The sequence below is a fragment of the Gopherus evgoodei genome, chromosome 21 (genome assembly GCF_007399415.2).
Source record: "Gopherus evgoodei ecotype Sinaloan lineage chromosome 21, rGopEvg1_v1.p, whole genome shotgun sequence".
In the NCBI taxonomy this organism is placed as follows: Eukaryota; Metazoa; Chordata; order Testudines; family Testudinidae; genus Gopherus; species Gopherus evgoodei.
In genome coordinates, this window is record NC_044342.1 from 11478801 (window position 1) to 11549271 (window position 70471).

The 70471-nt window shown below is 49.0% G+C and overlaps 3 protein-coding genes, 1 non-coding gene and 1 pseudogene across 6 annotated transcripts in view; 2 read left to right on the top strand and 3 right to left on the bottom strand.

Moving 5' to 3' along the window:
- Positions 1 to 7464: 7464 nt before the first annotated feature.
- LOC115638060 lies at positions 7465 to 9023 on the top strand (annotated as a pseudogene).
- A 21026-nt stretch (positions 9024 to 30049) lies between these two features.
- On the top strand, positions 30050 to 30121 carry TRNAP-UGG. Its single transcript has one exon. It is a non-coding gene; the product is annotated as a tRNA-Pro (tRNA).
- An 11805-nt stretch (positions 30122 to 41926) lies between these two features.
- LOC115638061 (ribonuclease-like) lies at positions 41927 to 42397 on the bottom strand. Its single transcript, XM_030539653.1, has one exon. The coding sequence runs from the start codon at positions 42395 to 42397 to the stop codon at positions 41927 to 41929; it is 471 nt and encodes a 156-aa protein (XP_030395513.1).
- A 7519-nt stretch (positions 42398 to 49916) lies between these two features.
- On the bottom strand, positions 49917 to 54259 carry LOC115638221 (ribonuclease-like). Of its 3 annotated transcripts, XM_030539801.1 has the most exons (3): positions 54179 to 54241; positions 53966 to 54048; positions 49917 to 50670 (listed from the first exon to the last, which is right to left on the bottom strand). In XM_030539801.1, the coding sequence occupies exon 3, from the start codon at positions 50662 to 50664 to the stop codon at positions 50215 to 50217; it is 450 nt and encodes a 149-aa protein (XP_030395661.1). In that variant the 5' UTR covers positions 50665 to 50670; positions 53966 to 54048; positions 54179 to 54241; the 3' UTR covers positions 49917 to 50214. The 3 variants fall into 3 exon arrangements, with proteins under 3 accessions (XP_030395661.1, XP_030395660.1, XP_030395659.1); XM_030539800.1 differs by lacking the exon at positions 53966 to 54048 and having other exon boundaries at positions 54179 to 54259; XM_030539799.1 differs by lacking the exons at positions 53966 to 54048; positions 54179 to 54241 and adding an exon at positions 51461 to 51572.
- Positions 54260 to 69879: 15620 nt separating this feature from the next.
- The window catches only part of LOC115638240, an 8567-nt gene continuing 7975 nt past the window's right edge, over positions 69880 to 70471 (bottom strand). Inside the window, exon 2 of the mRNA XM_030539824.1 lies at positions 69880 to 70471. This exon is cut by the window's right edge and continues 898 nt beyond it. Within this exon, the coding sequence (XP_030395684.1) occupies positions 70330 to 70471 (142 nt within the window). The 3' untranslated portion in view covers positions 69880 to 70329.

The window sequence follows — 70471 nt, forward strand, 5'->3', positions numbered from 1 at the left end:
TCAAATATTGCTGCAGACATTTCACCAGGACCAGCAATTATTTGTTTTCAGATGATACAGCACAAGGCACGTTTTGTACAAAAAACATCACACTAGTGTGTAGCATGAGAATCCAGGGTTCCTTTCAGTCCCACTATGTCTGGGGTTTGCAAAGGGAAGGTCCTGTTCTATCACATCCCCTCTCATTCATCCCCTTTTGCAGTACCTGTCTTTCCCATCTCTCTTCATACACACTTCTCTCCTGTCCTGCTGCCTTGTTTCGGAGCCCTCTCTGTTTGCAGTTGGAGAATAATCTTAGTGAGAAATAACATGGTTAGTTCTTTAACAAGAATCTGGCACTAGCCCCAGGAAGCTGGGTTAGGGCTTTCTCATCCTCTGAGTCTCTGAGTAACAAACTTGAGCACACGCCATTGACGGGATGCTGGAGATGAAAAGGAGCAAAAAACCTGGACTTGACAGTGTAGCAGGTAACTAAATGAGTGATACAATCTGTGGATAACACAGAAATACCCTCATTAACACTGAGCATCGAGTGCAGCCCAGCGTCACGGACGATAAAATGATTAACTGAGGCTAGAGAAACAGTGTCACAAAGTCAGTCTAAGTTCACACGTCGCCCCAATGACAGGAGGATGCTATTTAATACACTGCTTATGAAACAATCTCACTTGGAAGAATGACTGGAAAGTAGCCAGCCCTAGACAGAGGCAGGGAAACTCTCCACAGCCTTAGTACTGCTAATGCGTCACCCTGATAGAGTCAAACAGGCTCCTGTGGAAAATGAGAGCTGGGAATGAGCCCTGTGATGACATGAGGGTGAGGTGGTAGCCTGAGTATCATGCAGTGGCAGAGAGTTCCATGGGCTGATGCCATTGCCAGACACACCCATGCGAGGTGGAGCCTGCAGGGTGGAGGCAACTATTAAGGATGCAAAGATGCTGATACATTCTGGCTTACAGAGAGAGCTGCATCTAATTTTTCTGTCTGGTGTGTTGGTTTGGGAGTATGCCTCTGACTTTGGGTGTGAGTGGTCCTGGGTTCAAATCCTAGCTGAGTCTGCTGTATGGCCTTTTTGCAAATGGCCATTAGGAAGCAGCTAGAGAGCTAGGATGAGCAGCAGACAGGTGAGGGTGGGCACAGTTGCAAAGGTGGGGTAAAGAGCTTAAGAAGGGCCCAGAAATGGAGAGGCTGTGACTGGGTTAAAAAGTCCTGCTCTGTTGTGCACTCTCTTGGGTTCCTAACTCATGACTCTGACAATGACTCTGAAGGTTGAAATCCATCCTCTGTACACACTAGTCTGTGAAATCTCTCTAAGGCTTTGGGGGGCTCTGGGGATCTCCAGACCCAGCAGTTTCCTGCTTTCACTGTGTTATCCTCAGCACAACACAGCTTGCCAGAGCAGGCCTGTGTCAAGTGCCCTCCCTGCGGAGGCCTGAAATGCACCAGAAAATTGGGTCGGTGTAACTATGTCACACAAGGAAGAGGAAGCTCCACAGTCCTGAGTGGTGTAGTTAAGCCGACCCAAGTCCCCGTGTGGACAGTGCTAGCTCAAGGGACAAATTCTTCCCTCAACCTAGATCCCCCCTCTCAGGGAGGTGGTTAACCACGCTGCTGGGAGAACCGTTAGGGATGGTGTAGGTGCGTCTACACTGCAGTGCTAAAGCTGCTCAGCTGTGATCTTCTCGTGTTTTCAGGGTAGCCAAGCCCACGTACAATCACACACACCGAATTGCATTGTTCATGCAGAGGCCCCCAAAGGAATTAAACAGTGATGTTTGTCACAATTCCATTAGCCTGGTCCAGCACATGGCCAGATGGTGTTATAGCTGTCACAGGCCATGAGTTCGTATTCCCCTTCCCTGCCTCCAGGGGCAAAAGGAGTCCTTCAAACTGGTGAGTCCCTGGGAATTTTATCATTCACAATGAACACGGCAAACGAAAACCGAACCCAAATTTTCCAAATCACTGACTGGGGAGAAACCGCAGTCTGCCTGATGGAATTATTGACTCATTATTGCTCAGCTGACAAACAAGCACAATGACTGGAAATGGAGTTATTGGTTAATTTCTGTGCCAGGTTCATTCTCCTCCTGGAGGCTCCAGTCCCCGCACTGGGATCTTCCAAGCAAAGGAACTTACCTTTGAAACAGATGAAAACTGTTTAATTCAAATGCTATGGGAAGAAAATGAAACTGAATGAAACCAAATACATTGATGTGAACTGTAAAGAAGCAAGACAGTGATTCCGTGGTATAAAATGAGGTAACTAGAGGAGTGGTACGATCTGTTGATTACATGAAAGTAACCACACAAACTCTGAGTCTCAATTTTAGCCCGGTATCAAAGGTTAATGGATAATAAAATGGTTAATTATGTGTAAAGGTTCAAACGAAGGCCAGATAAGACCACAGGCTGCCCCAGTGACAAGATAATATTGTTCAATTTGCCACTTGTGGAACAACCTCGCTTTGCAGACTGACTGGCAAGAAGCCAGCCCTGAACAGAGGCAGGGAAACCCTCCACAGCCTTAGTACAGCTGGTGCATCATCCTGAGACAGGAAGGAGTCCTCTGCCAGCCTGGGGCTGAGGTGTCAGCCTGAGTAACATCCAGTGGCAGGGAGTTCCATGGGCTGATGCCAACACTGGACAGACCCATGACAGGTGGAGCCTGCAGCACAGAGGCAGCTATTAAAGAAGCCAAGATGGTGGTTTGCTGAGTGAGCCGTCCCAGCTCAGAGAGGGCCTTATGCAACATTTTCTGTTTTGCCGTATTGGTCTAGGGGCATGAGTCTTGCTTTTGGTGCAGTGGCCTGGTTCAAATCCCACATAAGCCCATAGGTTTTGATTTTGCAAATTGCCTTTAGAAAGCAGCTAAAGCAGAGAGCTCTGGGGGGCTACAGTTACTACAGAGTGTGTTAGAAAGTACTGGTCTTTGGGTGCCTACCTCCATTAGGCTATTTTGCATGTGACTCTAACTGTACACATCGTCACATTTACACAATGGTGCGGGAAATGCCTCTGAAGGGTGATGCTTGGCAGCAATGGGATTTGAACTAAGGATGTAAATAGCGCTGAAAAAGTTAACCATTAAAACAATTACAATATTGTATTTAAACGGTTAATGGGCCAGCTGGCACGGCTGCAGACAATCCAGCCAGTGTGGCTGGGGCTGGCCAGCCCAGCGGTTAATGGTTAAGGTGGGTTAACCCATAAAACGAATGCTTACCTGATTAACATTTTACATCCTTAATTTAAATCTGTGTCACCAGAGACCAGAATCTCAACCCAGCCTCTTTGACTGCTGAGCTGTACGGCATTTATTCCTTGGCGAGTGGGCTAAGCTTTGGGCAGGTCTGCACTACGGGGCTCAGTTGACCTAAGTTACACAAGTCCAGCTACGTGAATAACATGGCTGGAGTCGAAATAGCTTAGGTCGACTTATTGCCGTGTCTACACCGCACTGGGTCGATGGGAGGAACTCTCCCCTTGACTTGCCTTATGCTTCTCTTTCCGGTGGAGTACCAGAATCGACAGGAGAGTGATCAGCAGTTGATTTAGTGGGTCTTCACTAGACCCACTTAATCGACCCCCAGGGGATCAAACCCCACGCTTCAATCCCCTGGAAAGTGGAGACAAGCCCTTAGATTGCAGTTTTGGATGTAAAAGGTCATATGTTTCTGTCCTGCGAGAGATCCATTTGCTGCACTCTTCCACGACCCCTTGATCTGGTGTTACATGTGGAAGGCCCCATGCCACCTCCTCTGAGCTGTCATTCATTTCTAACCTTTATCACACCCCCTCTCCTTCATCTCCTTTAAAGTCCCAGCCTTTTCTATCCTAGTGACATCTGTCCCGGCCTGTTGCCACCTCTCTGAGCCCTCTCTGGTTGCAGTTATACTGGCAAATAACTATATTAATTAATTAAGCAAATTCTTGCATTAGCGGCAGGGCACTGGATCTGGGGTTTTCCCATGTCCTGAATCAATGAGTATCAAACCCTTAAATGGGAAGGATGTTTTTATTCCATGATTTAACAGTTTGCTCTGCACTTTCCAGTTACTGCCGTGGAGAAGAATTTAGCCACAATTTGCTCAGGGGAGGCGATCACTGATAATGGATTTTCAGAGGCAGGCAGAGCGAAAACTCCGGCTGCAGAGATGGCCACAGTTGCAGTGTGGATAGAAATGAATAGCGCAGTAAGTGCCAGCTCTATGTCTGGTAGATTTAAGGATATGAGTCTTGGTTTGGGCAGATGTCAACTGGCTTCACGTGCCTGGTAAAAGTGGGCACCGTTCTCGTCTCACGTGTCAAGAATTTCAAAAGAGACAGAGTTGTTCTAAATGTAAAAGGAATTTTTTAAACCAAATTTCTTTATCCTGTTCTTGAAATGTCTGGGGTTTATCTGCAATGTCGCTTGCAGCTTGGGAGCAAAGGATAATTCTTCTGACAAAAGAATTGCCTAAAAAAGTCTTTTGTTTTGTGCAAAATAAACAAATCGTAGTTTTTTCTGGGTGTCATTGATAGAATAAACCCCCCTAAAGCCAGGATTGTCCCTTCTGGTTTCGGAGATGAAAACTATACTTTGTCAGGAAAATGTTTCAGTTCTTTGAAAATTAATTAATTTTTTTTGGTTTAAAATTTCAGGTTAATGGAAACTATCCCATGCGCTCCCGGCTGTGTAAACAAATAGAGCTGTCTATCCATCCCCATACACTCCCATCTATCTATCCAAATACAGCTGTCTATCCATCCCCATACACTCCCATCTGTCTATCTCTATACAGCCGTCCATCCATCCCCATACACTCCCATCTGTCTATCTCTATACAGCTGTCTATCCACCCCCATACACTCCCATCTGTCTATCTCTATACAGCCGTCCATCCATCCCCATACACTCCCATCTGTCTATCTCTATACAGCTGTCTATCCATCCCCATACACTCCCATCTGTCTATCCAAATACAGCCATCTATCCATCCCCATACACTCCCATCTGTCTATCTCCATACAGCCGACCATCCATCCCCATACACTCCCATCTGTCTATCTCTATACAGCCATCCATCCATCCCCATACACTCCCATCTGTCTATCCAAATACAGCCGTCTATCCATCCCCATACATTCCCATCTGTCTATCTTCATACAGCCGTCTATCCATCCCCATACACTCCCATCTGTCTATCTATACACAGCCATCTATCCATCCTCAAACACTCTCATCTCTCTCTATATACAGAACTATCTATGACTATATGGAGTTATCACTGGGGCATGGTTTCATTCACTTTTAATTGCCCTATGTTTTGATGCTGAAGGTTAGAGTCACACCTGGAGCGTGAATATTGCAAGTGCTGATTGCAAACACGGGGGTTGGGATACTGTTTTGCCAGCTGGTTGTGTTGGAGTAAAAAATTCCTGAGGAGAACTGTGAGTGTGTCAAAGAGAAAGCAGAGAGAGAGCGTTTCTTGGGCACAGAACCACCTGGAGGGGCTGATGTGGGGATTTCTGAACAAGGAACCTGCCTGATGCTTTTTGCTCCTACTGTGTTCAAAGAACCAGACTGCATGTGCATTCTTTACAATATACAAAACCACACCTAGAGTAGATCCATCTTGCCTCCTCAATTTCTCATCCTAACGCAAACAACCCAGCTCGGAAACAAGAGTTCAATTTGCTGTCTTTAACTGGAGCTTTTCTGGATGGAAGATGAGACCTCTTCAGGGGTGTGTGACAGCAGAGCCCACCTCAGACACTGACATGCAGGCTTGTGAAAAATGCCCTTTTGGCTTCTCTTGTGCAACCTCTTGCCCCTAAAAATGCACTGTGTTTCCTGACTGGTTAGTCAGGCTTTGCTTCCATTTTGATGCAGAGCACTCTCCGTAGACGCAAACATCTCCTGTCTCTGGCTGTGTCTTCAATGGCAGCGGGAGACGAGTGGGCGTGAGAGAGGGAGCCTTTTTTACAACGAGGTGGCTAACTTGAGAACATAGCCCTAATGTAGACACAAGCAGGGGTATCTTTATCGTACTCAGTTGGCTTATCTGAAAGTTAGGAACCATTTCTTTCTTTCTTTCTTTCTTTCTTTCTTTCTTTCCCCACTAATCTGAGATGTAGGTGGGACTGGATCCCATTTGGGGCCCCTGACTGGAGTTCTGTGAATGGTAGTTGGAGTCAAATGAAGAGATTCTGGTCTGATTCAATGGGCCTTTATTGAACTACAAAGCTTTTTCTGCAATAAGCAGCAATGATAAAACCAGAAGCAGCACACGCTGAGATTATTGAGATCGGGTACCTGTGAATATGCTGACAGCTGAATAACTAATGTCGATCGTGTCCCAAATTCCTAGCGATTACAAGCAAGTAAACCCGAAAGCAGCATAAAATAAAAGGCCCAATCACTTGTGGCTCTACCAAATCAATTGACTTTGAGAGGGACAAGAATTTGGCCCCAGGCAATTTAAACTACAAAATCATTAATAATAACTCAAACCACAGCCTAGAGTATGAGGAATGGCTGGGACGTGTAGGGGGAAAGGGAATTTCCTGGGAGCAATTGCCTGGTGAGATCTGTGTCTCTGGGTGGCAGAATAGGGCACATACTGTCTGGTTGCCTTCATTTTTTTTTCCTGCCTTTGTGTTAGGTATATTGTGAATAGCACAACCTTCATTGACACACATCGCCTTGATTTTGTGTCTGAACACATAGGGCCTGGTTCTGTGTACACAGTTCTTTGGACAGGAACCTTTAAAACAGAACAAACAAGCCTCAACCATCTCCTGTTCATGATGGGAGGTAGCCAGGGGAAGACTTAATAGCTACACTCCAAAGAATACAAGAATTCTTGTAATTATATGTTCCAAAAAATAGCAACTTTCTCCACCTGGGAAGCTGTTTAGGTAAAAAATGCTTAGTTGTTTAGACAGCAAATGGGACCATTTATCTTCTTTGTTGAAACCCCTTACTGTTAAATCCAAAAAACCTGCAAGCTACAATCTAAGATCTGGAACAGTTGATCGTATTTGAGGAAGTACTAAAATAATCACCCTTCGCCTTCCATTTCTAGACATGCCAGACTCTCTCATATCACAGGAGCATTTACCTTTCTGATCTTGTTCCAATGTTGGGGGTATAAATCTGCAAGCTTACCCCAGAATGATTTCGTACAGAGTTCATTTAATTCAGTGAATGAAAAATGTAATACAAATCAAACTGGCACCTTGAAGTCTCATTTGGCATTTTCTTCTCATCTGCTGGAGCAATTCAAGAATAAAAAGGTCTCCTTTTGGCTAGCATCGGTGAGGCTTTTGAATAGCCCAGCTCCAACCTTCAGCACGGTTCGGCTTCTTTCAGGTTCTTCTGCTGAAGGCAGACAGTGTGGATATTCAGATCTGTGACATAGCTAGTAGAGGCTTCTTGGTCAGCTGTAACTGGATAAAAACTCAGCATAGTTAGAGGACATGACCCCTGAACTAGTAAAGATGGCAAAAAGTTTGCTTGGCAAGAAGAAGGTTGATGATGAGGAGGAGATGGTGGTTCTAGAAGAGGGTGGCCACAGCAAAATCGCAGCCCTCCCATAAGATTACATTTATGATTTTGTTTTCATTGTGTTTGTCAATTAAGGAATGTACTGAGGAGGAGATTGATGGATTGAAAACTGTGTTACAAAGATAAGCTCTCACTTTCAATGTCAGGGGTTTTCTGGTCTTGTTCACAGGCAGGGAGCTCTGTAGGGAAGCATGTGATCTGGGTCCGTCTGAAAAGAGGCAGTCTAGAGCAAGGCGGGGTGAGTTGTGCCGCTCTGCCTTAAGGAGCAGCCTGCTTTGTCTCTTGCTGTTTTGAGTTCTTGTGTGTTAGGGCTTTGGATTCTAAGCAAGAGTATCTGTTTTTTTTTCCTCCTAACTTCTCTGTGAGGATAGTATTGGATAACTCAATTTAAAAAGCACTTTTTTGGTCATCTAGAGACAGACTGAGGTGGTTGAAATAAACGTGTTCCCCAAACAAATCAGGGCCTAATTCACCATTGCAAAGTGCATGCTATGGGGGTATAAAACACTGCCATTTTAATTCCATACCATTTTATACACACGTTGCATTTATTTGCGCAATACAAGATTACAAGATGCAGAACAATGGTGAATTGGGCCTATATTTGTGGATTCTTACACCATCTGGGGTTTTCTTATCCTGCCTTTTTAAAACAAACAATAACTGAGATATTCCCTTTCTTTTCTGCAGCAGATGGCAGCTCTCACAAATTTCATGATGGCCACAGATCTGGACTCATACCAAAAGGAAGTTGTCGAGATGTGTTACAGAGCTACAGAAACCTCCTGGCTCATTTAGAAACTGAAGACCCATCAGAAGCAGCTTGCAAAGTGAAGGAGGAATTGGAGTCATTTGAAAATGCCACACTAAATATTGCGATCACAGGAGAGACAGGTGCTGGAAAATCATTCTTCATCAATGCCATCCGGGGTGTGGGACACGAGGATGAAAACGCGGCTGCGACTGGGGAGACAGAAACAACAAGGAAGCCAACTCCTTATCCACACCCCACATACCCCAAAGTAACATTCTGGGACATGCCAGGAGTTGAAACACCAGATTTGCAGATAGACTAATATCCTGAAAAAGTAAACTTTGACAGCTATGATTTCTTCATCATTCTTCTGAGCGTTTCAAATCCAGACATGCCTAGCTTACGAGGGAGATTCGGGGAATGGGAAAGAAGTTTTACTTTGTGTGCTCCAAAGTAGATGCTGACTTGTATAATGCCAAGAAGCAACGACCCTCCACCTACAAGGAGGAGGAAATCTTGGAGGCGATTAAAGAGAATTGCATACAGCATCTTGAAGCAGAAGGGATCATCTCTCCTAAGGTTTTCCTTCTCTCCAGCTTTGATCTAGAGAAATACGATTTCCATGACCTGGTGGACACTTTGGAACATGAACTTCTCAGTCACAAGAGATACACTTTCCTGCTCAGCCTGCCAAATATTTCTCCACAGACCTTATAAAAGAAGAAGGAAGCCCTAAATCAGCAGATATGGAAATTAGCCCTCCTGTCAGGAGCTGCCTCCAGAGGCATGGCTGCGATTCCTGGTTCTTATAGCAAAAGTCTCTGTCTTGCTTTTAATGTTCCCATCTTTCTGAAATGCATGCATGACTATTCCAAGAGCTTCGGCCTGGAGGACGACTCTCTTGCAAAACTCACTCAGCTCTCTGGAAAATCTGTTAACGACCTGAAAGCCATGATAAAAACCCCACTGGCCAAAGATCTAACAGTCAAATATGTGCGGGAATTACTGAGCCGGAGCCCGGTCCTGCTCAATTTGAAGTCAATGAGTGCTTTATTATCTTCTTCAATGGGAACTAAATTGCAGGCCATGACTGAGAGTTGGATGTTGGTAGCAGATTTTAGTGAGTATTGCGGGAAAGTCCTACCCGTGTTATGTGCCCTCACAGCTGGTGGAATTTCTTATAGTGCCACCAGCTTCGTGCTGCATAGATTCCTAGATGCTGTTGCTGAAGACGCCCAACAAGTTCGAAAGGTTGTTTTGGAAGAAGAAGGGAAAAAATCTATATAACAGCAAAGAACTGTCCATAAACTTGGGAGTGAATGAAAGAAACCGAACCCTGCTGAAGATTGGAGCTGGGCTATTCGAAAGCATCACTGATGCTAGCCAAAGAGAGACCTTTTTATCCCTGAATTCGCTCCAGCAGAAGAGAAGGAAATGCCAAATGAGACTTCGGGGTTATTGTTTGATTTGTATTCCGTTTTTCATTCACTGAATTAAATGAACTCTGTACAAAATCATTCTGGGGTAAATTTGCAGATTTATATCCCCAACATTGGAACAAGATCAGAAAGGTAAACGCTCCTGTGATATGAGAGAGTCTGGTATGTCTAGAAATGGAAGGCGAAGGGTAATTATTTTAGTACTTCCCCAAATATGACCAAGTGTTCCAGATCTTAGATTGCAGCTTGCAGGTTTATTGGATTTAACAGTAAGGGGTTTCAAGAAAGAAGATAAATAGTCTCATTTGCTGTCTAAGCAACTAAACATTTCCTACACAAACTGCTTCGAAGGTGGAGAAACTTGCCATTTTTTTGGAACATATAATTACAACAATCCGATATTCTTTGGGGGCGATATTAAGTCCTCCCTTTGGGGGCCTGTATGTAGATAGACAGATGGGAGTGTATGGGGATGGATAGACGGCTGTACATAGATAGACAGATGGGAGTGTATGGGGATGGTGTGACTTTATTGACATGAACTGTGCGTATAGATCATTGTTGAAATCAGGGTCTTATAGTTGCACCAAATCTTGTAAAAAGGAGATCCAGTAAGCTGTCTATGGAAAGGTTATGATCTGCTGGTTATGATTATGCTATCTGTATTTGTGTATCAGTTTGTAGTTGAGGTTAAGAACACTGGCTATGTACTTGTATCTCAATGTGTTTGATTCTAAGTAGCATTAGTGAAGCATTTGGTCAGGTTCTTGAGAAAGGAATTTGAAGATTAAGTGCCCAATCAAGAAACACTTAATCAACAATGGACCTTGAGAGACTCCAATCCACATAAGAAGTCTTCCTGGGGACTTTCAAGATAGCGTGTGAGCAATGGCTGCTCTCCCTGTAAAGAACTGAGTCATACATGGACATGTGACTTGCCTATGTGACTCCAAACTCCATTTTGCTGCTGTGATTTTCCACAGTAAAGAACAAAGGAGTGTCCTTCCACATGGCAGAGGATATAAAAGGCAGCTGCATCTCCTCCATCTTGTCTTCAATCCTGCTTCTGAACTCTGGAGGAACTTTGCTACAAACTGAAGCTCTGAACAAAGGACTTAATGATCCATCCCAGCTGTGGATGTACTCCAGAGACTTGATTTGAACCTGCAGTTTACTTCATCACTGCTACAAGCCTGAACCAAGAACTTTTCCATTACTGTATGTAATTGATTCCATTTAACCAATTTAACTCTCATCTATATTTCTTTCTTTTTATAATGAAACCTTTAGCTTTTAGATTCTAAAGGATTAGCAACAGTGTGATTTGTGGGTAAGAACTGACTTGTATATTGACCTGGGTCAAGGGCTTGGTCCTTTGAGATCAGAAGAATCTTTTTTCTTTTACTGGGGTATTGGTTTTCATAACCAGTTATCCTCATAAAGAGCGGTGCTGGTGGTGATACTGGGAAACTGGAGTGTCTACAGGAATTGCATGTATGACTTATGGATAGCCAGTGGAGTGACACCAAAGTCCTCTCTGTTTGGCTGGTTTGGTTTGCCTTAATAGTAAAGGAAACCCAGCCTTGGGCTGTAACTGCCCTGCTGTAAGCAATTTGTCCTGAATTCATAGATTCATAGACTTAAGGTCAGATGGGACCATTATGATCATCTAGTCTGACCTCCTGCACAACGCAGGCCACAGAATCTCACCCACCCACTCCTGTATGAAACTCCTGACCTATATCTGAGTTACTGAAGTCCTCAAATCATGGTTTAAAGACCTCAAGCTGCAGAGAACCCTCCAGCAAGTGACCTGTGCCCCACGCTGCAGAGGAAGGCGAAAAACCTCCAGGGCCTCTGCCAATCTGCCCTGGAGGAAAATTCCTTCCCAACCCCAAATATTGCGATCAGTTAAACCCTGAGCATGTGAGCAAGAGTCACCAGCCAGCACCCAGGAAAGAATTTTTTGTAGTAACTCAGATCCCATCCCATCTAACATCCCATCACAGACCATTGGGCATATTTACTTGCTAATAATCAAAGATAATTAATTGCCAGAATTAGACTATCCCATCATACCATCCCCTCCATAAATTTATCAAGCTTAGTCTTGAAGCCAGATATGTCTTTTGCCCCCACTACTCCCCTTGGAAGGCTGTTTCAGAACTTCACTCCTCTGATGGTTAGAAACCTTTGTCTAATTTCTAGTCTAAACTTCCTAGTGTCCAGTGTATATCATTTGTTCTTGTGTCTACATTGGTACTGAGCTTAAATAATTCTGTCTCCCTGATATTTATCCCTCTGATATATTTATAAAGAGCAATCATATCTCCCCTCAGCCTTCTTTTGGTTAGGCTAAACAAGCCAAGCTCTTTCAGTTTCTTTTCATATGACAGGTTTTCCATTCCTCGGATCATCCTAGTAGCCCTTCTTTGTACCTGTTCCAGTATGAATCCATCGTTCTTAAACATGGGAGACCAAAACTGCACAAAGTATTCCAGATGAGATCTCACCAGTGCCTTGTATAACGGTACTAGCACCTCCTTATCTCTAGTGGAAATACCTTGCCTGATGCATCCTAAAACCACATTAGCCTTTTTAATGGCCATATCACATTGGCAGCTCATAGTCATCCTGTGATCAACCAATACTCCAAGGCCCTTCTCCTCCTCTGTTACTTCCAACTGACGTGTCCCCAATTTATAACCAAAATTCTTGTTATTAATCCCTAAATGCATGACCTTGCACTTTTCACTATTAAATTTCATCCTGTTACTATTACTCCCGTTTACAAAGTCATCTAGATCATCCTGTATGATATCCCGGTCCTTCTCTGTGTTAGCAATACCTCCCAGCTTTGTGTCATCCGCAAACTTTATTAGCACATTCCCAATTTTTGTGCCAAGGTCAGTATTAAAAAGATTAAATAAGATTGGTCCCAAAACTGATCCCTGAATAAATCCACTAATAACCCCCTTCCAGCCTGACAGTTCACCTTTCAGTATGACCGGTTGTAGTCTCCCCTTTAACCAGTTCCTTATCCACCTTTCAATTTTCATATTGATCCCCATCTTTTCCAATTTAACTAATAGTTCTCCAAGTGGAACCGTATCAAATGCCTTACTGAATTTGAGGTAAATTAGATCCACTGCATTTCCTTTGTCTAAAAAATCTGTTACCTTCTCAAAGAAGGAGATCAGGTTGGTTTAGCACGATCTACCTTTTGTAAAACCAGGTTGTATTTTGTCCCAATTACCATTGACCTCAATGTCCTTAACTACTTTCTCCTTCAAATTTTTTTTCCAAGATCTTGCATACTACAGATGTCAAACTAAAAGTCCTATAGTTATTCAGATCACCCTTTTCCCCTTTCTTAAAAATAGGAACTAGGTAGCAATTCTCCAGCCGTATGGTACAACCCCTGAGTTTACTGATTCATTAAAAATTCCTGCCAATGGGCTTGTAATTTCATGTGCCAGTTCCTTTAATATTCTTGGATGAAGATTATTTGGGCCATCTGATTTCGTCCCATTAAGCTGTTTGAGTTTAGCTTCTACCTCGGATGTGGTAATATCTACCTCCATATCCTCATTCCCATTTGTCATCCTACCATTATCCCTAAGCTCCTCATTAGCCTCATTAAAGACTGAGGCAAAGTATTTGTTTAGATATTGTTTTCTTCTTATTTATATGGCTATAGGACCTTTAAGTATTGGTTTTAATTCCCTTTGCAAGGTCCAACTCTACATGGCTTTTGGCCTTTTTCACTTTATCCCTACATGTTCTGACCTCAATAAGGTAGCTTTCCTTGCTAATCCTGCCCATCTTCCACTCCTTGTAGGCTTTCTGCTTTTTCTTAATCACCTCTCTCAGATTCTTGCTCATCCAGCTTAGTCTACAACTCCTGCTTATGAATTTTTCCCCCTTTCTTGGGATGCAGGCTTCTGATAGTTTCTACAACTTTGACTTGAAGTAATTCCAGGCCTCTTCCACCTTTAGATCTACAAGTTCTTCAGTCCAATCCACTTCCCTAACTAATTTCCTTAATTCTTTAAAGTTAGCCCTTTTGAAATCAAAAACCCTAGTCCCAGATCTATTTTTGTTTATTGTTCCATCTAGTTTGAACTGAATTAGCTTGTGATCACTTGAATCAAGGTTGTCCCCTACAACCATTTCTTCTATGAGGTCCTCACTACTCACCAAAACCAAATCTAAAATGGCATCCCCTCTTGTTAATTCTTCAACTACTTGGTGAAGGAATCCGTCAGCTATCGCATCCAGGAAAATCTGAGCCCTATTATTATTACTAGCAGTTGTTTTCCAGTCTATATCTGGGAAGTAAAAGTCTCCCATGATCACACAATTCCCATTAGTATTTACTTCATTAAAAACATTAACGAGGTCTCTATCCACATCCAGATCAGATCCTGGCGGTCTGTAGCACACCCCAAGCACTGTCTCAGGGGAGGCTCTAGTAGCTTTCTTTCCCAATGTGATTTCTGCCCAGACAGACTCTGTCTTATCCATTCCATCACTTCTTATTTCTTTACAGTCAACCTCATCATTGATAAACAGTGCTACTCCACCACTTTTGCCTTTATTTCTCTCTTTCCTAAACAGCGCATAGCCTTCAATACCTGTACTCCAGTCATGACTCCTATTCCACCATGTTTCTGTTATCCCTATGATATCCAGTTTCACTTCCTGAACCAGTAGCTCTAGTTCCTCCATTTTGTTACCCAGGCTCCTAAGTTGTATCTCGCCAGAGGCAGCATCGTTACAGATGGATAGAGGTCTGTATTTGGATAGACAGATGTGAGTGTGTGGGGACAGATAGATGACTGTGTGTAGATAGACAGATGGGAGTGTATGGGGACAGATAGATGACTGTGTGTAGACAGACAGATGCGAGTGTATGGGGATGGATGGATGGTTGTGTGTAGATAGACAGATGGGAGTGTATGGGGATGGATAGACGGTTGTGTGTAGATAGATGGGAGTGTATAGGGACAGATAGACAGCTGTATGGAGATAGACTGATGGGAGTGTATGGGGATGGATAGACGGCTGTGTGTAGATAGATGGGAGTGTATGGGGACGGATAGATGGTTGTGTGTAGATAGATGGGAGTGTATGGGGGCGGATAGACAGCTGTATGGAGATAGACAGATGGGAGTGTATGGGGACGGATAGATGGCTGTGTGTAGATAGACAGATGGAAGTCTTTGGGGACGGATAGATGGCTGTGTGTAGATAGATGGGAGTCTTTTGGGACGAATAGATGGCTGTGTGTAGATAGATGGAGTGTATGGGGACAGACAGACGGCTGTGTGTAGATAGACAGATGGGAGTGTATGGGGACAGACAGATGGCTGTGTGTAGATAGACAGATGGGAGTGCATGGGGACGGTTAGATGGCTGTGTGTAGATAGATAGGAGTCTATGGGGACAGATAGATGGCTTTGTGTAGATAGACAAATGGGAGTGTATGGGGATAGTTTCCATTAACCTTCAATTTTTAACGGAAAAAAAATTCAGTTTTTCTCAAAAAAAAAATCAGTTTTTCAAAAAACAGAAACATTTTCCTGACAAAGTTTAATTTTCACCTCCTAAACCAAAAGGGACAAACCTGGCTTCGGGGATGGGGGTGGGGCAGCTTCTATCAATGACATTCTGAAAAAATTATCATACATTTATTTTGCACCACCGAAAAACATTTGCCAGACTATTCTTTGGTCAGAAGGATTATCCTCTGTTCCCAAGCTGCAGGCGATGTTGCAGACAAACCCCAGACGTTTCAAGAACAATATAAAGAAATTTGGTTTTTAAAAAAATCCTTTTACATTTAGACAAATTTTGGCCCTTTCTAAATTCTTGATATGTGAGAAAGGAACTGTACCCGCTTTTACCAGACAGATGATGCCAAGTCCGCTTCTCCCCAAAACAAGATGCATATCCTTAAATCTACCAATCACAGAGCTGGCACTTACTGTGCTATTCATTTCTAGCCACTGTGCACCCGTGGCCATCTCTGCAGCTGGTGTTTTTGCTCTACCCGTGGCTGGAAATATGTTATCCCCTCAGCAAGCTGCAGCTAAATTCTTCACCAAGGCAGTAATTGGAAAGTACAGTGCAAAATGTTACATCAGGGAATAAAAACATCTTTCCCATTTAAGTGTTTGTTACTCAGCAATTCAGGAGATGGGAAAACCTGAAATCCAGCGTCCTGCGGCTAATGCAAAATTTCCCTTAATTAATGAACATGGCTATGTTTCATGGAGGGCTAATCTCTATCTGGAAACAGAGAGCTTGAAGAGAAGATGACAAGAGTAGAGAGATGTCACTAGGATTAAACAGGGTGGGACTGTAAAAGGAGGTGAATGAGAGTGGCTGTGATAAAGGTTAGAAATGAATGAATCAGAGAGGATTGAAGGGGCCATCCACGAATATCACCAGAACAAAGGGTCATGGAAAGTGTGAAACTGGTAAATAGATATCTTGTCAATCAGTAGGGGGGAATGTGAGTTCTAGTCTCTCTGGTGACATGGGTTCAAATCCCCTTGCTGCTAAGTGCTTTTCTTCAGAAGCATTTCTCACATAGATGTGTAAAGACTACAATGGCTGCATTTAGAAGCACATTCATAAGAGAGTTAGACACCCAAAGGGCAGTACTTTCTAGTGCACATTAGCACCCCATAGCTCCCTCCATCAGCCCCTTTATATCTGAGTGTAAAGCCACTGTAAGTGACCATGACAGGTGGGTTTGAACTGACATCCCCAAAGAGACAGGAGCCCCACGCCAGCCCCTCCTGCCTTTGGGAAGTGCCTGCTCCCGATGGAGTGTTTACATTGCAGATTTAGCTATAAGAATTTATAGATTCAAAATCCCAAGTGGCAGAAGTTTGCTCCCAGCATTCAGGGCCCTCTGCTCTGGTCCCTTTTGCCTTCTCTAGGCAGTAATTCCTTTCCAGCCTCTGCCATGTCCCCTCCCATTCATCTCCTTTTACAGTCGCAGTGGGGAGAGGAGCCTCTCCTCCAGCCCCACCCCAGCCCAGCCTCAGAGCTGCCATGGCAGAAACAGGCACTGGGAGAGAGAGCTGGGGGGAGCCCAGGGCAGCCTGCACCTCAAAGCCTACACCCCAAGCCAGATCCCTCACCCCCCTGCACCCAACCCTCTGCCCTGAGCCCCCTCCCACACTCCACACCCCTCAGCCCCACCCCCGCCACACATCAACTCCATATTTGTGCACATAAGAAAATTCATTCCGCACATGGGTGGGAAAAATTAGAGGGATCACTGGACACAATGTCTTAGTCTCTCTCAAGACTCTTCTTTAGATAAACCCAAGCAAATTGCCCCCTTGTCTTCCAGCTGAGTTGCTGCATCTGGAGGTATCATAACCTTATTCCCAGATCTGGACCTTAGCGTCCAAAATATGGGGGTTAGCATGAAAACCTCCAAGCTTAGCTACCAGCTTGGACCTGGTACTTGCTGCCACCACCCAAAAAATTAGAGTGTTTTGGGGCACTCTGGTCCCCCTGAAAAACCTTCCCTGGGGACCCCAAGACCCAAATCCCTTGAGTCTCACAACAAAGGGAAATAATCCTTTTTCCCTTCCCCCCCTCCAGGTGCTCCTGGAGAGATACACAGACACAAGCTCTGTGAATCCAAACAGAGTGACTCCCCCTCTCTGTTCCCAGTCCTGGAACAAAAAGTACTTTCCTCTTCACCCAGAGGGAATGCAAAATCAGGCTAGCCACTTCAACACACACAGATCTCCCCTGATTTCTTCCTCCCACCAATTCCCTGGTGAGTACAGACTCAATTTCCCTGAAGTAAAGAAAAACTCCAACAGGTCTTAAAAGAAAGCTTTATATAAAAAAGAAAGAAAAAATACAAATGGTCTCTCTGTATTAAGATGACGAATACAGGGTCAGTTGCTTAAAAGAATATTGAATAAACAGCCTTAGTCAAAAAGAATACAAATCAAAGCACTCCAGCACTTATATTCATGCAAATACCAAAAAAAAAGAAACCATATAACTTACTATCTGATCTTTTTGTCCTTACACTTAGAAACAGAAGATTAGAAAACAGAACTACTTCTCCAAAGCTCAGAGACAGCAGGCAGCCAGAAAACAAAGACCCCAGACACAAACTTCCCTCCCCCCAAAGTTGAAAAAATCCGGTTTCCTGATTGGTCCTCTGGTCAGGTGTTTCAGGTGAAAGAGACATTAACCCTTAGCTATCTGTTTATGACACGCCCCCCAAATTGCAGACAGTGGGGAAGCTCACTGGCGGCGATTTCCTTCTAGAACTTGAAAATAAACAGATTAATACAACACATGCACCTTTACATATACTACTAAGTATATAACTAACAGACTTTTACATTTTAAGAACACTTTTTAACTACTGGATTCTGGGAAACTCTCACGGGAGAGTGCATCAGCAACTTTGTTAGAAGCTCCTGTGATGTGTTGAATTTCAAAATCAAAATCTTGGAGAGCTAAACTCCAACGAAGAAGTGTCTTGTTGTTCCCCTTGGCAGTATGAAGCCACTTTAGTGCAGCATGGTCAGTTTGTAGTTTGAACCGCCGTCCCCAAACATATGGGCGTAGCTTTTCCAGGGCGTACACAATGGCATAGCATTCCTTTTCACTGACTGACCAGTGACTTTCCCTCTCAGACAGTTTCTTGCTGAGAAACACGACAGGATGGAAGTTGTGATCTGTTGCTTCCTGCATGAGCACTGCTCCTATACCATGCTCAGATGCATCTGTGGTTACTAGGAATGGTTTGTCAAAATCCGGGGCCCTGAGCACAGGGTCAGACATGAGCGTTGCCTTAAGCTGGGTAAAGGCTTTTTGACACTCATCAGTCCACTTAACGGCATTTGGTTGGGTCTTTTTGGTTAGGTCGGTCAATGGGGCAGCGATTTGGCTGTAGTGTGGTACAAATCGCCTGTAGTATCCGGCCAAGCCTAAGAAAGATTGGACCTGTTTCTTTGACCTTGGGACAGGCCACTTTTGGATAGCATCCACTTTGGCCTGTAGGGGGTTTATGGTTCCTCGACCCACCTGGTGCCCCAGGTAAGTCACTTTGTTTTGGCCTATTTGACACTTTTTGGCCTTAACAGTTAGTCCTGCCTGCCTGATGCGCTCAAAGACCTTTTCCAGGTGGAGTAGGTGTTCGGGCCAGGAGTCTGAAAAAATGGCCACATCATCGAGGTAGTCAACTGCAAATTCTCCCAGTCCAGCTAGTAGACCATCTACCAGCCTCTGGAAGGTGGCGGGTGCATTTCGAAGGCCGAAAGGAAGGACATTGAATTCATACACTCCCGCATGGGTGACGAATGCTGACCTCTCCTTGGCAGGTTCATCTAGCGGTACTTGCCAGTACCCCTTGGTTAAGTCTATTGTAGAGATGAACTGGGCACATCCCAACTTCTCCAATAGCTCATCGGTGTGTGGCATTGGATAGTTGTCCGGACGAGTTACCGCATTTCGCTTACGGTAGTCCACACAAAAGCGTATTTCCCCATCTGGTTTGGGTACCAGAACCACTGGAGATGCCCATGCACTGGTAGATGAGCGGATTATACCCATCTGTAGCATGTTCTGGATCTCCCGTTCTATAGCAGCTTGGGCATGAGGAGACACCCGGTAGGGTGGGATTCTGATTGGGTGAGCATTACCTGTATCAATGGAGTGGTATGCCCGTTCAGTCCGTCCTGGGGTGGCTGAGAACAATGGGGTGAAGCTAGTGCACAGCTCCTTAATTTGTTGCCGCTGCAGACGTTCCAGGGTGGTTGAGAGGTTCACCTCTTCCACGCCACCGTCTTTTTTCCCGTCGTAGTAGACACCGTCAGGCCACTCAGCATCATCTCCCTGGACTGTAAACTGACAAACCTGTAAATCTCTGGAATAGAAAGGCTTGAGAGAATTAACATGGTACACTTTAGGCTTTAGTGAGGAATTGGGAAATGCTATGAGGTAGTTTACAGTTCCCAGGCGCTCTTGGACCGTGAATGGCCCTTCCCATGATGCTTCCATCTTATGGGCCTGTTGCGCCTTCAAGACCATAACCTGGTCTCCTACCCTGAAAGAACGTTCTCTGGCATGTCTGTCATACCAGGCCTTTTGCTCTTCTTGAGCATCCTTTAGGTTCTCTCTAGCAAGGGCTAAAGAGTGTCGGAGGGTGCTTTGTAGGTTGCTTACAAAGTCCAGAATGTTACTTCCTGGAGAAGGCGTAAACCCCTCCCATTGCTGCTTCACCAACTGTAATGGCCCCTTAACCTCGTGACCATACACAAGTTCAAATGGTGAAAACCCTAAACTGGGATGTGGTACAGCCCTATAGGCAAACAGCAACTGCTGCAACACTAGGTCCCAATTATTGGAGAATTCGTTGATGAATTTTCGTATCATGGCCCCCAAAGTTCCATTGAACCTTTCCACCAGGCCATTGGTTTGATGGTGGTACGGGGTGGCAACCAAGTGATTCACCCCATGAGTTTCCCACAGTTTTTCCATGGTTCCTGCCAGGAAATTAGACCCTGAATCTGTAAGGATGTCGGAGGGCCAACCTACCCTGGCAAAGATGTCTGTTAGGGCCAGGCACACAGTGTTAGCCCTGGTGTTGCCTAGAGCTACTGCTTCTGGCCATCGGGTAGCAAAGTCCACTAAAGTCAGTACGTACTGCTTTCCTCTGGGCGTCTTTTTTGGGAAAGGGCCCAGAATATCCACAGCTACTCGCTGAAATGGGACCTCAATTATGGGGAGTGGCTGGAGAGGGGCCTTGACCTGGTCTTGAGGCTTTCCCACTCTTTGGCATACCTCACAAGACCGGACATACTTGGCAACTTCCTTGCCCATCCCCTCCCAGTGGAAGGACTTCCCCAACCGGTCCTTGGTTCTGTTCACCCCAGCATGGCCACTGGGATGATCATGGGCTAAGCTTAAGAGCTTCCCCCGGTACTTAGTTGGAACCACCAACTGTTTTTGCGGCTGCCATTCTTCCCGGTGTCCACCAGAAAGAATTTCCTTGTATAAAAGTCCTTGGTCTATAACAAACCGGGATCGATTAGAAGAGCTGAGAGGCGGTGGGGTGCTCCGTGCCGCCGCCCACGCTTTCTGAAGGCTGTCATCCGCTTCCTGCTCAGCCTGGAACTGTTCCCTTGAGGCTGGGGTCACCAGTTCTTCCTCAGACTGTGGACTTGGGCTTGGTCCCTCTGGAAGCGATGTAGGTGATGGGGTTGTTTCCGTTGCTGGTGAACCGCTCTCCGCTGGTGCACCTGAGGGTATTTCAGGCTCTGGCTGAGCCTTTTGGGTATGGCTGTCTTGTGCTTCTGCCAGTTCTGGCTCGCTGGCGCCCTCTGGCGTTGAGTTTGAAGATGTGGTTTCACTTGCTCGTGCTGGTTGCTGTTCCAGTTCCGGGCCTGGGACTGGAGATGCTGTGGCTGTTTCAGTGGTAGGCATGGAATCCGGGTCCACTACCTCTGTCTGGGTCTCTAGTAAGACAGACGGGGCCTCTGTGGACGGCTCAGGAACAGGAATGGGTCTGGAAGCTTGCCTGGTTTGGCTACGGGTAACCATTCCCACTCCCTTGGCCCGCCTCACCTGGTTGGCCAAGTCTTCCCCCAGTAGCATGGGGATAGGATAATTGTCATAGACTGCAAAAGTCCACATTCCTGACCAGCCGTTGTACTGGACAGGCAGTTGAGCTGTAGGCAAGTCTACAGCTTGTGACATGAAGGGGTAAATTGTAACTTTGGCCTTTGGGTTGATGAATTTGGGGTCAACGAAGGATTGGTGGATAGCTGACACTTGTGCCCCCGTTTCTCTCCACGCAGTAACCTTCTTTCCGCCCACTCTCAAATTTTCCCTTCGCTCCAAGGGTATTTGAGAGGCATCCAGGCCTGGGGATCTTTGGTGTGATGGTGGTGTAATGAATTGCACTCGCATGGTGTTCTTGGGACAGTTGGCCTTGATATGTCCCGGTTCATTACACTTAAAGCATCTTCCATCTGATGGGTCACTGGGCCAAGGTGAGTTACTGGAGACTGGTGAGGTTGAAGGGTAGGGTATCTGTGGCTTTACTTGGGTGGTATGTGGGGTCTTTGGCTGTCCTCTGTTGTAGGGTTTATGGTCTGTGTGCCCCCTGTGGTAATCGTTCCCCTTGACAGTAGCTTTCTTGCTTTTTGCCAGTTCCATCCATTTGGCTCCAATCTCCCCCGCCTCAGCGATATCTTTGGGATTTCCATCTTGTATGTACCGTGTGATGTCTTCAGGAACACCATCCAAGAACTGCTCCATTTTTATGAGGAGGTTCAGTTCTTCCAAGGTTTGAATGTTGTTTCCTGTTATCCAGGCCTCATAGTTTTTTGCAATGTAGTAGGCGTGTTTGGGAAATGACACCTCTGGTTTCCACTTTTGGGTTCTGAAACGTCGACGGGCATGATCTGGGGTTATCCCCATTCTGTATCTGGCCTTGGTTTGAAAAAGTTTATAGTCATTCATTTGCTGCTTAGGCATTTCAGCTGCCACCTCTGCTAAAGGTCCACTGAGTTGTGGCCTTAATTCTACCATGTACTGGTCTTCGGGGATGCTGTACCCAAGACAGGCTCTTTCAAAATTTTCCAAGAAGGCCTCGGTGTCATCAGCTGCCTTGTAGGTGGGAAATTTCCTGTGCTGTGGAGCAATAATTGGCGCCGGGTTGTTAGGGTTGGCTGGCACATGCAGCCCAGCTTTTGCCAACTCCAGTTCATGTTTTCTCTGTTTTTCCTTCTCTTCATACTCTTTTAGTTGTTTTTCCATTTCTTTTTGGTGTTTTTCCATTTCTTTTTGGTGTTTTTCCATGTCTCGGCGGTGGGCCACCTCTTCTTCTTCTAGTTTTCTTTTGTGTGCTGCCTCTCTTTCTCTCTCTCTTATTTCCATCTCTGCTTGTTTTATTTCCAGTTGTCGCCTGTGTTCAGCTTCTCAGAATTGGACTTCGGCCTCCATTTTTGCCTTAGAAGTCATGATTCCTGTTTTCTTGTGTTGGGGTGCCCTCCGGTGTTTATCCTCTGAACTGCAGGTTCTCTGTTGCCTCCTGAAGTCTGCCTAGCAACAGTGCCTTTAGCTAATCTTCAATGTTAAGTAAACCTGAAAAACCACTTTATTTGCATTTATATAGTGCTGGTATGACTCTCAATGGGAGTGCTATTGTGTGACAAAAGACTGTTAATAGTCTGGTAATGGTTTCTTGCTTAACATAGACTCATAGACTAATAGACTAATAGGTCAGAAGGGACCAATCTGATCATCTAGTCTGACCTCCTGCACAAGGCAGGCCACAGAACCCCACCCATCCAATTTTATAACAACCCCTATCCCAGGATCGAGTTATTGAAATCTTCAAAACTGGTTTGAAGACCTCAAGCTGCAGAGAAACCACCAGCAAGCGACCCGTGCCCCACGCTGCAGGGGAAGGCGAAAAACCTCCAGGGCCCCTGCCAATCCGCCCTGGAGGAAAATTCCTTCCCGACCCCAAATATGGCGATCAGCTAAACCCTGAGCATGTGGGCAAGACTCACCAGCCAGCGCCCAAGAAGGAATTCTCTGCAGTAACTCAGTTCCCATGTCATCCAACATCACCCTGCAGATCATTGAGCAGACCTATCTGGTGGTAATCCAAGATCAATTGCCCAAATTAACAATCCTATCATAACATCCCCTCCATATACTTATCAAGCTTTGTCTTAAAGCCAGGAAAGTCTTTTGCCCCGACTACTTCCCTCGGAAGGCTGTTCCAGAACTTCACTCCCCTAATGGTTAGAAACCTTCGTCTAATTTCAAGTCTAAACTTCCTAATATCCAGTTTATACCCATTCGTCCTCGTGCCTACATTAGTACTAAACTTAAATAATTCCTCTCCCTCCCTAACGTTAACCCCCCTGATATATTTATATAGAGCAAGCATATCCCCCCGCAGCCTTCTTTTGGCCAGGCTAAACAAGCCAAGCTCTTTGAGTCTCCTTTCATAAGGCAGTTTTTCCATTCCTCGGATCATCCTTGTAGCCCGTCTCTGAACCTGTTCCAGTTTGAATTCATCCTTCTTGTACATGGGACACCAGAACTGCACACAGTATTCCAAATGGGGTCTCACCAACGCCTTGTATAACGGTACTAACACCTCCTTATCCTTGCAGGAATACCCCGCCTGATGCATCCCAAAATCGCATTTGCTTTTTTAACAGCCGTATCACATTGGCGACTCATAGTCATCCTGCTATCAATCAGCACCCCAAGGTCCTTCTCCTCCTCCGTCGCTTCCAACTGATGCGCCCCCAACGTATATCCAAAATTCTTATTATTAGTTCCTAAATGCATAACCTTGCACTTTTCACTATTGTATTTCATCCTGTTCCTATTACTCCAGTTAACAAGGTGGTTCAGATCTTCCTGAATAGTATCCCTGTCCTTCTCCGTGTTAGCAATACCCCCCAGCTTCGTGTCATCCGCAAACTTTATTAGCACATTCCCGCTCTTTGTGCCAAGGTCAGTAATAAAAAGGTTAAATAAGATCGGTCCCAAAACCGATCCTTGAGGGACTCCACTAGTGACCTCCTTCCAGCCTGACAATTCACCTTTCAATACGACCCTCTGGAGTCTCCCCTTTAACCAGTTCCTTATCCAACTAACAACTTTCGTATTCATTCCCATCTTTTGCAATTTGACTAACAGTTCCCCGTGCGGAACCGTGTCGAACGCCTTACTGAAATCTAGGTAAATTATATCTACCGCATTTCCTTTATCTAAGTAATCCGTCACCTTCTCAAAGAAGGAGATCAGATTGGTTTGGCACGATCTACCTTTAGTAAATCCGTGTTGCAAACATGCAAGCCACAAACTGCCAGAGAGAGCAGAAAAAAAAAATTTCTCTCTGGTTCCCTTTTAAAACCAAACTGTTTCTCTCTGCTAAAAAGCCCTTAGCAGAGAAAAGAAAAATATAATATTCCTACTGGCTTCTGGATTCTGTCTATCTCCCACCGGCTGCCACTCATGTTATAACCTTAGTCCCAGATCTGGACCTTAGCGTCCAAAATATGGGGGTTAGCATGAAAACCTCCAAGCTTAGTCACCAGCTTGGACCTGGTACCTGCTGCCACCACCCAAAAAATTAGAGTGTTTTGGGGCACTCTGGTCCCACTGAAAGACCTTCCCTGGGGACCCCAAGACCCAAATCCCTTGAGTCTCACAACAAAGGGAAATAATCCTTTTTCCCTTCCCCCCTCCAGGTGCTCCTGGAGAGATACACAGACACAAGCTCTGTGAATCCAAACAGAGTGACTCCCCCTCTCTGTTCCCGGTCCTGGAACAAAAAGGACTTTCCTATTCCCCCAGAGGGAATGCAAAATCAGGCTAGCCAATTCAACACACACCGATCTCCGCTGATTTCTTCCTCCCACCAATTCCCTGGTGAGTACAGACTCAATTTCCCTGAAGTAAAGAAAAACTCCAACAGGTCTTAAAAGAAAGCTTTATATAAAAAAGAAAAAAAAAATAGAAATGGTCTCTCTGTATTAAGGTGATACAATACAGGGCTAATTCTTAAAAGAATATTGAATAAACAGCCTTATTCAAAAAGAATACAAATCAAAGCACTCTAGCACTTATATTCATGCAAATACCAAAAAAAAGAAACCATATAACTTACTTAGGGTATCTGTGGCTTTACTTGGGTGGTATGTGGGGTCTTTGGCTGTCCTCGGTTGTAGGGTTCATGGTCTGTGTGCCCCCTGGGGTAATCATTCCCCTTGACAGTAGCTTTCTTGCTTTCTGCCAGTTCCATCCATTTGGCTCCAATCTCCCCCGCCTCAGCGATATCTTTGGGTTTTCCATCTTGTATGTACCGTGTGATGTCTTCAGGAACACCAACCAAGAACTGCTCCATTTGTATGAGGAGGTTCAGTTCTTCCAAGGTTTGAATGTCGTTTCCTGTTATCCAGGCCTCATAGTTTTTTGCAATGTAGTAGGCGTGTTTGGGAAATGACACCTCTGGTTTCCACTTTTGGGTTCTGAAGCGCCGACGGGCATGATTTGGGGTTATCCCCATCCTGTATCTGGCCTTGGTTTGAAAAAGTTTATAGTCATTCATTTGCTGCTTAGGCATTTCAGCTGCCACCTTTGCTAAAGGTCCACTGAGTTGTGGCCTTAATTCTACCATGTACTGGTCTTCGGGGATGCTGTACCCAAGATAGGCTCTTTCAAAATTTTCCAAGAAGGCCTCGGTGTCATCAGCTGCCTTGTAGGTGGGAAATTTCCTGTGCTGTGGAGCAATAATTGGCGCCGGGTTGTTAGGGTTGGCTGGCACATGCAGCCCAGCTTTTGCCAAGTCCAGTTCATGTTTTCTCTGTTTTTCCTTCTCTTCATTCTCTTTTTGTTGTTTTTCCATTTCTTTTTGTTGTTTTTCCATTTCTCGGCGGTGGGCCAACTCTTCTTCTGCTTGTTTCCTTCGGTAGGCCACCTCTTCTTCTTCTAGTTTTCTTTTGTGTGCTGCCTCTTTGGCCGCCTGTTCTCTTTGGAAGGCTGCCAGTTTGATGCTTTCTTCCTTTTCTTTCAGCTCCATCTCTTTTTGTTTTATTTCTAGTTCCTGTTTGTGTTTTTCCATCTCTCGCCTGTGTTCAGCTTCTTTGAAGTGCACTTCAGCCTCCATTTTTGTCTTGGTAGACATGGTTCCTGTTTTCTTGTGTTGGGGTGCCCTCCGGTGTTTCTCTTCTGAACTGCAGGCTCTGTTGCCTCCTGAAGTCTGCCTAGCAACAGTGCCTTTAGCTAATCTTCAATGTTAAGTAAACCTGAAAAACCACTTTATTTGCATTTATATAGTGCTGGTATGACTCTCAATGGGAGTGCTATTGTGTGACAAAAGACTCGTGATAGCACCTTAACGACTTCTTGCTTAACATGCAAGCCACAAACTGCCAGAGAGAGCAGAGAAAAAAAAATTCTCTCTGGTTCCCTTTTAAAACCAAACTGTTTCTCTCTGCTAAAAAGCCCTTAGCAGAGAAAAGAAAAATATAATATTCCTACTGGCTTCTGGATTCTGTCTATATCCCACCACTGCTACACCATATCGTAACCTTATTCCCAGATCTGGACCTTAGCGTCCAAAATATGGGGGTTAGCATGAAAACCTCCAAGCTTAGTCACCAGCTTGGACCTGGTACTTGCTGCCACCACCCAAAAAATTAGAGTGTTTTGGGGCACTCTAGTCCCCCTGAAAAACCTTCCCTGGGGACCCCAAGACCCAAATCCCTTGAGTCTCACAACAAAGGGAAATAATCCTTTTTCCCTTCCCCCCTCCAGGTGCTCCTGGAGAGATACACAGACACAAGCTCTGTGAATCCAAACAGAGTGACTCCCCCCCTCTGTTCCCAGTCCTGGAACAAAAAGTACTTTCCTCTTCACCCAGAGGGAATGCAAAATCAGGCTAGCCACTTCAACACACACAGATCTCCCCTGATTTCTTCCTCCCACCAATTCCCTGGTGAGTACAGACTCAATTTCCCTGAAGTAAAGAAAAACTCCAACAGGTTTAAAAGAAAGCTTTATATAAAAAGAAAGAAAAAATACAAATGGTCTCTCTGTATTAAGATGACGAATACAGGGTCAATTGCTTAAAAGAATATTGAATAAAGAGCCTTATTCAAAAAGAATACAAATCAAAGCACTCCAGCACTTATATTCATGCAAATACCAAAGAAAAGAAACCATATAACTTACTATCTGATCTCTTTGTCCTTACACTTAGAAACAGAAGATTAGAAAACAGAACTACTTCTCCAAAGCTCAGAGACAGCAGGCAGCCAGAAAACAAAGACCCCAGACACAAACTTCCCTCCACCCAAAGTTGAAAAAATCCAGTTTCCTGATTGGTCCTCTGGTCAGGTGTTTCAGGTGAAAGAGACATTAACCCTTAGCTATCTGTTTATGACAGGAGGTTGCTAGTCCTCTCTCCACATCGGTCCAGAAGTTGAAGGGTTTTAATAGAGAGTGGAATTATCCATTGGTATGACTTACCGAGGGTCATGGTGGATTCTCCGGGACACATGACAGGCAGGTTCGCCAGAGGGTCGCATCCTCCATAGCATGTGTTGACCGAGCTCTTTGCATCTCTGCATTCCCCACCCAGGACTTTCTCTTCCCCTATCCCCTGTATTTCAGGAACTCCCTGCTACTCCCTACAATCTCTTCGGTTCTCCTAGGCTGAAATCAGGGAGAGGAAATCCAGAGCTGGGGTGTAACTATGTTGGTTCTGGCAGGACCCAACTTAGAGTGCCAATTCAGGACAAATTGCTTAAAACAGGGCAGTAACAGACCAAGGCTGGGGTTTTTCCACCTCTAAGGCAAACTAAACCAGCCAGACAAAGAGGACTTTGGTCTCACCCCACGTGTTAACCACAAGTCACACAAGCAATTCCCTTAGACGCTCGTTTCCCAGTATCACCACCAATGCCACTCGTCATGGGGACAAATGGTTATGAAAACCAGTACTCTAGTAAAAGAAAAAAAGGTTCTCTCAATCCCAAAGGACCTAGCCCCAGACCCAGGTCAATATACAAATTAGATCTCTTCCCCCATTCCCTGTATTTCAGGAACTCCTGCTACTCCCTGCAATCTCTTACCTGCCTCCTCAGTTCTCCTGGGCCAAGATTGAGGAGAGGAAATCCAGAGCTGGGGCCTGGGCATTCGTTAGTGTCGGAGGTCGTCCCAGGGAGGAGAGCCGCCTTTCTGCCCCCTCCGCTCATTAGCACCTCGATGCCCGAGTGGGAGCCCAGGATCCCTTTGCCAGGGCCGCCGAGGGGGGGACAAGTGGGGCAATTTGTCCCAGGCCCTGGGCCCCAGAGGGGCCCCGTGAGCCCTGGCCAAGAATCCGTTCCCTGGCTACTCACCCGGTGGTGGTCTGGGTCTTCGGCGGCACTTCGGCGGCGGATCCTTCAGTGCTGCTGAAGACATGGAGTGAGTGAAAGACCTGACACCGCCGCTACTGACACCACAGACTCGGAGCAAGTGAAGGACCTGCTGCCACCGAAGTCTCGGAGCCAGTGAAGGACCCGCCACCACCGCCACTGCCGCCGCAGACTCAGAGCACTGCCCGGTGAGTACAAGCGTCCTCTCTCCCGTTTTGCCCCAGGCCCCCTGAATCCTCTGGGCAGTCCTGCCCTTTGCGCCAGGTGCTGTACAAACACAGATCAGAAAAGTGGGTCCCTGCCCCACGGAACTTGTAATGAAAACATAAGAGAAGAGCTGAGAGGTGGAAAGAGATGGGGTAGGACAAGGGAACGCCCAGACGATGTTAGTACCCAAGACGGGCGTTGGCCTCAGCAGTCAAACTGCTGTGCTGATTTTTGGGGGCCTCCGGCAAAGGTGAGTTGTGAAGCGGTATCCGAAGGAGGGCGAAGAGACGGTTTTGTCGCTGTGCCCAGGGAGCGCAGCCCTGGTGGGAGAGGAGGTGCGGGAGGAAGCAGGAAGGGGCCTGTTTGAAAAGGGGGCCAGCAGAGGAAGGTGGCCAGTGACAGGGAGTGAGAGGAGACAGGTTGGCCGGGAAGGGCCTTGGAGGTGGAGCCAGGCAGCTGATGGCTGATATGCCCCTGATAAACCCACGGGGTTGGCTGTTGGCGGAAATGAAAACTCGTCAATTAAAACGGTACAGGAGGAAAAGGAAAGGAAGGAATGGAAGTAGGTGCTGGGAAGCGTGCAGAGGAAAATGACGGACTAGCCGGGGTCAAAGGCGACTGACGGAGCCCTCCAATCTGATCACACACAAATCACCGGGTGACCAGCGGGTACCAAGTCCAGCCCAGGCTCAAAGGCCAGTGGGTGATAAAATGATTAACTGAGGCTGAGGGTACAAATCCCACAGCCGTTGGGAGTCCGCAGGTCACCCCAGCGACAGGGGAACATGGTGTAATTCAGCATTTATGGAACAATCTTGCTTGGAAGAATGATTGGCAAGAAGCCAGCCCTGGATGGAGGCAGGGAAATCCACCACAGCCTTAGTACAGCTGGCGCACCATCCCGAGCAGAACCCTGTGGGTAACTAGAGACAAGAACAAGCCTTTTGATGGCCTGAGGCTAAGGTATCAGCTTGAGTAACATCCAATGGCTAGGAGTTGTGTGGGCTAATGCTAACCCTGGAGACTCCCATGAGGGGTGGAGCCTGCTGGGCAAAGGAAGGCAGCTATTGAAGAAGCAGAGATGCTGGAGGGCAAAATTACACATCTCAGCTCAGAGAGGAAACCACAACAAACCTTTTCATCTGGCTCGTTGGTCTAGGGGTATGATTCTCGCTTTGGGTGCGAGAGGTCCCGGGTTCAAATCCCGGATGAGCCCAGTGTTTGTCCTTTTGCAAATGACCTTAGGAAAGCAGATAGAGCTGGGGCGAGGGGCAGCCAGGGGTAGGTGGGCTAATGAGCTGCACTGGGGCCTATAACTGAGTGGTGCTGGGCAGCCTGGGGGTGGGTTAGAAAGCCCTGCTGTGTTTGTGACTATAGTGGGTGCCTAACTCCCATAGGCTCCTTTGAAAATGACTCTGAACCTTGAAATCCGTCCTCTGTACACACTAGTCTGTAAAATCCCTCTATGGCTCTGAGGGGCCCTGGGGATCTCCAGATCCAGCAGTTCTCTGCCTTCACTGCGTTATCCTCAGCACACAGAGTCTGCCTGAGCAGACCGACGTCAGGTGCCCTCCCTGCAGAGGCCTGGATGGCACCAGAAAATTGTTTAACTACATCGCACAGGGGTGTGAAAGATCCACATCTCTGAGTAGCCTGGTTAAGCCGACCCATGTGCCTGTGGAGACAGTGTTGGGTCATCACAGCTGTGCAGCTGCAGCACTGCAGTGTAGATGCACCTCAACCTAGCAGCCGCTTCTTGGGGAGATGGTTAATCATGCTGCTGGGAGAACCACTCTGGGTAACATAGGTGTGCAGGGCCGGTGCAACCATTTAGGCAAAGTAGGCGGCCGCCTAGGGCGCCTAGTGGTTGGAGGTGCCTAAAAGTCCCCTCAGGCGAGGAGGTGGAGTTGAGCTGGGTGGGGGGGCGTGCGGGGAGGGCTGCTCATAGTAATGGGGGTGGGGGCGCACAGGGGAACAGCTCCCCGCCCCAGCTCACCTCCGCTGAGCACACAGCCCAGCTCTAAGTCTCCTCCAATCAGCACTGCAAGCCTGGGCGGGGAGGAGAATTAGAGTCGCACCGGTGTGCTCAGTGGAGGAGGCAGAGCCGAGGTGAGCTGGGGCAGGCTACCCAGGCAGGGTTAGCTGCGGGGGGCGGGAGAAGGGGGCTATTCTTCCCAGGCAGGGTTAGCTGCTGGGGGGAGGGGGAGGAGAGGGGTTAGCTCTCGTGGTGGGGGGGCTCCCCGGGTGGGTGGCTGAGTTAGCTGCCGTGGCGGGGGGGGGTTAGCTGGGGAGGCGGTGCAGGGTGGAAGTTTCGCCTAGGGCGCGAAACTTCCTTGCACCGGCCCTGTAGGTGTGTTGCCGGCAGATAACTGCATGAGGCCAAGCAACAGCGGGGGGGTCCGTCGCCTGGTGTGCCGCGCCAATAAACACACCAGGGTGGAGAAGCAAACCAAGTTTATTTGAGATCTCAAAGCGGTGCAGGGAGATTGACTCAGATCAAGCACACCTAAAACAAGCAGTCTGTTCCTTTATATCCATGAGAACTTTTCTCACTGACTAGCAATCCCCCATTTCCCCTCCCTCCTCCTCCTTCCTCCCCCTGTAGCAATTACGTAAGTGCAGGTGTATTAAGTAATCTTGGCCGCGGCAGCTCGTTAGTAAGTTTTCCTTCTGCAAGTTATCTTGTCCTTCTGCTAAAGGTGCACAGGCCTCATTATTTCTGCTTTAGACCAGTTAGAACTGTTGCAACTGATAACGGCTGTTACACCTGGCCTTTTAGGTCGATTAAAGTTCAAACATGGAGGGACTCTTGTCTGCTGAGGCCTAAAACCAGGAAGGTTCCATACTCTTGTGGCCTTCCACCCTCCCGAGTTACGTAGGGTTATGCTTAGTGACACCAACAGGTGTGTCTACACTGCAGCGCTGCGGTTGCGCAGCTGTGACACTGTTGTGTTTTCATGGTAGCCACGCCCACGTACAATCACACGCACCCTATTCCATTGTTCATACAGAGGCCCCCAAAGGATATAAACTAGGGTCAATGATGGTTGTCACAATTCCATTAGCTTGGTCCAGCACATGGCTGGATGTTGTTAGAGCTGTCACAGGCCGTGGGTTCGTATTCCCCTTCCCTGCCTCCAGGGGCAAAAGGGGTCCTTTAAACTGGTGAATCCCTGGGAATTTTAACATTCACAATGAACACGGCAAATGAAAACCAAACCCAATTTTTCCAAATCACCAACTGGGGAGAAACCCCAGTCTGGCTGATGGAATCATTGACTCGTGGCTCAGCCGACAAACAAGCACAAAGGCTGGAGCTGGGGCTAGCGGTTAATTTCTGTGCCTGGTTCATTCTCCCCCCGGAGGAGCCAGTCCCTTCACCAGGATCCTCCAAGCAAAGGAACTTACCTTTGAAATAGATGAAAACTGTTTACTTCAAATGTTACGGGAAGAAACTGAAACTGAATGAAAACAAACACGATGATGTGAACTACAAAGAAGGAAGATGGTGACTCCGTGGTATAAATTAAGGTAACTAAAGGAGCCATACGATCTGTTGATTACACAAAAGCAACCGTAGGCATCTCAATTCCAGCGCAGTATCAAAGGTTAATGGATGATAAAATGGTTAATTATGTGTAAAGGTTCAAACGGAGCCAGGGTAAGTCCGCAGGTTGCCCCCATGACAGGCAAATGTTGTTCAATTTGCCATTTATGGAACAACCTCACCCTGCAGAGAGACTAGCAAGAAGCAACCCCTGGATGGAAGCATGGAAACCCTCCACAGATGATGCACCACTCTGAAAAAGCCAAGCAGACAGGTGTGGGTCCTAGAGATGAGAAGGGGCCTTTTGACAGACTCAGTAACATCCTGGGTCAGGGAGTTCCATGGACTGATGCCAATGCCAGAGATGCCCATGAGAGGCAGAGCCTGCAGAGCAGAGGCAGTTATTAAAGAGGCAAAGATGCCTGAGTAGAGTGGGAGCTCAGAGAAGCCCCTATTCATTCTTTCCCTATCCGGCTAGTTGGTCTAGGAGTATGATTCTCATGTTGGGTGCTGGGGTCCTGCATTCAAATCCTGGACAAGCCCAGAGATTTTGACTTTGCAAATTAACTTTACAAAACAGCTGGAAAGAAGAACATTCACACCTGTTTTCAAAAGAGCCTAAGGGAGTTAGGCACCCCATATAGTCACCAACACAGTAGAGCTTTCTAACCCATCCATAGCCACTCCAGCAGGCCTTAGTTCTGGGCCTCCATCATTCTCTTTCCTCCATCTTCTGAACTGTGCCCACCCACTGTCTCTCTCATCCAGGGTCTGAACCCAGGACTTCTTCTGCCAAAAGCAAGACTCATATCACTAGACCAACAAGCCACATACCAACGCCCCTGCACCTTCTCTAAGCCAGGATGGCTCAGTTTGCCCTCAGGCACCTTTAATAGCTGCATCCGCCCTGTCAGGCTCCACCTCTCCTGGGTGTCTTTGCTGTTGGCATTAGCCCATGGAACTCCCAGCCACTAGCTGTTATTCAGGCTGACACCTCAGCCCCAGGCTGCCAAATGGCGTATTCCTGTCTCTAGTTACCCACAGGGTCCTGCTCAGCTCTGTCAGGATGGGACTTGAGCTGTACTCAGGCAGTGGAAGGTTTCCCTGCCTCCGTCCAGGGCTGGCTTCTTTCCAGTCATTCTTCAAAGCAAGATTATTTCACAAGTGCTAATTGAACCAGATCCTCCTGTCAGCAGGGTGACCTCCTGCCTTACACTGGCTGTATGATTTGTTTCTTTAGCCCTAGGTAATAATTTTATTAACATTAACCTTTGTTACTAGGCTAGAATTGATACTCAGTGTTCAGACGGTTACTTTTGTGTAATCAACAGATCGTATCACTCTGTTAGTTACCTTGTATTACAGGTTGCAATCCATCCCTTTCCTCTCTATAGTTTACATTATCATATTTTCTTTCCTTCATTTTCATTTTCTTCCATTATCATTTCAATCAAAGATTTTGATTTATTTCAAAACTAAATTCCTTTGGTTGGTTGGAATCCCCAAGTGTGGGGCCTAGAATCTCTGGGAACAGAACCAGCTTGTGATAAATGAAAGGTTTTGTGCCAGTTAGGTGGCAAAGTTTGCAGATGATACTAAACTGCTCAAGATAGTTAAGACCAAAGCAGACTGTGAAGAACTTCAAAAAGATCTCACAAAACTAAGTGATTGGGAAACAAAATGGCAAATGAAATTTAATGTGGATAAATGTAAAGTTATGCACATTGGAAAAAATAACTCCAACTATACATACAATATGATGGGAGCTAATTTAGCTACAACTAATCAAGAAAGAGATCTTGGAGTCATCATGGGTAGTTCTCTAAAGACGTCCATGCAGTGTGTAGTGGCGGTCAGAAAAGCAAACAGGATGTTAGGAATCATTAAAAAAGGGATAGAGAATAAGACGTAGAATATCTTATTGCCCTTATATAAATCCCTGGTACGCCCACATCTTGATATCTGCATACAGATGTGGTCTCCTCATCTCAAAAAAGATATACTGGCATTAGAAAAGGTTCAGAGAAGGGCAACTAAAATGATTGGGGTTTGGAATAGGTCCCATATGAGGAGAGATTAAAGACGCTAGAACTTTTCAGCTTGGAAAAGAGGAGACTAAGGGGGGATATGACAGAGGTCTATAAAATCATGAGTGGTGTGGAGAAAGTGAATAAGAAAAAGTTATGTACTTGTTCCCATAATGTAAGAACTAGGGGCCACCAAAGGAAATTAATGGGCAACAGGTTTAAAACAAATAAAAGGAAGTTCTTCTTCTCACAGCACATAGTCAACCTTTGGAACTCCTTGCCTGAGGAGGTTGTGAAGACCAGGACTAGAACAAGGTTTAAAGGAAAACTAGATACATTCATGGAGGTTAAGTCCATTAATGGCTATTAGCCAGGATGGGTAAGGAATGGTGTTCCTAACCTCTGTTTGTCAGAGGGTAGAGATGGATGGCAGGAGAGAGATCACTTGATCCTTACCTGTTAGATTCACTCTCTCTGGGGCACCTGGCATTGACCACTGTCAGTAGACAGGGTACTGGGCTGGATGGACCTTTGGTCTGACCCAATATGGCCATTCTTATGTTCTTAATATGCCAGCCAAACCCTACAGGACTAAGACAGTTACTGAATTTAGTTTAATCCCTTCGGGGTCCAGAGTATTGCAAATGAAATTGTGCATGTCTGCTGGTGGAATTGCATGTAACTCCTCCTGGCGACTGACTAGTGCAATCTGTGGATTGCACTAGGAACTTGAAAGGGCTTCAGAAGACAATGAGTGCAAAGTGGATTTCCAAAAAAAGCACCTGCGAGAAGGAAATGCACATTCTCTGCAGCCTTTTGAAGCTATGCCCTGGAGAGAGAGACCCATTGTCTACTAGCGACCTGCTCCTGGAAACTCCCGATCGAAGATTCCTGAACTGTACAAAGGACTGACTAGACTTTTCATGAGTGGGCTACTTCTGCGCTGAGGCTGCTCTGAACTTGTCAGCACAAAAGAGACCCCTTTGGGGCGTTTGAAGGAGTCACTAGAGGAAAAGTTGGAGACACCTGGGGTGACGTCCGTGAGGTTATTAGCACATGTCTTGGGTCTTCTGTTGTTTCTGATATGTTTTCTCTGGACTGCTTTTACCTCGGGGATGGAATAGGCTTGCCTGGGAAGCACTGAGTAGTAAGTCGTAATTGTTGGCAAAGACTGTGTTAGCGTCAGAAGAGAAGGCCGGCAGACCTGTTTAGGCAGGCTGTCTTCTGCTGAGAATAACAGTGAACTATTTAGCCTGCAAATACCTTGATCCACCCAATCGCCTGGGTTCAGGTTTGGTTCCCGGAGACAGGAAAGCCCTGATCATGCAACCTCTGGTTAGTGCCAGATTGTCATTAAAAAGCTGACAGTGTTATTTGTCACTAAGGAATAGTCTCTACCTACTGCCAGAGAGGGCTCAGAGAGAAGGCAACAGTGCTGCTGAGATGTCTGTAGGGATAGGATAAAAAAAAGCTAGGACTGTAAAGCAAGACAATTGAAAGGGGATGTGACATGAAAGACAGGAGATCGATTGAGACCTTCCATTTTTAACACAAGAACAAGAGGACATCAAACCAGCATGTCAAATCTAAGCCAGGCAGGATTTGAATCCGTAACAGAGCTAGAAGCTGGGCCATCAACCAGAGAACAGTTCACCTCTACAGCTGGTTGTGTGCTGCCACGTACCCTTCTTGGGAGGGATTTCACCAGTGCTTAATTTGTAATGAAAGAGGTGCAGGAGCTCAAACCATTTTTTTTTTCCTTTTATAACTGATGTGCCAGGCCCAGAAGTGCTGGGGCTCTGAACTGCCAGGCCCAGGGGTACTGGGTCTCTGAACTGCCAGGCCCAGAGGAGCTGGGCTCTCTCTAGATCTCTTTATCCCACCTTCACAATTGTGCTCACCCACCCTGTTTGCACCTTGTTCCAGATCTAGCTACTGCCTAAAGGCAATTTGCAAAACTAGCACTGCTGGGCTCATCTGGGAGTGGACCCCACACCTCTCACACTCACCGTGAGTCTCAGGCCACTAGCCCCTGACAGCAGGCATTGTGTTGTCTCTGAGCAGGGTTGTGTCACTCTGCACTCTGACATCTTTGGCTCTTTTATAGCTTCCTCCGCCCTGCAGGCTCCACCTCTCCTGGGTGTCTTTGCTGTTGGCATCAGCCCACGGAACTCCCTGCCAGAGGATGTTGCTCAGGCTGACAGCTCAGCCTCAATGTGTCAAACGGCTCTGTCCCATCTCTGGTTACCCACAGCATGTGGCTCGGCTCCATCAGGATGGCTTCTGCACTGTACTAAGGCTGTGGAGAGTTTCCCTGCCTCCGTCCAGGGCTGGCTTCTTTTCAAATGTTCTTCCAAGGGATTTTGTTTCATAAATGGCAAATTGAGCAACACTGTCCTGGTGTTGAGCCACCTGTGGCCTTAGAGTGACTTTGTATTCCTGTTTCTTTAGACACAGTTAATCGTTTTATTGTACATTCGCCTTTGATACTGGGCTGGACTCAATACTTGATGTTAGGATGGTTACTTCTGTGTAATCAGAGCCCCAGCCAACCTCCCTCGGGCTAGTGCAGGCTTTTTATTAAAGACTTAATAGTGTTATTTTTCATGCAGGAATAATCTGTAACTACCAGCAGAAAGGGCTCCGAGACAAGGCACAGGATGGGAGAGATGTGTATGAAGGGAAGTGGAAAAGGCTGGGATGTGAAAGGAGACAAATGAGAGAGGATGTGCTAGAACAGCGGGCCCCAAACTTTTGGGGGTTGTGCCCATCGTACCTTTGTCTGCAGCTCCCACTCTGCGATGGCTCAGGGGGCGGGGGCAGTGATAAGGGGACCGAGGCTGGGGCCTCAGCTAGGAGTGATTCTGGGGTGGGAAGTAGGGCTGCAGCCAGGGGCCAAGGCTGGGGGTGGCGGCAGGAGTGGAGCTGGGCTTATGCTGGGGACGGGGCCAAGTGTTGGGCTAGGAGCTAGGGACAGAGCTGGGGGCAGGACTGGACCAGAGCTGGGGGTGGGAGGGTCCAGCTGGCTGTGCCTTTAGAAGTGTGGGTTCAAATCCCACTTCTGCCAATTGCCTCCTGTGCCAGGGGTTTCAGACACTTTGGTGTAAAGAGAAGGGGGGGTGACTGATTTAGACAGTTGTTTTCAAGCCAACTGTAGAGCGTTAGGCACTCAGTCTCATCACCAATTAAAGCAGAACTTTCTAACCTACCCTCAACCTTTCCAGAGCTCTTTATCCCGTCTTAACAACTGTTGTGGCCCAAGCAGGTCTGCTCCTCTTCCCAAACGTAGCCTCCTTGCAAAACAGGCCTGAGCCAGGATTGGGACCCTGACTCTCTTAACACCCAAAGTGGCATCATTCCCTGGCCAACAAGCCAGCTGGCTAAGCCACCTACACTAGGGGTACTCAACAGGCATGTCACAGGCCAGATCCAGCCTGCCAGATGCTTTTGAACAAACCCCAAAATCTTTTTATGTATTTATTATTATTATTGTTATTGTTGTATTATTTTCTCTGGAGTCTGGACCTTGACTAGACCTTGACCAAGCAAGCTGGATCTTGACAAAACATAGTTGACTACCCCTGTAAATCTACACAGTCCCTGATGCATCACTCCACAGTCATGTCTCTTTGACCTCTGTTGTGATCACAGGGCATACAAAGTGTACCCCTGTTGAGAGTTCAAATGTAAAGAGTCTGGGAAAGTGCGTGAGACGTTACAACCACCATGAAAAACAGGCCAAGGCATTAATGATGCTGAATGCTGTAACAAGTGCAAGAGACCCACGCGAAGAAGCTGGATTCATCCAAGCAAAAAGGCCCCACGGATATATTTGAGGATTGCTGAAATCATGCGTGGTGGAACACAGAAGATGTGGAACTAGAAATGAATAGACCAAAATTGGTTTGACTAATTCGGGGACACAACAATGAGCAGGGTGAAGTATGCTGCCCATGTGTCCCCTTTTTGGGTTTTTTTAAAAAGAGGCTTTGACAAAACACACGATCAGTTCAGGCCTTGCCTCTTGTCCCCTGGCCCAGCTCGTCTCGCTTCATCTTCCCTACCCTGCCAGCAGTGAAGCTCAGCTGTCGTCCTGAGAGGGGAACGCCCAGGCTTGCTCTTGGCTAAGGAGCATTGTTTTTCGTCTGTGAAAGCTGAAAGTCATCGCCTGGTCATGCCAACTGATTTGTGTGTGGACAGAAAGGGGGCAGCATGACTCAAACCTGAATCAGCGCCCGGGATTAGTGTAGACCTGCCAAAGGACTGTCAGCTGGCTGTGAAACTCCACACCTGAGTTGTTAAGTGTTACCTGAATTCCCCAAAAAACAACCCAGGGTCACACTGTATTAGCTTTATTACAGTGCCGCTGTTGGGTCAGATAGAAAAGAGATGGGGCTTATTCATACACGCACATGCGTTCACTGCATGCATACCCTCATGCACCCACACACTTACACAGGTGGAGAGTTACTGGAGACAGCATGGAGGCCGAGAAGCCGAAGCTTGGTAGATCTGGGGTGTCTGTCTGCGGTCACGAATCCAGGCTGCTGAGAGGGTGAAGAAGCAGGGGCTTGTGTGCATGCCTTCTTCCTCTTATTTTGGAACTGGGCGGCTCCTGTCACGTACACTGAGTTTCCTTTCTGTGTCCATCACTGAGAAGCATTCCCAGACCAGTTCCTTTCATACATACCAGGTTCTTCTTTACTTTACAGCACTTCATGACTGCCTTCTCAGGGCAGATTGTATCAGATACACCTGGCTCCTCGCTCCTCTCTCCTTGCAGTTCCTCTCTGCCCAGTCCCCCCCCCCCCCCCACACACACTCCCTTGTTCACAGTCCTTCGTTCACACTCTCTCTGAGAGATGGGACATTACAAAGCTTGGAAGTTCATACAAGTGGTAACTTGAAAAGGTTACAGAGCTTGCAAAGGTTACAAAACTTTAAAGGCTATGCTAACAATCACTGAATTTACAAAGTCTGCAGAAAGGTTGCAGAACTCGATACAAGTTACAGATCTTACAGTCGCATTTGAGTGGAGGCTTTACATAACATTTCCTGCCCCTTGGTCACCTCAAATTGTGGTGACCATCCAAAGGGGGACAGCGGGCTTCCACTCATCCATGCCAGTGCTTCAACTGCTGGAACAATTCCGGATTCTCATTACACGTAGCATGTCCGCAGTAACAGAAATACATATCCAAATATTGACCGGAGGATGTAACAATGAGCGTCAAACAGTCCTTCTCATGTACAACATTTAGATGAAAATCACAACATTTGGTGGGAAGGTAAAAAATTGGTAAAGGGAGTAGTTATCCCAGGCTTTTGGATGGAGGTGACCACCATGGGGATAGGTATGTGACTGACAATTTGGCAGGAGACGGAGGGGTAAGGAGAGGGCGGGGTCTACAAGACAAACATAAAACATGAAACACAGAACACAGAACATGAGACAACATAGAACATGCAACACAGAACACAGACTTTGTCACGACGCTATAAGCATGGTATTTTTATAACTCTTCAGCTGGTACCAGTTCTCCTGAAGTTCTGGTTCAGAGGCTGAAAGATAGAAGCTTCGAAACAAATTAGCACAGTGTTCCCTCTGCGACAGACCCTGCTCTTTCGAGTTGTCTGTGGTGTAACCATTTTCCCTCCGGGGTTCCATAGCCCATCAGAGAGGGTCAAGGTATCTAGGGTGCTAGTCATGGCCTGGTGGGCTAACGTGGGGGAACTGTGAAAACTCTGGGCTACGCGGGTAAAGCAATACTGTACTCCATCCACGTGGAACGCGAATCGGTCCTGCGATCGGGATAGCAAAGAAACAGTTAAACAAGTCCAGTACAGAAAATCTTTTAGCTTTGCAGCTGATTTGTGTGTGGACAGAAAGGGGCAGCGTGACTCAAACCTGAATCAGCACCTGGGATTAGCAGGGACACCCAGAGGATTCAGGAAGCATGGGGTCTTCGGTGGCGAGGGGCCTGGGGCGGAGCGGAAGAACGGAAGGACTCCACTCCAGGGGCCCCGAAAAACTCTCATGGGGGCCCCTGCAGGGCTCGGAGCCTGGGATAAATTGCCCCACTTGCCCCCCACCCTGGGCGGCCCTGCGGATTAGTGTAGACATACCAAAGGACTGTCAGCTGGCTGTGAAGCTCCACACCTGAGTTGTTAAGTACCTACTGTGCTCTAGGCATGGCTGAATGACACCTACTAGCAGCAATTAACCATAGTCTCCTGTCCACAAACTTTAGGTAAACTCTGTGCATTGAGTTTTCACCTCTTAGAATCAGGATTCAGCCCAAAGCAGTGTTTTCCCCAGGGACTGAAATACAACTGGGTGTTCAAATGTACAGGGTGGGGATTGTAAAACTATTAAATTGGCAACACTGATGTAACTCGTTGACCACTGGGGAGGAGGATGGGAGAGTTCAGGGTGTGTTCACCCAAAACCCTCATGGCCACATCTCAGGGGGCTCTGAGTTACAACCACCGTGGCAGAGCCCAAAGAGACAAGGCCTCCTTGCAGATCAAGCACCAGTAGGGTTGATTTCTGAATAGGTCTTCAAGGGGATCTGTAATGAATAATGACTTTATTCAAGCAATGGCACCGTTTGGCTACTGGAAATGGAGGTGAGGCCAAGAACTGGAACTAGGGAGACTGGGACAAAAAATTCAGGGCTGAGAACCATTTCCTAAAGTTTCAATTCTTGTGGGTTCACTGGTATATTGGGACTCCTGGATTCAAATCCTCGAGGAAGCCTAGTGAAAAATCTTCTTAAACATCATTTTCCAGAGCTGCTAGGCTTCATAGGTTCCTGTTGGGTCAGCAGAAGTTCTGATTGTTTGGTGCTTCTGAACAGCAGGCCGTGTTCCTCAAACCTGAGCATGGATGTGACTGCTTGGCTGTCACTGAGAATTTTCCACGTCTAATTCTCATTCAGACCAGAGACTGGAAAGAGACAGCTCTTCTGGGAAGTTAATAGGAGATGGGCATTCAGATCCCATTTGGAAACCCCCACCCCTACCTGAGCCAGTGGTCTGGGCTAATGATAAAACTGGAGTCAAACCCCAGTATGGAAGGACTGTCCATAAAACTCCTTGGGTGTGGTTTATAATCCATATTGCAGTTGTAGTGTGCTTGGCACTGCACAAACACAGAACAAAGTGACAGGCCTGTCCAGAGAGCTGGCACCTAAGGAAGGTTGGAGGTTGGATCTGAGGAGGATTTGAGTGTTGATCTGATGGGGATTTGGGGGTTGATCTGAGTAGGGTCAGAGGTTGGATCAAAGGATTATTTGGGAGTTGATCTGAGGAGCGTCGAAGATTGAATTGAAGGAGGATTCAGGGGTTGGTCTAAAGAGAGTCGGAGGCTGGATCGAAGGAGGACTTGGAGTTGATCCTGGTAAGGTCTGGGTTTGGATGCAGGACCTGGTGGGAGCAAGAGGGATCATGGCTCATCCCCCTCCCCTGCCTGGCTCTCAACCTGTGTCTCAAAGTGGACTGGTTCCCCATCGACGCAGGCAATGACAATTCTGCTGGTGCTACTGGACCCACTGTAGTCACAGTCAGGCGGATCAGATCCTCCTTGGAGCTCACAGACAGTGAGGGGGAAGGGGTCTTCGCTGAGGCGCAGGTCTCCTTCAGCCGGCTCCCCGCCGTCCCTGCAGACGGGCTCGATCTGGTCAGCACTGCTATGGATGAAGGTGTTGACGTGTTTGCACTTGTGGGCAGTGGCCATGTCCCGGCGCCGCATCAGGAGGTTGCAGTATCGCCGGGCATCTGGAGGGCTGGGGTCAGAGGCGTCCACATGTTGCCTCAGGAACTTCTCATAGCGCGACTCCCCTCGGGCCAGGGCCATACCAGTGACCAGCAGGACGAGGGGCAGCAGGAGTGCGGGGAAGACTCCCCTCAGGGTCATGGCCAAGTCTGTCACTGGATCAACCTGCTGTGGGGAGAGAGGCGGGAGATAGATAGATACAACGTGGGGTGAGGATCTGCCTCCTCCATGGAACCTCCTGGGCACTGCCCAGATCAGGGCCCCGTTGTCCCAGGTGCTGCACAGACTCTGACTGAGATCAGGGTCCCCGTTGTGCCAAACGCTGCCCAGAACCAGAGATCAGGGCTCCCACTGTGCCATGCGCTGCCCAGACCCTGTCGGAGATCAGGGTCCCCGTTGTGCCAGGTGCTGCACAGACCCCAACTGAGATCAGGGTGCCCATTGTGCCAAACGCTGCCCAGAACCAGAGATCAGGGCTCCTTCTGTGCCATGCGCTGCCCAGACCCTGTTGGAGATCAGGGTCCCCGTTGTGCCAGGTGCTGCACAGATTCCGACCAAGATCAGGGTCCCCATTGTGCCAGGTGCTGCACAGACCCTGAATGAGATCAGGGTCCCCATTGTGCCAGGTGCTGCACAGACCCCGACTGAGATCAGGGTCCCCATTGTGCCAAACGCTGCCCAGAACCAGAGATCAGGGCTCCCGTTGTGCCAGGTGCTGCACAGACCCGGACCGAGACAAGGGCCCTGTTGTGCTGGTGCTGCTGTGATGTTTCTTCAGGTGTTTGGAGCTGTAAGTAACCCCATCACCACCCTGCCTCAAAGTGAGAGAGATTTGCAGCTGCTAAAATGAGTCTGCTCCCTGCCTCTCCCATCAGCCAGCTGGCTTGGCACACTCCTCTGGTCCTGGCACACCCTGGCCTTGCCTTGCAGGTAACCCTTGGGGCTCTTCAGTTCCCCAGATCTTCAGAAGCGTCTTTCTGCAGCAGGCAGCCCAGACAGATCGAGAAATCACCCAGGCCAGCATCTCCAAAGAGCCAGGACATGGCCAGCCTGGCGCCTCTGCTGGTAACTCTGCCCTCTCGTCAATATCACAGCACTGAAGTGCATTTATAACCAACCAGGGTCCAGTCCTGACTAAACAAAAGAGCTTTCTGTGCCATGAAGCAGAGAGACCAGAGGCTAAAATGGTCACAGAGAAAACATACGTACAACCTCCATCCCCAGTGACTCAACAGCCCTCAGCCAGCCACAATCCACAGCGAAGCTCCCTGTCTTACCTAATGTGACTTCTTGGTGTCCTTCTCCCACGTGGCTAGAGACCTGTTGTGCAAAGCTACAGAGAGACCCAGGTGCTATGTCTCGACGTGGTGGCCAGAAAGGCGATCTCTCCCCTTCTCCTTATAGTCCAACTGTGCATACACAGGTAAAGGTCTCTGCCCCAGTGACTGTTCTCCAATCAGCCGACACACTCCTGCCTCCCTCACCTGGCCCTCAGCTGGCTTTTCCTGTTGACTCAGATGCACATAACTTCCTAAGTCTCCAGCCTTAGTCAGAGTGGTAAAGCCACATTCCTGTAATGAGGTTGAACTTGTAGATCAAGTTTGTCCCCGAAACACGCGTGAGGACTATCTGTGTAGCACATACCTTGTTATGCACCCTCTGTGCCTACGTCATGCCATGGTGTTACTGAGCAGTGTGTCACTGGCTTTCCTTTGCTGCACCTTGCAGAGAAATACTGTGACAGTTAGGGGCAGGGAGATGAATTTGTAACAAAACCAGTTACATTTAGAACTAAAGAACAGAGCTTCAAGTGCCACAAAGCAAAGAGAATAGAGACAGAAAATGGTCAGAGATCACGCACAAGTATAACCTCACTTCCTAGTGACTCAACTTGCTTTCAGCCAGCGACAACTCGTGGTTAAGCACCTCAGTGTGACCCTGAGTCCCTGTGTTCATACCCTGCACTTATTGTAATAATCTCCATGCCCAGGATGCCATGCGAGGTAGCATTTAATGACAGCCTGATGGGTAATATGTATGTGGAGAGTGTGCATGGAATGCATGACCAGAGTTATGAATATGAGCTGAGGTTATGACTGCAACGTGTTTGCCAGGCGAGCCTGGGGGCAGGCTAAACCAGGTTCACAAAGACAAAGCACAAGCCAATGACTCTGGTCAGGAGTAAGCAAACTTGATAGGCCCTCACCTGTCAAATAGCCTGTCTTTGCCAAGGAACGGGGGCTCTGTCCCCATGAGCCCCCGTGTCTCCGTTCTCACAGTGGAAATGACCTTTACTGGGGTAACCCTCCAGAAACTGCATTTCAGAGGGTGACTGGACTATTAAAGGGGGCAAAAACATCCCAGATGATCTCTCAGTCCCTTAAGAAGCCAAAGGGACCAGCTTTTTGGCTTTGGGAATTGATCCTGACCAGAGAATCTGGTTCGCCAGGTTGCTGGGACCATGTGGGAAGGATTTTCCCTTCAGCCACGTCTAGCTTGTTAAGTTTTTGCTGCAGGGAAGTGTTTTATCTTTATTTCTCTTGTCTTTCCTGACTTTCATGCCCAATGCTCGAACTCACTTGAAAGCTCTCACTGAGTCTGTAAAATAACTTGCTTTATCTTTAATCTGAACCCATCCAGCGCTGTGTTTAATGTGAATCATTTGATAACTCCAGTTCAGGAGCACCGGCAGGTCCCGCCCCCAAAATATGGCTGACGACCATGTGGTTGCCGCCCCACAAATGTCAGTGGCCTAGACAACCGCCTAGGTTGCCTAATGCGTTGCGCCGGCCCTGCTCCAGTTAAAAGAACAGACTTGGTTTGACCCTCCTGGGGGGGTGGTGTGGAACGAATCTTCAATATCTGAGCTGCCCAGAAGAACGGTGCAGAACATACATCTGGGGAAAATCAGGGCTGGGAAGAGTTAACCAAGGCTGGGGGGGACCAGCGGACGTCTGTGGCACTGCAGGCAGGCTCCTGAACCTGAAACTTTGGCTCAGGACTGCTTAATGCATAGACGCGAAGCGGCTGTTCTCTGTGGGTGTCCCAGGCAGAGGCAGGTAAAAAGGGACATGAGTCTTCAGCACTCTGGATTGCCCCTCCCCCAGCAGGTGACACTGACCCAAAGCAACTTTTCAGGATCACCCTCCCGCTTGGCAGGGGATCCACTGTATGAACAAAGCCAGCCCCTTGGAGTGATGGGTACAAAGGAGATGTCTCCCCTTCGTCTTATAGTCCAGTTGCTCTTAGACAGGCACCCCTAGGTAAAGGTCTCTGCCTGCTGACTGTTCTCCAATCAGTCGACACACTCCTGGCTCCCTCACCTGGCTCTCAGCTGACTTTTTCTGTTGACTCAGACGCATGTAAATCTCAAGTCTCTGGCCTCAGGCAGAGTGGTAAAGCCACATTCCTGTGTCAGGATGAACTCGTAGATCAAATCTGTTCCTGAAACACAGGTGAGGACCATCTGTGCGGCACAGACACATAACTCTGTGCACCGTCCGTGCCTACGTCAGGCCATGGTGTAACTGAGCAGTCTGTCACCAGCTTTCCTTTGTTATGCTGTCATAAACAGAGTGTTAAGGGTTAATGTCTCTTCCACCTGTAAAGGGTTACAAGCAGGAAACTGGACACCTGACCAGAAGACCAATCAGAAGACAAGATACTTTTAAATTCGGGTGGAGGGAAGTTTGGGTGTGAGTTCTTTGTTCTTTGTTCTGCTCTCGGAGGGTCTGAGAGAGACCAGACATTACAGGCTCTCTAAGTTTCTTTTCAAATAGAAGGTAAAAACCAGGTGGTTTAAGCTTTTTAATTGTTTTACACTATTTGCATTTGTGGATCCGGCTGGTTAACTTTTATATGTGTAGTTGCTGGGATTATTTTGATTTGTATTGGTACTGGGGGGAAAGTCTCTTTCTGGCATCTGTAAGCTATAGGACCCTGTATATTGACATCTTGAAGTTACAGAAATAATTCTTTACTTTTTCCTTTCTTTTATTAAAAGATTTCTTTTTAGAGAACCTGATTGATTGTTTTTTCTCTGTTTCCCTTGTTTTATCCCAGGGGATTGGGATAACTCACTAGGACAGGTGGGGAGACGGGAGCGGGAGAGATAAAATCTCTCTCTGTTTTCCTTGAATCTGTTTGCCTCTTTGTGGAAGGGAAGGGAGATGCTTCTCTGTATGGTGATTTAAGAGGTTAGATCAATATCTCAGGATAGCCCAGGGGGGGAAGTTCTGAGAGGGGGAAGGTGGGGGAATGGTTTATTTCTCCTTGTTTTAAGAACCCAAGAGATCTGGGTTCTTGGGGTCCCCAGGGAAGGTTGGGGAGGTCAGAGTGCCCCAAAACACTATATTTTTGGGTGGTGGCAGCCTATCAAATCTAAGGTGGTAATTAAGCTTAGGGAAATTCATGCTAGTATCTCATTTTCTGAACTCTTAAGGTTCAGATCTGAGAAAGAATGCTATGACATACGCCTTGCGGGGAAATACTGTGACAGTACCCTGTTACGGGCAGTGAGTTTGTTGGGCCTCAGAGGAGTTACAGAACAGAGGGACTTCTGCCAGGTGGCATGCGGGGGTGCTAGAGGTCACAGCTGCACAGATCCTGACCAAGATCAGGGCACCATTGTGCCGGTTGCTGCCCAGACCCCGACCAGATCAGGGCCCCCATTGTGGCAGGTGATGACACCCAGCTCCAGGGGCCACACTGTGTCCGGGTTCGGGTCCTTGGCTCCTGCCGGGTTGGGCCTCCTATTGACCATGTGGATCTCCTGGGCTATTGACTGTTTGTATCAATGGACTGGAAAAAACAGATTGTTTGCAGCAAAGCCGGGGGATGGTAACTAATGAAGGGGGTGGGTGGTCACTGCTAGAGGATGATGTGGATCTGTTGGTAAACTGGGCGTGAGCAAGCAAAGTGTGTTTGGATCTGGCTAAACGTAAAGTCAAACAGCTGAGAACAAAGACCATCAGCCTATCTCCATTACAAAGTTGTGGCTGCTTGGTACAGGAAACACCTCTGGCACCAGGAGAGGCCACAAGTGGGTTGAGACAGAACCATCTAGCCAAGCACAGGGAGCTCCCATGTCCTGGGCTAGGCATGTTGTTTACCACGTGTGGTCACGGGTTCAAACCCTGGTTAGAAACAGCCGTGAGCTCTGATTGTTTTAACCTGCACAGGGCCAGCTTAACTATTTGTGGGCCTGGCACCAAACATATTGGTGGGCCCAAAACCCGGCTGCACCCCCCCCCCCTCCCCGGAGTGCAGGGAGGCAGTTTCCGGGCATTGCCATTGGCCAGGTGCGCTGCAGCCAGCACTGACCAGACCCACTGTCACTGCCCCCCCTGCTCCCAGACAGCACAACCACCCCCCACCCCAAAGTGCAGGGTGCAGGGTCGAGACAGTGCCCAGGGGCCCCGGCCATCACAGCCGCTGGGGGGCTGCCCCAGGAGAACGGGGGAGGGGGCGCGCAGCACGATGAGCGCCAGGACCCCCACCCCGCACCAGACCCTTTCCTGTTTGCGGGTTACTTTTTGGTCCGCCCAGACTACTTCAGCGGGGGGTGGCTCGTAGCGTGGCGCGGGGCATTCTGGGACTAGTAGTGCAGCTGGCAGCGCAGGTTCTCAGGGCCCCTGCGGAACACAGCGGCATGTAAACTACAACTCCCAGCACACCCTGCAACAGGCTGTCCCTGCTGCACCTGCGCATTGCGCTCCGCAGGCTGCTGAGTGTTTCAGCTGGCTCTAGGAAATTGGTGACTTGACGTTGCTGGGCAGTGGCCCGGGCTGGGTTAACCCTTTGTGGGCCTGGCGCCCTGGCTCCACTGGAGCCACTGTAACCGCGGTGCTGAACCCGCCGCCGGCAGAGCCCAACTGTGCCTGTGCTGGGCCGGGAGGGCCACTCCCCTAAGAGAGGAACGAGAGAGATACCTCCTTTGGGGGGGACGTGGGAGCACTTCCCGGGGGCTGGCTGGCCGGGTGATGACCTCCACCATCGTGGGTTAAAATCCTGCCAGGAGCCCCGTGCTTTGGGGGCCCGGGCCATGAATTCCTTGTCTCACCCGCCCCAAACCCATCTGGGGATTGACACATCTGGACTGGGAGGCTAGTGTGTGTGGGGAGCTGGCTGCTACAGGATCCTATTTTCAGAGCCCTCCGTCTGGAGCAGTCCCACCAAGCATGGCCGGGAGCCTCCCCAGAACCCCAGTGGGAAGATGGACTAGATGCGGGGGTGGAGGGGGTTTAAGGAAGACAGCCAGGGGTGGGTCTAGGTATTTTGCAGCCCCAAGCACGGCAGACAGGCTGTCTTCGGCGGCTTGCCTGCGGGTGGTCCCCGGTCCCGCAGATTCAGTGGCCTGCCCGCGCGAGATGCACCAAAAGCCGCGGGACTAGCAGACCTTCCGCAGGCAAGCCGTCAAAGGCAACCTGCCTGCCGCCCTCGCAGCGACTGGCAGAGTGCCCCCCGTGGCTTGCCGCCCCGGGAACGCGCTTGGCATGCTGGTGCCTAAAGCCACCCCTGAAGACAACACAATCCTGTAGCCCAGGGGTTCCTGCCCTGGGCTTGTGAAGTGGGGGGTCTGGTGTTCATATCTTTCATGGGCCGTTTGGCAGCTTGCCATGAATTTCCCAGCTTTGCCATCCCTCTACCAGGGCTGATGGTGTCTCCACATGCTGCAGCTCTGCCTGGGCCCTGGTGCTTTGGTTTGTCCCTGTGTAGCGGGCATATTTTATATGAAACATCAAACCCAAGGGGATTTGCACCGTGTTGGGAGATTTTCCCACGTGCTGTCTCCCACCTGGCGTCACACGGGAAAGGAAAATTGTTTGAAACCAGCACCCCCCCCCACTCGGTGAAGAAAGGCCCCATGTTCCATTGCCCGCTCCATGTTCCATTGCCCACCCCCTGAGCCAGCTAGTAGTTAACCTGGGGCCGGATGGCAGCTGGTGCCCCTTAGAGGAGCACCATGTCCCATTGCCCGCCATATTTGTCTGCTGCTACTGAAGCAGTGGAAACAGGGAGTGTTGTCTTGCCTATAGCAAATCCCCCACAAACATCTCCCTAGCCATTCTGCATTTGCAAAAAGTATTTTACTCCAGGAAGAAGCAAGAGAAAACAGCATCCAGGGCTCAGCCTGGTAACATCTCCTCTGCACTTTGACCCTTCTCCGCCTCCCCCTCCATGGATAAAGGATGGGGAAAAGGTGCCCATACTGTATAATGGGCACTAGGGGGCAACAGAGAGTTGGGGGTGGGGACGGGGCGGCTATTCTGTATAAGAGGCACTACGGGACAGTAGAGGGTGGGGGTAGGGAAGGGGTGGCTATATTGTATAATGGGCACTAGAGGACAGCAGAGGGCGGGGGTGGGGACAGGGTGGCTGTACTGTATAATGGGCACTAGGGGCAGCAGAGGGTGGGGGTGGGGAAGGGGTGGCTATACTGTATAATGGGCACTAAGAGGCAGCAGAGGATGGGGATGGGGGTGGGGGTGGGGAAGGGGTGGCTATACTGTACAATGGGCACTAGGGGGCAGCAGAGGGTGGGGGTGGGGATGGGGTGGCTATACTGTATAATGGGCACTACGGGCAGCAGAGGTTCGGGGTGGGGAAGGGGCGGTTATACTGTATAATGGGCACTAGGGGACAGCAGAGGGTGGGGGCGGGGAAGGGGCGGCTATACTGTATAATGAGCACTAGGAAACAGCAGAAGGTGGGGGTGGGGAAGGGGCGCCTATACTGCATAATGGCACTAGGGGTCAGCAGCCAATTCAGGCAGGGGAGGGGGCAGTTATAATTTGCCATAGAAAAAGGAACAGTCTTTGTTGCTGTCCCCAATGAGGTGCCCAAATACTCTGTTGGGGAGGAGGATGGGGATGGTGTCCGGCAGCTATGGGCGCCCAAGGCTGCCAGCATTGCCAAAGCCCAGGAAGAGCTGCAGGGCTGTATGTCTGCCTCACGGCTCATGGGCCACCGCACACCGATGGCTGGGCAAAATGCACAGGCTGCCCATTTTTGCAGGCAACACAAATTCTCTTACTGCAGATGTCTCCCCTGTAAATGCAGCGGGGCCAGCGAGACGCTCCCGTTGTCTGGCAGTCAGTGACCTGGAAGGGAGAGTTGCTGTAGTAAAAGTCCTCGTGATGCCATGTCCCCCCTGAGCCGCAGACAGCGGTTATCATTGCCAGCGCCCCGTGGACGAAGCTGTTGAGATCTTTGCAGAAGGACACCGTCATGTTCCTCCGCGGCATCATGAGATTGCAGTAGCGGTTGGGGTCGGGCTCCCAGCTCCCAGAGGTGTCGACATGCTGCCTTTGGAACTTCTCGTACGGCGTCTCTCTCCCGGCCGCAGTCAGGCAGGCCGGCAAGAGGAAAATCAGCAGCAGGAGGCCTGGACCCAGTCTTGTCTTCATTGCTGGCTGGAGGGGAGAAAGGGGGAGGTGGGTATGAGATGGGAACGTGAGACCAGCACAGCACGGACCCCCTGTGGGCGACTCACCCCCGCTGTAGCGATTTCAGGGCTTATCCTCGCTGAAGGCTTCGGCCAGTAGAGGGTGCCAGTGTCGCTCTGTCACGTAGCATACAGCATTTACATCGCCCTAGCTTTGTCCCCCACCCCCACCCCGGCAAGTTTCTCTTCGCCCCAGCCGTGCCCCAGCCATTTTTGAGCCCGTCTATTAGTCATTCATGTAAAGCAGAGCGTTTTGGAGGGGATCCCCTTGCCCGAGTGACCCTGGCAATGCCCTAGACACCGATGTGCCATGCTAAATGTCCAGGTGCTCTGCCCAGGTAGGTGGGGTTTAGAGCTCTTTGAACGTTTGGCAATCCCAGTGATTGTGCTGCCAAATTTCCCCTGCTCCTAAGGGTACGTCTACACTGCAGGGTAAGCCCAGGGTTAGTGGGACTCCACTCAGCCAAGCTGTGTTGGGAACCCTGAGCTTGGGCATCCGTGTGATATTTTAACCCAAGGGGTTTTCTAACCCAGGCTCAAACTTGGGGATCTGGCATCCACACTGCAGCCTGCAGACCCCCTAGTACCCCACAATATGGCTGCTATAGCCCTAGGGCTCATGGGAAAACTTTCCTGCCCACCCTGCCTGTGAGCAGGAAGCAGCTGGCTTTGCAAAAGGCTTGCTGGCTTTGCTCCCCGCTGCCAACCCAGGCAGCTCTCTGACAGTGCATGTGGTCAGAGAGCAGGTCCATGCTGACCTGAGCCGTGGCCGTGAGAGGACTAAGGAATTTGTCCTGTGGAACTGTGAGATACTTCTGGCTGACTCCCAGGACCGGAGTCGAGCAGGGCTGCATCTCTACTGCAAAGCGATAGGGCTTGGCCCCTGGGTCCCAGCTTCGCTTGAGCTCGGATCCTCCAGCTATGTTCCCTCTAAGCTGCATGGCCAAGGGCCACGCAGGCGTGTAGCCACAGGGGCCTGGAGAGGAGAGAGCTTGGAGGTGGGTGGGGACTGGGAAGGGGAGCGGAGCAAGTTGGGGCGTGCAGGGCTGCCATATGCCACTCTCCTGCTGCTGGGGAGGAGAGGCGCCTCGGCCCTGGCCCCGGCCCTGCTGCCGGTGGGGGGAGGCATCTCTCCCTGTTGTGTATTTGGTTGTCATGGTTTTTGTTTCTATGGCAACTGAGTTAGATTTTTAGGGGATAGCCCAGCCAGCTTTGGACGGTTAGGCGAGCTCTGTGGTCTGTAAATAACTGGTAGTTTTGTTAGCTGTCTGCTCTCTGGCCTTAAGTGATTTCGTCCTAAACCGGTTGCCCCCAAGGATATAACACTCCCCAAGCCCCGGCCCTGCTGCCGGCGGGTGAGGCATCTCTCCCCAGACCCCAGTCCTGCTGCTGGCGGGGGGACGCATCTCTCCCCAGACCTCGGCCCTGCTGCCGGCGGGGGGATGCATCTCTCCTCGGGCCCTGGTCCTGCTGCCGGCAGGGGAGGCATCTCTCCCCGGGCCCCGGCCCTGCTGCCGGTGGGGGGACGCATCTCTCCCCAGACCCCGGCCCTGCTGCCGGCAGGGGGACGCATCTCTCCCCAGACCCCGGCCCTGCTGCCGGCAGGGGGACACATCTCTTCTCGGGCCCTGGTCTTGCTGCCGGCGGGGGAGGCATCTCTCCCCGGGCCCCGGCCCTGCTGCCAGTGGGGGGATGCATCTCTCCTCGGGCCCAGGTCCTGCTGCCATTGGGGGAGGCATCTCTCCCCGGGCCCCGGCCCTGCTGCTGGTGGGGGGACGCATCTCTCCCTGGGCCCCGGTCCTGCTGCTGGCGGGGGGAGGCATCTCTCCCCAGGCCCCGGTCCTGCTGCCGGTGGGGGAGGCATCTCTCCCCGGGCCCCGGCCCTGCTGCCGGCAAGGGAGGCATCTCTCCCCGGCCCCCGGCTCTGCTGCCGGCAGGGAGAGGACTGGGGGAAGTCCTCTGATCCCAGCCCCGGGGCATCCTACACCCTAAAATCTTCATCCCTGGCTTCACCCCAGAGCCTGCACTCCCAGTTGGAACTCTCACCCCCCCTGCACCCCAAACTTCTGCCCCAGCCCTGAGCCCCCTTCCACACCCTGAACTCCTCATCCCTGGCCTGACCCCAGAGCCCCCACCCCCAGCTGGAGCCCTCACCCCCCCGCACCCCACCCCTCTGCCCCTGTCCTGAGCCCTCCCCACACTCCAAAACCTTCAGCCTCACCCCCGCCGCACATCACATCCATATCGGTGCACATAACAAAATTCATTCTGCATGTGGATGTAAAAAATTAGAGGGAATCTGGCCTACCAGCCCTGCAGGGTCCTGGGTCTGAGCCCTCGATTAGCGCAGTTGCAGTGTAGATGCAAGGGGTGGGGGGGTTGGCTTGAGCCCAGTTGAGGCACAGCCTTACATTGCACTGTAGACTCATAAGTGGGGCCCTACCAAATTTATAGCAAGGTTCTTGTGTGTGTGGGGGGTCCCAGTATTGCCACCCTTACTTTGCACTGCCTTCAGAGCTGGGCTCTTGGCCAGCAGCCATTGCTCTCCAGTTGCCCAGCTCTGAAGGCAGCGCTGCCGCCAGCAGCAGTGCAGAAGTAAGGGTGGCAATTCTGCGCTCCCCATACAATAACCTTGTGAGCCCCCCACAACCCTCTTTTGGGTCAAGACTCCCAGTTACACTGCCATGAAATTTCAGATTTAAATATCCAAAATAATGAAATTTATGATTTTTAAAATCCCATGAGCATCAGATTGACTGAAATAGACCGTGAATTTGGTAGGTCCCTAATCATAAGACTGGGAACTAGATCTCGGCCCCTGGTGCTAACTGAGCACAACAGTCTGTTTTACGTGACTATTGCCCGAGCTTTCCCCTCTAGCAGCGAGTGGGGAAAAAAGCAGTGTGGAAGCAGGAGGATATTTTTTAAAAGCTGTTGCTTCTGGGGGTTCTGTATTTTGGGTCTTCCTTGGCAAAACAACCCCAACTTTGCACCAGGAGACATCAATAGCAATTGAAACTTTCCCGTCCGTCCTGAGGCCTGTGGAGCCGGTCTTTTCGGCTGGAGTGCCCACGTCCGAGTTGCTCTGAGAGAGACCCATGGCAGCAGTTGTGAGAGAATTGTCCCAGCTCTGATGGTCCCGGCTCTTAGGTCTTTGCAGCTAGTGGGCACCATCTAAGAGCCAAGTAGCCTTAAACAAGGGAATGGGGGACCCTGGCTGGGATTCACGAGCCCTGGATTTGAGTCCTGGCTCCATCACTGACCTCTTGTAGGTGGCTTCAGTTTTGTTTGCCTTAGTTTCCCCCCGTAAAGCGACATCCACCTTCTTTGCACAAAGCTTTAGAGCCTATGGGAGAGAAGAGCCTTGTCTGAACTTCTCTTTGGTGTGTTTTCTAATGTTCCTCTCTACCAGCTAAACTGGGGAATAACCCTGCCTAGATTATACCTAGCCCCTTCTCCCATGCGCTCCCACTCACTTGTCCTGGTGCCTCTGTTTCCCCCAGAGAATCTGTCCAGCTGTCTGCAGAGCTGGCCTCCCCCAGCTGCATGGAAGTCAATAGAAGAGGGAACCGGTGGTAAAGAAATATCTGATGTTAAGTATTTCATAATCCGTGCCCACAAGAAGCGGCGACGCCCCATCAAAAGGGGAAGCTTTACCCTGACCAATGGCAGGGTGGTTGGGACATACTCTGCTCGCACTTATCACAATGACCTGCCCCTCACTGTGCACAAAGGGCCCCATCCCAGCGCCCTCCGGGGTTCAGGGGGTCCAGTGAGTAGCACTGGGTCAAGATGTCACATCCGCATGGCACCACAGGAGACAGATTTCCCCAATTCTGGGATGCAGCCTGGGCAGCAGAATTAACCCACATTGCCAGAGAGAGTTAATGAGCAGGAGTGGCTGGGTGCTTGGTAGAAAAATGCACAAACAGCGGCACAGAAGAGGGCTCAGCACCCCTTCCTGAGTCTCCCATCCTGCTCTCTTCCCCCCAGCACCATGATGGGGCATCTGAGGCAGCTCTGATACCAAGGGTGGAATGCCCCCTACTGCGTCCCCTCTCACCCTCTGCCAAAGTGCACCCCTTAGGGTTACTAATCCAAATTTAAGGTCATTTGACCCAGGGGTTCCTGAGATACAGGCTGTCCAGAAAATAATACCAGCTTTTCTCACAGGTGATGTATTTTTGCAACTTTTTCCTTTTTTGCCCAGAGCTGGGGGATGGAACCACGGCTCTGGTGCTGGTGCAGCGGTGTCGCTCCTTTGAGGAATTGCCCCAGTGAGTGCATGGCACCCCCCGCCGCTCTTTGGAGGAGCAGGAATCAAAACATAACTCGTGTCAGAGTTTAGTTCTCAGGGGAGGCAGGTCCCTTGTCACGTCCTGCTCGTCAGCGGTGCCAGTTTTGCTGCAAGCAGTGTTCCAGAAGGGCGCCATATACTGCTTGGCAGCTGGAATGCTGCATTCATGTCAGTTTTTTGCCAGTGAATATTTATCAGCTTCTGTGGCAGCTGTATTACCTCGTGCAGAGCAAGAGGTTGAACTCTAGAGGGGTGTCAGCGTCCCCAGGAGCATCTCCTCCAGGGGCCATGTCGATGATTGACACCGATCACCTGGAGCCAACTGGGGAGTCCAACCCCGACCTCCAGGGCAGAGAAGTGTTTGGCTTTAGAAAACCTGAGCTCCACTTTGCTGCATAGATTCCAAGGCCAGATGGGACCTTGTGATCATCTGGTCTGACCTCCTGCAGAGCACAGGCCGGCGAGCTGTGCCAAATTGCTTCCTGTTTGAACTGGGGCAGAGCTTTTTGAAAACCAGCTGCCAGGGATGGAGCTGCCACCGCAGCCCTTGGCAAGTGTATCGCTGGAGCTAAGTGTCGCCAAGTTGCCTGTGGTCTGCCAGAAGTTGCCAGGTCCCGTTAGGTTTTAGGTTGGACTATTCAAAGTAGACTGACACTCCTGTATAATTCTTCTGTCCAAGGGCCTCTCCAGTGTCTTTTGTATGGCCCCGTAAGCAGCCCGGAACTCTGTACTCCCCACCCCCCACAAAGAGGCGGTGGCTTCGGAGCTGCAGCTGTGTCTCTATAGCTCTGTAGTGTAGGTGTTTTCTAGGTCGAGTACCACTTTGCTGCTTATTATTGTGTGGATACTATCCCTGAACAGGGCACCGGAGAGAGAGGCGGGAGGGTCTGTCTGTACCTCTGGGCATCTGTCCCCACAGGTGGTGTTCCCCAAACAGGAATTCTGAGCTTTGAAGTATAGATCTCCTGCTTCATCAGATGGATGGTTTCCCTTTGGGCGAGGAGTGTGCTTTGCAATCCAGAGGAACACAGGACACGGGAATGGAGAGAACCTCACAGCGTGCAGTTCTCTGCTGTGTCAGGTCTTCGAGGCCCACCATGCACTCGTGTTCCAAATCTCAGCCCTCTGATGGCTAGAGACCAACTTCTCACCTCCAGTCTCAATTTGTTTATGGCCTGTTTATCCCAATTACAACATGGTTCTTTAGGAGGGCTCTGATCTTCTCCTCCTCCTGATGTATTACAGAAAGCAGTCATATCCCCTCACCTCCCAGCATCATGATGTCCCCAAGCGGTAGCAGGCTCCTGATTTTAGTCTCAAGAACTGGGTCTTCTCAGGGATCTCAAGAGACCACAGCTGTCGGGTGGCATTCGGGAAAATCCAAGCAAGCATGGATGCCTGTCCCTTCTGTCCTGCCAGGAGCAGAGCCATCACTGTTCTGCCTGTGAGTACAGAAATGTCTGCCTCTAAAACTGCCCACCAAAGGGGCACCCGGATCTCATTTGCGCTGCCTCTGGAGAGAGCACTTGTGTCCTGCCTGCAAAATTCCACTCTCCGAATCTGGCTGTGCTCCTCAGGGCCAGCTTTAGGAAGTGCGGGGCCCAATTCGAACATTTTTGGTGGGGCCCTGGCAGGGATGACTTAAAAAAAAAAAGTGAAAAAAAAAGCCTTTCATTTCTGTCATGTATTATTTACTTTTCATAACTATATGAATAATAAAATTATATATTATATAATTGCATCATATATGCTGTTAATTGGCTATTAATGACTGCCGTTTCACATGTGTGGGTCCCTGCCACTCCCTGGGGGTGTGCAGATGTGTTGGTCCCAGCTGCTCCCTGCCCCCCTCATTGAAGCAGGTGTTCAGGGTTACTGCCCTGGAAACTGCAGGGCAGCAGTGGACATGGGGCTGGCTGGAGGCAGGGCAGGGGCTGACTGGAGGTAGGGTCTGACTGCAGGCAGGGCAAGGGGTGTGGGGCTGGTTGGAGACAGGGGGTATGGGGCGGGCTAGCTTCAGGCAGGGCCGCAGGGGGGTTTACAGGGGTTTGCAGGGCTGAAGACAGATGAGTGCGGGACTGGCTGGCTTCTGGCAGTGGGGTGCAGCGGGGGTTGACTGAAGACAGGGCAGGGGGTGCGGGCTGGGCAGGGTGTGCAGGGTTGGTGCGGGCAGCAGTGTGTGTGGGGCTGGCTGGCTTTGGGCAGGGCTGTAGGGGTGTGTGGCAGGGGTTGGCTGGAGACAGGACAGGGGGTTTGGCAGGGGCTGGCTGTGGGCACGGGGTGCAGAGCTGGCTGCAGGCAGGGGGGCTGGACTGGGGTGGGCAGGTCTGGGGGTGCAGCAGAGGCAGCTGGAACCCCAGCCCTTTAAGTAGCCCCCAAACCCCCTTTTACCCCACCCAGGACCTTTTAAATAGCCGCGGGAGCGCTGGGGAATGCATGGGGGAGGCGGGGCTCCAGTGGCTATTTAAAGGACCGAGGTGGCAGAGGCAGCTGGAGCCCAGGGCCCTTTAAATAGCCCCCGGAGCCCCTCACTGCCCCAGGGCTCTGGGCGCTATTTAAAGGGCCCAGAGCTCCAGACGGGGTCACGGGGCTTGCCACGCTCTGGCTGGAGCCGCCGGGCTTGCCGCACTCCGGCCAGAGCGCGGCAAGCCCCGCGGCCTCGCTCTCCCGGCCGGAGCGTGGCAAGCCCCGCGACCTCGCTCTCCCGGCCGGAGCGCGGAAAGCCCCGCGACCTCGCTCTTCCAGCCGGAGAGCGGCAAAGCCCCGCCACCCCGCTCTCCCGGATGGAGCCTCGGCCGGAGCGCAGCAAGCCCCGCCGCCCCGGCTGGAGCTCTAGCTGGGATAGCGAGGCCGCGCCGCGCTCCCGCCGGTGCTTCGCTCAAAGGAGCGGGACCATGGAAGATCCCGGAGCAGACCGCAGCTGGGGACCGGGGTAAGTGAAAAAAAAAATAAAAAAGGTGCCTAAGGCGCGGGGCCCTCTTAGGCGCGGGGCCCAATTCTCCGGAATCGACCGAATCGGCCTAAAGCCGGCCCTGGTGCTCCTAGGCGGACGTGAACATCTGCTCCACGGGGTCCAACCCCAGAGCGGTGGTGCTGTAACACTTGCCGACTGCTCACCTGGACAGTCAAAGCACAGGTTCCCTGACTTGTTACAGGTTCTTCCCATGGCCTGGTTGCATGAGGAATCTGTCTTTTCAACCTCTGCTGCCTGGGACTGCCCCACGGGCTACTCCTTGCATTTGGGTTCCCCTAGGGGTCCAGTCAGTGCCATTAATACCATGGGCCGGGGAGTGATGCACCAGGCTATCTGCACTGCCTTTCTTTCTGCAATCGATGAAGCGGGCTGGTATGGCATTACCACACTTGCACACAGCCCCGTACATAAAGCGGGCGTGCTACACTCATGCCCTCCGAGCTCGGCTTTGTGCCACATGCTCCCATGGGATGTGCTCTGTCCTGGACGGAGCTGGTGACATTAGCTGTGTTTGCCCTAAGGGTTATAGCTTCCCCCACATTAGTGCCTGAGTGATTTGTTCCAACACTCATGAGAATGACTCCTGCTCCCAGATCCACAGCCATTTGGAGCTACTCCAAGTGCAGGGGGCTGGACTTGATGTCTTCTCCAGGTCCCTTCCTGAAGGACATTTCTGTGATTCTATGATTCCAGTTCTAAAGTACTGTCCTTCAGCAGGCCCTTCATGTCCCAGGCTTTCCTAACGACACTTTCCCTCAGTTCAACATTAAGGGATCCACCCAATACAGACACTTCTGCCAACACTTTAATCAGCCTGAATTTAGTGTGCCACCTGTTGAACATAAGAACGGCCATACTGGATCAGAACAATGGTCCATCTAGCCCAGTATCCTGTCTAATGACAACGGCCACTGTCAAGTGCTTCTGAGGGAATGAACAGGAGAGGTAATCATCAAGTGATCCATCCCCTGCCACCCATTCCCAGCTTGTGGCAAACAGAGGCTAGGGACACCATCCCTGTCCATCCTGGCTAATAGCCACTGATGGACCTATCCTCCATGAACTTATCTAGTTCTTTTGGCCTTCACAACATCCCTATTCTCCGTGAATGTATCTAGCTTTTTGGCCTTCACAACATCCCTTGGCAGTGAGTCCCACAGGTTGACAGTGAGTTGTGTGAAGAAGTATTTCCTTATGATTGTTTTAAACCTGCTGCCTATTAATTTCCTCAGGTGACCCCTGGTTCTTGCACTGTGTGAAGGAGTAAATAATATTTCCTTATTCACTTTCTCTACACCAGTCATGATTTTAGAGGCCTCTGTCATATCCCCCCTTAGTTGTCTCTTTTCCAAGCTGAAAAGTCCCAGTCTTATTAATTTCCCCTCATATGGAAGCTGTTCCATACCCCTAATCATTTTTCTTGCCTTTTTCTGAACGTTTTCCAATTCCAATATATCTTTTTTGAGATGAGAGCGACCACATCTGCACACAGTATTCAAGATGTGGGCATACCATGGATTTTGATAGCGGCAATATGATATTTTCTGTCTTATTATCTATCCCGCTCTGGTGCTCTGATGTGCACTAAGAAAGGGCATTCGGGAGCAGCACCAGGCACAGCGGGGGAAGGAGCTGAGACCAGGCATCATCGGTGCATGGAACAGGCACTGCAGCACTGCCCCTGGGGGTGGGGAATGGGAACAACCACTGAGCAGAGTGGAGACATTCGCATGTCTCAGAGCTATTGCTCCAGGCCCAATTATTGACATGGGGTGTTGTCACTCTGTGCTGCCCCTACTGCCCCATTCCCCATTATACAATATAGCAGCCCCTTCCCTGCACCCACCCTCTGCTGCCCCTAGTGCCCATTATACAGTACAGCCTCCCCTTCCCTGGCCCCACCCTCTGCTGCCCCTAATGCCCATTATACAGTACAGCCTCCCCTTCCCTGGCCCCACCCTCTGCTGCCCCTAGTGCCCATTATACAGTACAGCCACCTCTTCCCCACCCCCATCCTCTGCTGCCCCTAGTGCCCATTATACAGTATAGCCCCCCTTCCCCACCCCCACCCTCTGCTGTCCCTAGTGCCCATTATACAGTACAGCCTCCCCTTCCCCACCCCCACCCTCTGCTGCCCCTAGTGCCCATTATACAGTATAACCCCCCCCTTCCCGACCCCCACCCTCTGCTGCCCCCTAGTTCCCATTATACAGTATAGCTGCCCTTCCCTCTGCTGCCCTATGCATGTCCGGCCTTCTCCTGGTGAGTCCCCTGGCAAGGAGACCCCTGTACTCCCCTGCTGACAACACCTACACAACACCGTGCTGGAACAAGGGATTCTGGGTCCCTGGCGGTGCTACACATGCCTCTGTCCTTTGATCATGCACATGGTGAGGGACCTCAGGCCAGGTAAGATGGGCAGGGCTCCCACATATTTTCTCCATCACTGAGCTCTGCCCCACTCCTCAAACTGATCTCCTGATCTCCATATATCACAACCACAGCTCGGCCAAGCCCATCTGTCTTATCTCCCTGCCGTTCCGCTACACCTAACCCAGAGACTGCAGCTGCCATGCACACAGCTAACTCCCTGTGGTGCTTGCTGATTCCAAGGGGGCAGTGGTAAAGTTGTGTGGGTGTCACAATTTACGTCCCATCCCCTCTTCCGTGGTTTTCTAAATTTATTCCTTGACCTCCATGGTGAATCCTGCCACTTGCAAAGCTGCTGAAGGAATTCGAAGGCCCAATGAGAAGTGAGAATATTTTTTTCAAATCCTTTTGAAAATCACAGCCTGTAAATGGGAGGAGGAAGAAAAGTTATGGTGAGCTGATGTCTTGGGTAAGGAGGGAAGATGGATGCTTCAGGCACCAAGGCGCGAGAGAAGGATGCTGGTCATGCCATGAAAACATTGTTTCTGGGGAGCCAGGAGAGGGGTGGGGGATTAGAGGGGGGAGGAGATGAGTGGCTGAGTACAGTGGGGTACAGTGTGGAGAAAAAAGGGGTCGTTTGCAGGTGCCTGTGGGTCAGAATTGCATTAGTTGCCAGCAGATCAAGGGAAGTGATTATTCCCCTCTATTCAACACTGGTGAGGCTGCACCTGGAGTACTGCATCCAGAAAGGATGTGGATAAATTGGAGACAGTCCAGTGGAGGGCAACGAAAATAATTAGGGAGCTGGGGCACATGGCTTACAAGGAGAGGCTGAGGGAACTGGGCTTATTTAGTCTGAAGGAGAGAAGAGTGAGGGGGGATTTGATAACAGCCTTCAACTACCCAAGGGGGTTCCAAAGAGGATGGATCTAGACTGTTCTCAATGGGGGCAGATGACAGAACAATGGTCTCAAATTGCAGTGGGGGAGGTCTAGGTTGGATATTCGGAAACACTGTTTCACTAGGAGGATGGTGAAGCACTGGAATGGGTTACCTAGGGAGATGGTGGAATCTCCATCCTTAGAGGTTTTTAAGGCCCAGCTTGACAAAGCCCTGGCTGGGATGATTTAGTTGGGGTTGGTCCTGCTTTGAGCTGGGGGTTGGACTAGATGACCTCCTGAGGTCCCTTCCAACTCTAATCTTCTATGATTCTATGATCTAGGGAATGAGGGGGAAGAAGAGTATTATGAAATAGTTTGGGTAGCGTTGCTTTAAAAAATGAGTACAATGTGATTTGCTAATGAAAGCATGCTACATTTTTATGTGTGTACAGAAAGGCAATGGGGCTGGAGCTAGCATTCCTCCGTTTGTTTGTTAATTATGTGGTAGGGCTGTATTTGTGTAATTATGTCTGTGGTTGTTATGGTTCAGAAGGAAACCTTCCAAATGTGACCTGAGAGCAACTGAGGCCTGGTCCACACTACAGCGTTAAATCGATTAAACAGCGTTAAATCGATTTAACGCTGTACCCGTCCACACTACAAGGCACTTAAAATCGATTTTAAGGGGTCTTAAAATCGATTTCTGTACTCCTGCTCAACGAGAGGAGTAACCCTAAAATCGATATTACTATATCAATTTAGGGTTAGTGTGGACGGAAATCGAAGTTATTGGTCCCATTCTTTTACTGAGCTACCCAGAGTACACCGCTCCGGAAATCGATGTTAGCCTGGGACCATGGACGCACACCACCGAAGTAATGTGCCCTAGTGTGGACACGTAAAATCGATTTTATAAAACCTGTTTTATAAAATCGATTTTATTAATTTCGATTTTACTCTGTAGTGTGGACGTGGCCTGAGACTGCCAAGTCTGTTTGAGTTTGCAGAAAGCAAGGGATCTGGGGCAAAAAACTGCCTGTGGATTGGTCCTGCTTTGAGCAGAGGGTTGGACTAGATGACCTCCTGAGGACCTTTCCAACCTTGGTATTCTATAAAGAGCCTGAAATGATCGCTTTACATGGGAACTCCCCATTTATTTTAATGGGCCACAACTGCAATATTATCTAAGTGCTCAGGGCAAAAGAAGCCACAGCTGCACATGCTATTCCTCAGTCCCCTCTGAGCTAGCCAATGCCACTAACACATAGCCAAATTGGAAGTGGTGCCTGTAAGAGGGAAGAGTCTGTATCCCATTTCTTGACACATACGCACCCCTGAGCCAGCACATCCTCAGCCGGGCTGGATTTCACTTGGCAACCTAGAGGTGAAAGGCTCCATGGTTTGTTACCCAATCCCTCTGGAGGAGCCTTTCACCCTGATCTGGAGCTAGGTTGGGGACCTAGAGGTGAAAGGCTCCATATTCCATTCCCTGGATGCCCTTAGCGCTGAAGCTCATTGGAAAGAACTTGTCTTTCATCTGACCTCATTTCTCTTGGTTAGCTGACAGATTTGCCCCACATGCTGCACGCATTGTCAAGTTTTTAGGAACAGAATTTATGAAGCCAGCTGAACAATGAGTACCAATTCCCTCCCCTGCAGCACACCTCCCGTTAAGTAACATTCACACAAACAAAAGGAAGAAACACAGCAGGAGTCACTTTATTTTAAGCCTTGGATAATTTCACCCTAAAGTGTGTGATTTGCTCATGCACACATACTCGTGCGAGTGCAAATAGCAATGCATCTGTATTAGCACGAGGAGTAGCAGCGGAGGCATGGCGGAGCCATGTTAAGTACAAACACATCTGAAAATGGTGTGTATGTTCCTCCTGTGGGAATTCTGCACCACTGCACAATGCAGAATTTGCACAAAAATTAATGTTGTGTGCACAGGAATTTCCTTTCCTCCTCTCTACCAGAAATGGGCTGCAGAGCTGCTGGCCACCACTAGGGGGCACTGGTCCTGACAGAGCCCAGCTCGCACATGGAGAACATTGCTAGTAAGAGGGCAGGGGAGGAGCTGGAGGGTTCCCAGCAGCTGCAATTCCCCGCACCCCATGTGAGGGAGCGTGCAGGAAATGCCCCACAAGCTCGGGACCCAGCACAAGGCTGTTTCTCCCTCTGGATTCCTGGGCTCTGGGGAGGAAGGAGTGCGAGTATCTGGGTGGAGACTCTCTGCAGCTGGGCTCTGGGGCATAGGGGGTGCAGGTGTCTGGCCCCTCTGCTGGGTTCTGCTTGGGAGGGGGCAGAGAAACAGGGAATTTTGTTATGTCTTTATTGTTACAGGTATTTTGAAATAAATTACAAAAATAATTGAAACTGGTGTGATTATATAGTGTTATTTTGATATATAAAATATGCAATATTTTGCAGAATTTTAAAATATAGTGCCCAGAATTTTTAATTTTTTGGTTGTCAGAGTTCCTTCCCCACTCTGAACTCTAGGGTACAGATGTGGGGACCTGCATGAATGCCCCCTAAGCTTATTTCTACCCCTTAGGTTAAAACCTGGTACACTGCCACCACCAAGTGATTTAACAAGAAACAGGGAAAGGCCACTTGGAGTTCCTCTTTCTCCAAAATATCCCCCCAAGCTCTTACACCCTCTTTCCTGGGGAGACTTGAGAATAATATCCTAGCCAATTGGTTACAAAGTGATCAAAGACCCAAACCCCTGAGTCTTTGGACAATGGAAAAATCAGTCCGGGTCTTAAAAGAAGGATTTTATTAAAAGGAAAAGGTAAAAATCATCTCTGTAAAATCAGGATGGAAAATAACTTTACAGGGTAATCAGATTCAAAGAGCCCAGAGGAACCCTCTCTAGCCTTAGGTTCAAAGTTACAACAAAACAGGGATAAACCTCCCTCTAGCAAAGGTAAGATTCACAAGTTGAGAAAACAAAGATAAAACTAATTTGCCTTGCCTGGCTGTTACTTACAAGTTTGAAATATGAGAGACTTGTCAGAAAGATTTGGAGAGCCTGGATTGATGTCTGGTGCCTCTTAGTCCCAAGAGTGAATAACCTCCAAAACAAAGAGCACACAAAAAAAAATCCTTCCCCCCACCTGAAGATTTGAAAATATCTTGTCCCTTTATTGGTCCTTTGGGTCAGGTGTCAGGCAGGTTACTTGAGCTTCTTAACCCTTTACAGGTAAAAGGATTTTGGTGCCTCTGGCCAGAAGGGATTTTATAGTATTGTAAACAGGAGGGTTGTTACTCATCTCTTTATAGTTATGACATGCCCCCCAAATCACAGATAGCGTTGGACAGCTGATTCCACACTGGCTGTGATTTCTTCCTGGAGCTCTAAGAGAAAACAGAGTTAATAAGACACATGTACCTTTAGACATACTACTGATTATATAAAAACTAACAATATGTCTCACATTTCAAGAACACTTTTTAACCAGTTGATTCTGGGAAATTTTCATGGGAGAGTGCATCAGCCACTTTGTTAGAAGCTCCTGAAATGCGTTGTATTTCAAAATCAAAATCTTGGAGAGCTAAACTCCATCGAAGAAGTTTTTTGTTATTTCCCTTGGCGATGTGAAGCCACTTTAGTGCAGCTTGGTCAGTTTGTAGTTGGAAACGCCACCCCCAAATGTATGGGCGTAGCTTTTCCAGCGCGTACACAATGGCATAGCATTTCTTTTCGCTGATTGAACAGTGGCTTTCCTTCTCAGACAGTTTCTTGCTGAGAAACACGACAGGATGGAATTCTTGATCTGGTCCCTCCTGCATTAAAACTGCTCCCACACCATGCTTGGGTGCATCTGTGGTCACTAGAAATGGTTTGTCAAAGTCTGGGGCCCTTAGCACAGGGTCAGACATGAGTGTCGCGTTAAGCTGGTTAAAGGCCTTCTGACACTCATCAGTCCACTTAACTGCATTTGGCTGGGTCTTTTTGGTCAGGTCTGTTAGTGGGGCAGCGATTTGGCTGTAGTGTGGTACAAATCGCCTGTAATATCCGGGCAAGCCTAAGAAGGATTGGACCTGTTTCTTTGACTTTGGGACAGGCCACTTTTGGATAGCATCCACTTTGGCCTGTAGGGGGTTGGTAGTTCCTTGACCCACCTGGTGTCCAGGTAAGTCACTCTGTTTAGGCCTATTTGACACTTTTTAGCCTTAACAGTTAGTCCTTCCTCCCTTATGCGCTCAAAGACTTTTTGCAAATGCTCCAAGTGTTCTACCCATGAATCAGAAAAGATGGCCACATCGTCAAGGTAGGTGACAGCAGATTCTCCCAATCCAGCTAGGAGACTATATACAAGTTTTTGGAAGGTGACGGGTGCATTTCGCAGCCCAAAAGGGAGCACATTAAATTCATACAGCCCAACATGGGTGACGAAGGCTGACTTTTCCCTGGCGGATTCATCTAGCAGTACCTGCCAGTTCCCCTTGGTCAAGCTAAGGTAGAGATGAACTGGGCACATCCCAGTTTCTTCAATAGTTCATTTGTGTGTGGCTTTGGATAGTTGTCGGGACGAGTTACAGCATTTAGCTTACAGTAGTCCATGCAAAAGTGTATCTCCCCATCTGGTTTGGGAACTAGAACCACTGGAGATGCCCATGCACTGTCAGAGGGACAGATTATACCCATCTGTAGCATATCCTGGATCTCTGGTTCTATAGCAGTTTTAGCTTGAGGAGACACCCAGTAAGGTTGGGCTCTAACTGGGTGAGCATTACCTGTGTCAAGGGAGTGGTATGCCCCTTCGGTCCATCCTGGGGTGGCTGAGAACATCGGTGTGAAGCTAGTGCACAGCTCCTTGATCTGCTGTCACTGTATACGTCCAAAGATCATGGAGAAGTTCACCTCTTCCACATCACTGTCACTTTTTCCTTCGTAGTAGACACCTTCGGGCCACTCAGTGTCATCTCTTCCCTGGGCTGTAAACTGGAAAACCTTTAATTCTCTGGAATAAAAGGGCTTTAGAGAATTAACATGGTACACCTTAGGCTTTAGGTTTCAGGTGGGGGATGCTATGAGATAGTTAACAGCTCCCAGACGCTCTTGGACCTTCCCATGACACTTCCATCTTATGGGCCTGAGGCACCTTCAGGACCATAACCTGGTCCCCTACTTTGAAGGAACGCTCTCTGGCATGTTTATCCTGCCAGGCTTTTTGCTCTTCCTGAGCCTCTTTTAGGTTTTCTCTAGCAAGGGCTAAAGAGTCTCGGAGGGTGTTTTGTAGGTTGCTTACAAAGTCCAGAATGTTAGTTCCTGGAGAAGGCGTAAACCCCTCCCATTGCTGCTTCACCAATTGTAATGATCCCTTAACCTAGCGGCCATACACAAGTTCAAATGCTGAAAACCCTAAACTGGGATGTGGTACAGCCCTGTAGGCAAAAAGCAACTGCTGCAACACTAGGTCCCAGTTGTTGGAGTGTTCATTTACAAATGTATGTATCATGGCCCCCAAAGTTCCATCAAACCTCTTCACTAGGCCATTCGTTTGATGGTGGTAAGGGATGGCCACCAAGTGGTTCACCCCATGAGCTTTCCACAGGCTTCTCATGGTCCCAGCCAGGAAATTAGTTCTCAAATCGGTAAGGATGTTGGAGGGCCAACATACCCTGGCAAAAATGTCTGTTAGTGACTGGCACACACTTTAAAAAAAAATTATTGGAGATATACCTATCTCCTAGAACTGGAAGGGAACTTGAAAGGTCATCGAGTCCAGCCCCCTGCCTTCACTAGCAGGACCAAGTAGGACTTTTAGCCCTGGTGTTGCTTAGAGCTACTGCTTCCGGCCATCGGGTAGCAAAATCCATGAAAGTTAGTATGTACTGCTTTCCTCTGGGTGTCTTCTTTGGGAAAGGACCCAGAATATCCACAGCTACTTGCTGAAATGGGACCTCAGTTATGGGGAGTGGCTGGAGAGGGGCTTTGACCTGGTCTTGGGGGTTTTCTCACTCTTTGGAACACCTCATAAGACCAGACATAAGTAGAAATATCCTTGCCCATTCCCTCCCAGTGGAATGACCTCCTCAAACAGTCTTTGGTCCTGTTCACCACAGAATGGCCACTGGGATGATCATGGGCTAAGCTCAGGAGCTTTACCCAGTACTTAGTTGGAACTACCAACTGTCTTTGAGGACGCCAGTCTTCCTGGTGTCCACCAGAAAGGGTCTCCTTGTATAAAAGTCCTTATTCTACAACAAACTGAGATCGGTTAGAAGAGCTGAGAGGCGGTGGGGTACTCCATGCCGCCACCCAAGCTTTCTGAAGGCTGTCATCTGCTTCCTGCTCAGCCTGGAACTGTTCCCTTGATGTTGAAGACATCAGTTCCTCACTGGATTGTGGACCTGGGCTTGGTCCCTCTGGAAGCGATGCAGGTGATGGGGCTGTTTCCGTTGACTGTGAACCGCTCTCCGCTGGTGCACGATGTGATATTTCAGGTTCTGGCTGAGCCTTTCTATTTCCTCAGGAACACCCTCTAAGAACGGCTCCATTTTCATTAGGAAGGGCAGCTCTTCTGGAGATTTAATACTTGCTCCTGATATCCGGGTGTCATAAACAGATAAGTAAGAGTTAATAGAACAAAAGTGCTTCATATCTCTTTTGCCTGGAAAGGGTTAACAAGAACAGTGACCCTGGCTGTCACCTGACCAGAGGACCTATCAGGGGACAGGATACTTTCAAATCTTGAAGGAGGGAAGTTTGTGTGTGTGCTGTTAGTGTTTGGTTGTTGTTCACTCTGGGGGCTCAGAGGGACCAGATGTGCAATCAGGTTTCTCTCCAATCTCCCTGATACAAGTTCTTATAAATCCAGAATAATGAGTACTAGGTAGATAAGTCAAGTTAGGTTATGTTTGATTTCTTTATTTGCAAATGTGTATTTGGCTGGGAGGAGTTCAAATGTGTATTTGGCTGGAAGGATTTTAATTTGTACTTGTATACTTAGGCTGGGAGGGTATTCCCAGTGTCTATAGCTGAAAGACCTTGCACCTATTCCATTTTAAATTTACAAAGATAATTTTTACTGTTTTTCTCTCTTTAATTAAAAGCTTCTTGTTTAAGAACCTGATTGGTTTTCTTATTCTGGTGTAAGACCCCAGGGGACGGGGTCTGGATCCACCAGGGAATTGGTGGGGAGAAAGGAGGGAAGGGGGAGAGAGAGGCTAATTTCTCTCTGTGTTAGGATTACTGTCTCTCTCAGGGAGAATCTGGGAGGGGAAGAGAGAAGGAGGGGGGAAGATGCATTTTCCTCTCTGTTTTAAGATTCAAGGAGTTTGAATCACAGTGATCTTCCAGGGTAACCCAGGGAGGGGAAGCCTGGGAAAGGCAACAGTGGGAGAAAGGGTTTACTTTCCTTGTGTTAAGATCCAGAGGGACTGGGTCTTGGGGGTCCCCGGGCAAGGTTTTGGGGGGACCAGAGTCTACCAGGCACTGGAATTCCTGGTTGGCGGCAGCGCTACAGGTTCTAAGCTGGTAATTGAGCTTAGAGGAATTCATGCTGGTACCCCATCTTTTGGACGCTAAGGTTCAGAGTGGGGAATTATACTATGACACCAGGCATCCCAATTTTTCACAATGTAGAAGGCATGTCGGGTAAATGACACGTCTGGTTTCCACCTTAGGGCTCTGAACCACCGACGGGCATGCTCGGGTGTTAGCCCCATTCTGATCCTGGCCTTGTTTTTAAGAAGTTCACAACTGTTCATGTGTCCCCTAGGCATTTCGGCCATCACCTCTGCTAAGAGTCCACTGAGCTGCGGCCTTAGGTCTACCATGTACTGGTCAGTAGAGATGCTGTACCCAAGGCGGCCTCGGTATCACCGCTTGCCTTGTAGGTGGGGAACTTATTGGTATGGGAAGCAGTACCTGGAGGAGGATTGCCAGGGTTGCCTGGTATATTCTGCTTAGCCCTTGCCATCTCTGTCTCCAGTGCATGCTTCCTTGCCTCCATTTCTTTTTCTTTTGCCTCCATAGCTCTCCTGTGGGCAGCCTCTTTGGCTTTTTCTTCTCTTTCGGCAGCTTCTTTCTGAAGTTGTTTTAATCCAATCAGTCTATTATGTTCCTTTTCTTTCTCTTGTGCTTCCAGTCTGGCTAAATCCATGTTTTTTCTGGACATCGCTGCCTGTCATCCTAGCCTTTCTGTGTTTAACCTGGCTATACCTGAGAGTTAGAAGGAAAAAAACCAACCCAGCTTGTGAATTCCTTTGCTACTGTAACTTGACCCCTCTGCCTTCAGGCAGAGAAAAAAACCCTCTAACAAGAAAATTTTGTCCTTTTAAAATCCTGCTGTGCTTTTTGTTCAAAACTGATCTGACCGCTCTGCCACCATGTCAGGGTTCCTTCCCCACTCTGAACTCCAGGGTACAGATGTGGGGACCCTCATGAAAGCCCCCTAAGCTTATTTCTACCAGTTTAGGTTAAAACTTGACCACTTTGTAACCAATTGGTTAGGATATTATTCTCAAGCCTCCCCAGGAAAGGGGGTGTAAGGGCTTGGGGGGATCTTTTGGGGGAAGAGGAACTCCAAGTGGTCCTTCCTCTGTTTCTTGTTAAATCACTTGGTGGTGGCAGCGTACCAGGTTTTAACCTAAGCAGGTAGAAATAAGCTTAGGGGGCTTTTATGCGGGTCCCCACATCTGTACCCCAGAGTTCAGAGTGGGGAAGGAACCCTGACATTGGTGCAGAATCCCCCTAGGAGTAATAGTATGTGCTCAGCATGGCTCAGCTGGGTGGGAACGCTGCAACATTGATCCTACTAGTCAAAGAGTGAAATAATGCTTTGTCTATACTGGCTCAGGAAATGCTTTTCCAGCCATGTTAGCTGCAAACCCCTTGGCAACCAGTTTTCTGGAAGCCCACGGTACAATCATTATGGTAGATCATAGAGTTGTGTCTCTGTATCTTAATCCTAGCTGCTATTCCTAAGGGCAGACTGGACCTCACTAACTGCCCTGCACTGCAAAGCCCGTATGACTGTGTAAAATACTAACCCTAAATATACCCCCACAACCCCAATACTTAGCAACACCGCAAGGCAGCGAGCGGGCCCTTAGGTATTCCTGGGGGCTCCCCATTTCAGATCACTAGTTAGAAGGTGGCAGGGGGACTTCAGTAGGTGGCTTTGGATTGTCGTTGAATCTCATGTCACGGCAGAACAAGATGCTTTTGTTGCCCAGGCCCAGCTGGTACTGCCATATGTAGATCTTCTCTTTCGGCTGCAGGGTC

What these genes read in the sequence shown, in the direction of transcription:
- LOC115638061 (XM_030539653.1), bottom strand. Translation starts at nt 42,397, where the DNA reads ATGACCCTGAGGGGAGTCTTCCCCGCACTCCTGCTGCCCCTCGTCCTG.
- LOC115638221 (XM_030539799.1), bottom strand. Translation starts at nt 51,556, where the DNA reads ATGCAGCCCTGCTCGACTCCGGTCCTGGGAGTCAGCCAGAAGTATCTC. An exon ending in CTCTCACGGCCACGGCTCAG is followed by an intron (nt 50,671 to 51,460) that starts GTCAGCATGGAC and finishes TCTCCCCTCCAG; the next exon opens with CCAGCAATGAAGACAAGACT.